Here is a 60948-nt window from a genome sequence, read left to right as displayed (position 1 = left end):
TTCTCTGGGAAATCTGTTCCCCCACTATAAAAAGAAACATAGAGCAACCCACAGCTACATCACCCTGACTTCCAAGGCTGTAAGACAGCCCGGAGGAAGAGCTTCACATTCTCTGAGGACCTGTGTCAGCCTCTAGTGTTGGCCCTTGGCTGGGCACAGGGCCTAGCAGACCCTCCCTGGCCCACCATACCCCACAGCCAGCTGCACTTCTCCATTCCACACTGTAAATGCCACATTTATTTGTTGGAGACTCCAAGCCTCTAGTAAACACACACAGAACAGCAGGGCTCTCCCACATGCTGCCCTGAGGCCAGCTCCTCAAACATGCAGGATGGAGCTGGTGGATGAGGCCCAGTGTCTTCAGGAGCAGACCCACAGGAAAAGCAAACTGTTCTATCCCATGCCCTCCCCACCCAGCCTGTTCTGGCTTGCCAATAGGAAGACGGGGCCACCTGGATCCACTGCAGTAACCTCTTCTTGGGGGCTGCCCTCCCTCATCTTCCCTTCCTTCTGGTCTCTCTGGATGTCAGAGTCATAATCCATGTGCTTTGATCCTTCCCGTGGCTGCCATTCAGGCTGCTTCTGTCAGGCTTCTTGTCTCTCCAGTCAGGTTATCAGCTGGGCGGGGCGGGGCGGGGCAGGCTCTCTGTCTTCGCTCTGTGTAGCAACTCAGGACTAAGCATTTGTTGGGGATTGATTGAGCAAAGGCCTGTCCAGAGAACTACCACAGGTTAAGGTGTGGGACACCTGACTCAGCTGTGACCAGCCACAGATGTCTCCCAGCCTCCCCGGCTTCTCCTCATTGGGCCTGAAACATCTTCAGGCCTCAGTTTTCCATGGCCCAAACCAATATCTCCTATTCTAAGAGGCTTCTCTGGCTTGGCACCAGGTTCAGGGCTCGGTGATGGATGGACAGCTAACAGTGCTACTTCAAGGCCTTGAGGACAGCCTCCAACTTCATGACCACCGCCAGGTCACCCTTCACCTTCAGCCGCCCGCTCATGTAGGCCCCCAAGGGCCGAAGTTCCTTGCACAACAAGGCCTGTAGGTCCGCCTCAGCCATCTCCACCACCACGTCAGGGATGCCATCAGGAACTCCATGCCCCACTCTGCCTTGTCCTGTTGGGAGGCAGCATTAGCATCAGTAGGAGGGAGGAGGATGCTGGGTAGTACATCCCACATCCCACTCACAGTGGCAAGCGCTGGTTAGTTCAAACTCTAGAGCTGGGAATGTGGGCTTACACACACACACACACACACACACACACACACACACACACACACAGACACACACACACAGACACACACACACACACACACACACACACACACACACACACAGAGTAGAGGTGGGCCAGGTTCTAATACAGTGGCTTTAAATCTCACTGACTGTGACCACTTGTTGCTTCAGTTTGCAAATTTACGAATGACAAAGAGGTTCACAGTGACAAGTAGGTAGAGTGCTCAAGGGCAGAGCCCAGCATGTGATGGGCCCTGCTGTATATGAGGGCTCCCGGTGATCAAACTGAGCTGTCCTGCTGATCCCAGGGAGACCAGAGGCCAGGTTGTCATTATGGGTTTATTATGGGTCCAAACAGCTGTCGGGAGCAGGTGACCAGTCTTTAATAGACCATGGGGGAAGGGCACAAGCAACCGGAGGGGGAAGGGCACAAGCAACCGGAGTGGAAAGGGACGGGAAATGCAGAGAGGACAGACACACCTGTAGTAAGGTCCAGGAAGTAGATACTCTGGGTGCCACTGGGCAAGAGGACATTGAACTGGTAGCAGGCCCCAACCTGGCTGACCAGTGACTCTGACAGGAAGGGTTGCAGGGCAGTGAGGAGCCCCTCGGCCACAGGCTGCTTCGGGCTGGGCTCAGTCCCAGCCCCAGCACGAGAGGCAGGTGGTTCCACTTCATTTATCATTTCCAATGTATCTACACAGGAGGCCAACAGGGTTGGGGAGGGTGACAGAGGACAGGTCAGTGCTCTGCCAAAGGTCGGGAGCATGCCAGCCCTTTGTGAAGTTTCTTCTTACAGCCCTTCATTCTCTGTGGAATTGCCTCCTCTCCTAAGAAGCTGCCTCTTGATTCCCAGCAAACAGCCCAAACCCATGTGTTTGAGCTACTCTGGCCTGGAGCACACAGCCTTCCTTCCAGTTACCCTTGCAGGACTGAGGCTTCTTCTCACAGAGGCTACCTAGGGCCTTCTACAAACTTGCATCCTTGGGCTCTTCTCTGTGCGCTCACTCTGGTCAGATCTACAAATGGGATAGGTTATATCAGGTAAGCCAAAGGGACTAGAAGGAAAGAGCTGCCACACTCCTTACCTGACCCTGGGGATGGAACATGTCCTACTGAGGTCATACTTCCCCCTAGGAAGTGGAGGGCCAGCTGTTGGAGGGTGCTGTCCAGGCTGGGCACAGCTAGGCTATCCTGCGGTGGCTGCAGCACAGCCTCTACGGCCAGCTCGACACGATCTACCTCCAGTCCCCACGCTCTGGTCACGTCATTGATCTCCAGCTGAGGGCAGTGAGGGAAAAGGGGAGAATCATTGGATAAGGCCCCGTGAACATCTTCCCTGGACAGCTCACTATAGCCACTCATGGACATGGAATTCAGCAAGAAGCCACAACTGTTTGGCTAGGCAAGTGCAGGGCGGGGGAGGGAGGTGGAAACTCTAAGTAGAAGGAGACGGAACCTTCTCAGCAAACCCCAGTCAGTAGGCTCTAGAAAGTCACCCTTAGGTTCTCAAGTATGGATTGGGGTACTGGTGAGAACTGAGGGTTCTGGGTAGCCTCTTTCTGCTCAGCTGGACTTGTTCTAAGACCCCAGGGGGAGCAGAGAGACACGGAAGTGACCAACCAAGCAGACTCCCTTTTGGGAGACAGACCCTCCTGGCTGCTGTGTAGACACTGTGTAGGAGAAGGCTGGGAGTGGAGGAATGGTTTCACACTGCAGGCAAGAAATGAGAAGGGCTGGGCAGAGGGCAAAGGGGTGAGGCGAGCCTTGAAAACTCTTGGAAAAGTCACAGGAGAAGAGAACGGGCTGTGTCATGGGTATGGATGGCACAGGGGTGGAGGAAGACAGGCTTCTGGCTTGGGTCCCCAGGGTCATGATGGTGGCATCCACCTGGAGAGGACGCATGGGGTGGACAGGGAGGGAAACAGCTATGTTACAACTGTCGGTTTAGTAAAGATGATTTACTAAGTTTCCAAAGGAAAGAAAGGGGAGCCAGGTACACAAGCATCAGAATCGCTGAGTGCCCTGGAGTGAACTCTCCCGAGGCAGGGGAGTGTCAAAAATGAGAAGGCCAATGACAGAAACCTGGACACTGGAGGGCAGAAGACAAAGCAGGGTTGGGGGTAGGAGGAAGCAGAGAGATCTAAAGTAGAATGTTGCCGCTAGACAAAGTAAGGGCTGAGAAACACCACAGCTCACACCAGACGGGGGTCACTGTGGTGAAAGGCAGAGCTACCTCATCTGTCTGGAGGGGGAGGGACAGAACCTTCTGGAAGTTAGAGGAGAAGGGGTGAGAGCTTGCATGAGGAGGTAAAAGGCTCCCTGGGAGAGAGGTGGACCAGGCAGGGCAGAGCCAGCACAGGGAAGAGACTCCAGAGGGAAGCAGGAAGCACAGTTAAACAGAGGTGCAGAGGATATGGACACTCTGCCTGGCGTCTCCTCTGACCTTGAAGAAGAGTCAAGGTAGTCAGGAAGAGCAAGGGCTGGGGAGGCTGCAAGGGAGCAGTGGGGGGCTGAAAAGCTGTTGGTCAGAACGTAACTGGGGAAGAAGAGGGGAAGTGGCAGCTAGGGAGTGTGTGGGAGGGGAAAGGGACATGGGGAATGTACACTTATCTGTATGCAGAGGGCTCTGTTCCTGCCACCCACCAGAACAGAAACCTGGAGGCCTCAAGGCCCTAGGCCGTGATCGTGATCACAGTGGCAGTGAAGGAAAGGGTACAACAAAGCAGTCAGGGGCAGTGGCCCAGAGTTCACACTAGAGCCTTTCTTTTCAGGCCACGCACATGCTCAAATGTGCATAGCCTGGGCCGCCTTCCATTCCTCAGCTTGGAGTCTCGCCTAGCTTCTTTTCAGGTGGTTGGGGCATTGAGATGTAGTGAGTCATGGTCCAGCGTAATCTGGTCCTCATTCAAAGTGACCTGGCAGAGGAAGCCAGGCCTTGCTGCCAGACCCTGGGCCCCACCTTATGAGAAAGCCACCTACCAGGAGCTGGTCACCGATCTTGAGCTTCTCCATCTGGATCTCCTGCAGTGGCCTTCTGAGAAGGGCCTTGGTCATGGCATTGTGGGCTGTCATGCGAGTGGCTGCGTTCAGGTCCTTCACAGCCATCACGGATAGCACTGGGTCCCAGATGCGGAACTGGACATCAGCTCCCACAGACAGCACAGCCCCATCCTTAGAGGCCAGCTGTTTCAGAAGACCAGGAGAGAGAAAACATTAAAAGGGCTGGAGGCCACTGTGGGGTTGTACCCACTGAGACTACTCAGCTTGGCCCACCAGCCTGGTAGCCAGCCCCTCAAACGCAAAATGTTATCTCCAAGAAGGTAGAGTTAGGGAGAGGTCAAAGCCCCGGTCTGCCCACAGTTCACCATGCACAGGCCTCATTCCTTTTATGTGGGGCCGCTGAGAAGCCTCTGACCTTGCAAGGAGGGACATTGAAGGCTCGGGTCCTCAGATCCACCCTCTGGAAGGAGTCAATGAAGGGCAAGAGAAGAACCATGCCAGGCCCCTGGGGGTTACGGATCCGGCCCAGTCGAAACACAATCATTCTCTCGTAGGTGGGCACAATCTGTCCATGATGGCAAAGCAAAGGGTTTTGGAAGTGGCCGGCCTCGGCTGGCCAATGTTATTTGCTAGGTCCCTCTCTGCCCCCCACAAATCACCCAGACAGTCAAATGCCTTTCGGTGTGTATAGTGTAGGCCAGAAGTCAACCTGGGCCACTTCCCATTTTCCTGTTCCTCTGCCATGAGGTGAGGGACTTCCGGTGGTTTACCCTCACCACTCTGATGCTCCGGTCAAACACACTGGGTCAAGCAACCAAAGGCTGACACACTTGTGAGGCTGAGAGCCAAACCAAGCCCGCCCTCTCGACTCTGTCACAGCGACAAGAACACTAGCACACGTAGCTGTGCTTAGACAAGAGACACTGGGCTGAGAGACGGACTCAACAATTACACAGTCCGTCAGTGAAAGGGGCATGATCTGAAGACAGAGCTCAGTGACGGGCCATGTCTCAGTCACCACAAGTACTGACTTGACCAGAGAAACTTCACCTCCGGGGCCCGACGCTAGTCATGACTCATTCCAGGGAACGGTTTGCTCTTGGATTAGTCGAGGAAAAGGCTGGGCTGCTCTAACAAATGCCCTGAGCAAATGGCTTCACCACTTTCAGATCCCTGGATCCCCTTGATAAAAATAGTTAAGTCTAAATTGAGAACCAAAGGCCAGAGGCCAGGCCACACACCTGTGGTTGGTTACAGGACATTTGCTTCAGTGGTACCATAGAAGTAGGATCTGGGTTCACCTCAGTGCTCTCTTCTAGACCCACAAACATGGAGGTTTTCTAGGGACTTCACAGCCTAGGGCCATGCAGAGGGGAAGGCCTGCCTGGGCGTCGCCTACCCTGGGGCTTTCAGGTGTGTTGTTCAACTACATCTGTCTCCCCATCCTCACCCACAAGCACCAACCCGTATGCAAAAGGAGACCGGAGTTTCACTATACGGTGCATGCTGGGTATGCTGGGTGCTTTTCTTTCGAGTGGTCCTGAATCGAAGGGAGGATGATTTTGCAAAGGAAGTGTATGTGTCCAGATTCCAGGACTCAGGAAACATTTCTGCTCCTTCCTGCCTAAAGGTTCAGTCTGGGCTTCAGTTTACTCATCTGGAGGATGGGAACTGCCTTAGTTTTTTCCTGTTACTGTGAGAATCACCGTGATCAAAAGAAACTCGGGGAGGAAAGAGTTTATTTGGCATCTGGGTTACAGACTATCACTGAGGGAAGAAACTAAGGCAGGAACTCAAGCAGGAAACTGAGGGGGGCCACAGAAGTGAAAGCAGAGACCACAGGGGAAGGATGATTAGTGCCCAGTGGCTCAGGCTCAACTGTCCAGGGATTGCACCACAGGGGGCTGGGCCCTCCTACACTAGTCAAGCAATCGAAACGCCTCCAAAGATGTGGCCACAGGACGAAGGCAGTCCCTCGGGTGAGGTTCCCTCTTCACAGGCATGTCAAGTTGACGGCCAGGACGAGCCATTCATTACAAAATGAGCAACCCTCGACTTGCCTATTTCATAGAGGTGTGACAGTATTTAGAGGCAAGGGGCCGAATATGGGGAATCTATTCATCGATGCGTTCACTGTGCCTCCCAGCTCCCCCACAGCATCCAGCCAGCCTTACTTACCTTCAGAGCAAACCAGCCAGAAATGGGAAAGGTGAGCAGCAGCAGCAAGAACCCCAGGAAGCTGATGAGGCCATGGCAGAGACAGGAAGGCCAGCTCTCTGGCGCATCTGAGGACAAAAGAGGGGAAGGAACCATAGAACACCAGCTGGGCCTGGCAGGACAACTTCGAGTACAGTGTCCCAGAGTACAGTGGGCCGTGTGTACCTGTCGCCTGTGTTCTGCTTCAGAGGCTCCCTATAGCTAGTTTGGGGTCTCCACCATAATGAACCTGTGCAACCAAGATTTTCCTCTCCCAAGTAAGAGGCACAGAATCTGAGAAAACGGTCCATGAAATTTCTCTTTGCTGGACATAGCACGAGTCAACAACCCCTTGTCTAATGTGTACCGCCTTCCAAAACACGGGACAGAACACTCATGCTGGGTGAAACGGGCAGTGCTGGTCTTAACACATTCCACCAGCAGCCCCGTAAGTGTGCTTTCAAGGGGTCCTTACAGAGAAAACGCCTCAGCTAACAAGGATAAAACTAATTGTTTGTCAGTAACAGAGTGGGACTAAAGTGTCCCTTTCTAGTTTGACCTTTATTCCCACTGTAATATCCTGAAAATATGTAATATCCTTAAAATATTTTTTAAATGTGTGTTTCAATTCAAGCTGTTTGGAGGCAAGAGCTGGGAAGATGAGGCTAAAGCCAAGGATTCTGACGCCTGAAGAACTGAGAATCCAGAATGGGTGTTGAGTAAACAGGCCCAGAATCTGAGGGTGAGCTTGCTACCTGCTCTCTCCTCCCCAGCCCAGTACAGGGAGGTGACAAGAGCTGTCTGTTCTATCCTTCAAGAAGCCCCTACCTGCAGGGCATTCTAAGTCTTAAACCAACTCCTGATCTCTTAGTCAGAGGCAATCTTAAGAGCAGAGGGCAGAATGGGGGGGGGGGATTCATTCAGCAATACCAAAGCTTCCAACACACTGCCAATACCGGAGAACCACAGAGGACCCTAATACTCCAATGTCAGGCTGAGAAGTGTGAGCCGAAGGAGCCACAAGAGGCTTTGGAGAGAGAAAGCAAACAAGCCGGGCAGCTTGCAGGCCTGGCATTTTGTTCTGTGCATCTTCACCAGGACACAAGAGAATCCTGCTCCCTGTGCTGCTACCCTAGGGTGACTCTTTCCATTTCTGTACAGATGCCTTGTGGGTTGTGGCTTTCTCTGCCTAGGGCTCTGTTTTCTTCCTAAGCATGATGGGCTATCCTGGAAATAGTAACGTGGTGGGTTAAGGTTTGGGAAGATAAGATTGCTCGGCTTCCAAAGCCGCAGCTGGTGGCCCTAGGGAAGACAAACCAGTAGCAGCATCCTGACGCCTTGTATGCCTCCCTTTTCATAGCCTATTCCCTTCACTCTCCTTCCTTCTAGAGGTAGAGTACAGGTCTGGGAGGTACTGACTAGTCCCTCTGTCCGCAGTGCTGGGCAGCCACTCACCGGCCCCCGGCCCCACGCCGCCGGGCTCTGGGGACAAGCAACCCTTCTGCGAACCCAGAAAGCCGAAGCTCGATTGCTGGAAACGATCAAAATCCCCTAAGGGCAGTGCCCGGTAGCCCGACCTGCCAAGCATGACTTCTAACTGGGACACGCCCAGAGCTTCCACTGGGAGCCTGCCCTGCCCAGCCCGTGGCAGCTCCGCCCCTCCTCGTCCCCACTGCTTCCGGCTTCACTCGCACCACCACAACAGTGGCTGCGTAGGATCAGGAATCAGGCGGGATCCATGCCCGCCGCCCCACAGCACCCCCTGCGCTGGGAGGACCGAATGGCGGGAGCACAGTTTGGGGGATGTGGCCTTGGTTCTAAACTAAAGCATCTTGAGGCGTCCTGACCACTTCCTTCCTGAAGGAAACAAGTAAGTTTGGCTTTAAAGATGCATTGCAGGAGCGTTTTCTCCAGAATCAGGGGAATGTTTTTGGCCTCAAACCAGTCCTCCAAACTCAACACATTGAGGGATGTGCTTATCCAGAGTTAGGCTTTCTTCTGGTGTGGTCAGCAAATTGGTCTTCGCCCCCCCACCACCCCCCCCCCACAGCCAAGAAAACAGAGCCTGTCATACAGACTCCTGTCTTTATTTGCTTAATGATGGTAGATCCAAGTCACTGTGGACAAGTTGAACTCAGAAGGCCTGAACTTTGGTATAAAAGAAAAATTTCACATGCAGACACCTCAGGAAACATGGCAGTGGACAGTGTTGGTGGCAGCGGCGATGGTGGTGGGTACAGCACAGAGTTATAAGACAGGAGGGCTGTCACGGCATTACATCAGACTCCTTGATCCAGGCACTTGAGGGAACTTTGTCTCTCTGTGGCTTTAGAAAGCACAAATGAAGGTAGAAAGCGTACTCCAATAGGTTGCTGGGAGGCTGACAGAAGGCTATCTTACAAAGCGAGGAAAGGATGAATCTTTCCCAGTCTTGCCTCCCCAGATCCCTGCCATAGCCCATTTCTAAGTCCCTCTACCTATGACTGCTATGCTAGCTAATTTTATGACAACTTGACACAGGCTAGAGTCATCTGAAAGGAAGGAACTCCAATTGAGAAAATGTCTCTATAAGGTTGTGCTGTAGGCAAGCCTGAAGAGCATTTTCTCAATGAATGATTGATGCTGGAGGGCCCAGCCCATTGTGGGTGGGGCCAACCCTGGGCTGCTGGTCCTGGGTTCTATAAGAAAGTAAGCTGAGCAAGCATGGGAAGCAAGCCAGTAAGCAGCACCCTCCATGGCCTCTGCATCAGCTCCTGCCTCCAGGTTCCTGCCCTATTTGAGTTCCTGACCTCATTTTCCCTAATTGATGCATTACAATGTGGAAGTGTAAGCAAAATAAACCCTTTCCTCCCCAACTGGCTTTTTGGTCATGGCGTTTTGTCACAGCAACACACACCCTAAGACAAGTTGGTATCAGGAGTGGAGTTTTAGTTAATTTCAGATGTAGTCAAGGTGACAATCCAAAGTAGTTATCACAAGTCCACCCCTTGTCAACTTACACAAATCATATCTTCTTATTAATTTCCAAGTGAAAACAATGAACAGGTCATAATAATGCCTAAACATAATATAACTATCCGATGTAAAATTGCAAGCACATTATGTTTTTAACCATGTTGTAATTACACCTAACACGATACAGCTATTCCTCATACAACTGCAAATATATTATAAATTTAGAATAGGTGGCAATGTCTCTTGAGGGGCATTCTTTTAGTATCTCAATCTTCAATATGATAATCATTGAAATTCTCTTAATAGATATCACATCGCATAATAAAAAATTGAAGGGAAAAACCACAAATATTTGTACACAATATGACTGAAACAACTGCCCACCACATTTGGCTGATCTTAGTTTGATGGCCTAATTTTAAAGGCCAAGGAATACTGGTCAGCTTGGAGGTATGGCATACTTTCAAGGCCTTTCATAGTCTCCAGGATGCTGGGTTTCCCTTTAGCACCCAACTCGCCCCAACTCTTAAGTTACACCATCCCTTCTAATCAGTTAGAACAGAGAGTAGGGTGGATGCACACAGGGGCCAGAAAAGTGGGTGGGAACAGACTGAAGTCAGAAGCCAAAGGCACTGTCCAATGAGAGTGTCTGCAGTTGTGTGCTTTCCTCACTCACTGGGTTCTGAATTGCTTTTCATTGGCCAAAAAGCTAACTTTCTATCTTCTTGTTCTTTTCACTGCTGCTGGCCAGCTCCTCCCTGACTTCTCTACCTCCATACAGAGCACATTCACCAGACCTATTCGTCACATCATCCTGTTCTGTCATCACTGTCCTTCCACTGACTCAGGTCTGGCTGCCTCCCACAACCACTTTTCATAGGCCACCTGCCTCAAGGTCATCCGAGAGACAAAGTTGACACTTTGTAGCAAACCCTTCACCAACTCTCTGATCATATACAGAACTGGTTCATCTCTCATTTTATGATTAATCTAATCTTCTCTGACATCATCACAGGAGCCCCATCTCAAGTCTGAAAATGGTCCTAACTACTTCCCAAACTGGCTCTCTTGTTTTAGACCTCCACTCCTTTCCAGGTGCGTGCCTCTCTTTAGAGTGTCCGTGCAACCCTGAATCCCTGGTGATTTTCTATCTCATGCTTCATTCTCAGCTGAGGGATGCCTTTCCAGGCAAACCCATCCCAATACTGGGTCGACGTCTCCATTTAGGGTCACTTGGGGGCTCGCTCAAAGAGGGGGTTTATTTCTCTACCTGGCTTTTAACTAGAAAGACACAGAACTGTGAGGTGAGTTGAATAGCTCCCAGTCCGGGAAATAAACGCCTCTCTGTTAGGCAGTCACCTCTGCATCTCTCCTAGTGTGCATGCTGAGTGCGTGATAGGATCTTTACTCGTAGAGCAGTCAAGCTCGCGAACATTCTGCTACAGAGCTGTGCCAGCCTGCCGGGCTTGTTTACGTGCTTGTTTGGTTAACCTTTCTGGCTCTATCTGAGTTTGTTCCATAACTTCGCAGTCTTTCTCTTAACTTTAGAAGGGAGACTACAGAACGAGCCTCTCCGCCCCTAGACCCGCCCAGTCCTGTCTCACTTCCTCTCGGGAGGCGGGCCCTCCGCGGGCACCTCCCCGCAGCTCACTTTTCTGGCTCAAGTCTGGGACGCATTTCCCGCCCTCACAGACCCAATCCAGAAATCGAAACTGAACCAGGCTCTACGCAGAAGGCGCCTGCATCCTCTGGATCTCTCTGTCAGCAACTGGATCCTGCCCTGATCCCCACGCCCACCATGCCTCCCCCAGAGGAACCCTCCGAAGACCATGAACACAGCCAAAGCCCCGCGGAGGTACTACTGGATTAGGAGATGAGGGGATGCTAGGGTTTTTTATTCGTTTACTTTGGTGGGGAAGTTGAGAACAGAGAAGGTCATTATAGAAAAGTGAGTTAGTGTCCTAAAGAGACACCAGGGTCCTGAACCCCCTGACTGGGCATGGATAGAACTGATAGCGTAGAATAAAATAGGAACAGGATGAGTTACAGAAGCCCTGGGGACAGTTGGGTTGCAACTCCTACTCCCTGAAGCCTTGCCCTTTATCTCCTATCTCTGCCATGGCCTGGAGCTAAAGGCATGTCCCAGGCATGGCAGAACTAACTATAGCACCCCCACCCCGACCCACACACAAACACTTCCAGTTTCTCAGCAGTGGTCGCACATCCCAGGAGCAATAGAACTTGGGATGTGGGAGTTGGAGGAGGATGACAGGTTACAGGCCAGCCTAGTCTACAAAGAGAGTTCAAGACTGCCGAGGGCATCACAGCAAGACCTGTTTCAAAACAAAACAGAACAAACAAAACCTGGTCCAGATCAAAGTGCCTGCTAAAACCAACATGATCCATGCAGAGTCAGTCTCTCTCTCTCTCTCTCTCTCTCTCTCTCTCTCTCTCTCTCTCTCTCTCCATACATTTATTTTATGTGTATGAGGTGTTTAGGGATTTTTATTTTATTTTATCGTCTTGAACACAGGGTCTCACTTTGTAGTCTTGGCCTAGCTGGAGCTCACTGTGTAAACCAGGTTGGCCTCAAACTCCTAGAGACCACCTGTCTCTGCTTTCTGAGCTCTGGGATTAATGTATGCATCCCCAAGGTCATGGGTCTTTTCCTAAGGAAGCCTAGCTCATGGTCCTCCCGGAAGTATTGCCTCAACCTCCCCTGAAGGAACTACCCCCATCCCGCTATTCTTCATTCCTTTTTCTCTTGACAAAAGCACAAATAAGGCCACATTGCCATAACTTTTTATATTAGCGTTGTATAACTGAGGGTTAAAAATACTAGTTAACATTAACGGGTACTTCTCATGTGCCCAGTACTGTACTGAGAACTTTGGACCATTTACACACCAGCTCTACCTTTTGTATCTATGAACTAACTAGTCTTATTGTTTAGTATGACTGGAATTACACAGTATTTCTCATTTTATAGCAGGCATATTTCATTTAACACAATGTCTTCAAGGTTCATCCAGGTTGTTGAATGTATCAAAAATTTCATTCCTTTTTAAGGTTGAATAGTATTTCGTTACATTTGCAGCCACGTGTTGTTCACGTATTCCTGTGCTAATGGACACTTGGGTCACTGTGACTTTTGTGGTGGTGTTGCTAGCTAGGCACATTAGTATATAATTATATGCCTGGATATTTTTCCCAGTTCTTTTGAGTATATATGAAAAGTAGAAGTTCTGGTGGTTTAAGTCTAACTTTTTGAGGACTATCCCACCAACTGTGTTAAGCACTTTATATGAAGTTGGTACTTTTCCAGACTCGAGTTCTTTAAAGGCAAAGATGTATCCAGTCTTGTATCTCAGTGTCTACTAGTGAGTCTGAGGATAAGTAGATGGGAGTCCAGTAAATTGTGTGGCGAGAGCTGCAAGGCCTCAGTAAATGAGGAACTGGGCTGCCGATAAGCCAGGACACGATCCAGTGACTCCCAGGAATGGAATGTGAGGTCCTACCTACTCCAGCCTCCAGCCGAAGGAATGGGTGGCCAGTGGAGGGGACAGGACTTTGGGGCTTTCTGTAGGCCTCACTTCTCTCTCCTTGGTTCACCAGCAAGCCATAAAGGAGGAATTTCAGTTTCTGCGCTGCCCGGGCTGCCAGACCCAAGCCAAGTGCCCCAAACTGCTGCCTTGCCTGCACACGCTATGCTCCGGATGCCTGGAGGCGCCCGGCCTGCAATGCCCGATCTGCCAGGCACCGGGGTCGGCCAATGCTAATGCGGAGGCCCTGGATAACGTGTTCTTCGAGAGCCTGCAGCGGCGCCTGGCGGTGTTCCGGCAGATTGTGGATGCGCAGGCTGCGTGCACTCGCTGCAAAGAGTTGGCTGACTTCTGGTGTTTCGAGTGTGAACAGCTCATGTGTGGCAAGTGCTTTGATGCACACCAGTGGTACCTCAAACACGAGGCCCGGCCCCTGGCCGAGCTCCGCGACAACTCAGTGCGCGAATTCCTCGACAGTACTCGCAAGTCCAACATCTTCTGCTCCAATACCAACCACCGCACTCCTGCGCAGACTAAGTAAGTGAGGCATCCTGGAGCTGGGGGTGGGGGGTGGGGGGGAGCTTCAGGGAACTGTCACTCAAAATGAGGTCCGCTGGCTCGTAGGCGTTTCTAATGCCCCTCTTGGGGGAAAAATGTGATGTGTAAAAACAGTACATTTTAGTATTTGTCACCACCGAACTTTAGATGTCTTAAGAGTAGACTTTGGGGTTGGGGATTTGGCTCAGTGGTAGAGCGCTTGCCTAGCAAGCGCAAGGCCCTGGGTTCGGTCCCCAGCTCCAAAAAAAAGAATAGAAAAAAAAAAGAGTAGACTTTTCCTTTGGAGGCCCCAGGAATCTCAGTAAGCTGGATAGGGGCAGGTTAAATAGTGTTTGAAAAGTTGAAACTACAGCCTCAGGGAGTGCTATCTGAAAATGACTACATGCAAAGAGCAAAGAAATTCACTTTTTCTATTTATATAGGGAATCTATTTATATGGCCCACAAACAAAATTTATACTGAATAAAAGAACGTGCCATCTCCATTCTGTTCCCATCTGCTTAGTTTCCAACACTTTCCCTCCATCCAGAGGGCGGCTGCAGTTGCTAATTTGGAATGCTTCTTTTAAGTTTCTTTGTGAATAAAATGCAGGTCGGGTAACCTTATCAGGGCTAGTTTCCAACCGTTTAGCCAATAAGGTAGTGTATGATAAATAAACTTTTGGCCACTCAGAAGTAGATTGCTTGCATAGGGTCTAGTTTTTGAGGAGTCAATGGGAACAGAGAATGTTTCCTCTTTGGGGACACTCCTTAACCTCTGCACTCTAGGAGCTTGCTTCCTGTCAGATTCACACAAGGAGTCCTGCCCCCACCCCCATTCCTCTGCAGCGCGTTCTGCTGCTTAATTTGCCTTTTGTGGGCACTGTTGCGATCAAATAGCTCCTCTCTCTTTATGGTCCCTTGTGTTTCCTGTCTTCTGTGAATTGTGTTTGAATCCCACTTTTCTTTTCCTTTGAGGAGTTCTTACAGGGCCCTCTCTAAATTACGCTTTAGTTTTAGAGGATCAAAGGTGTCCATCTCTCTCTTAGAGTGTGTATGACTTTGAATCAGTCCAAAAAAGAGCTCATGCCTGTGTTAAAAATAATCTCTTATATGATCTTTGGTCTTGTAGTGTGATGAATTAAATCTATGTCTTTTCTTTGAACTAGATTTTGGTTCTTAGGAGGAAAAACTCAGCTGAACCATGATCTATTATTAATTTTGTTCCTGGCTGGGTTTCATTTTGAAATATTTTAATTTGGCTACTCTCTGTAACAATAAGTATAATCAATTTCTAATGTAGTTTGTATGGGTTTTTGCATTAGGTTTTCCTGTCTGCTTTATAATAGTCTCTTTAATTTGAAATCTTTCATTTCTTTGAGCGTGATAATGCAGTCCCCCTTCATACTAGAGGGGATGACTGATCCCCACTCCACAATACCACCACAGAGAAGTGCTTGCCTTCTTCCTACGAACTCTAAGCCACTTCAAGTTTACTTGTAAGTCAGGATGCCTTTTATCCCAGCATGGGGGCGGTAGAGGCAGGCAGATCTTTGTAGCTTGAGGACACTCTAGTCTACAGAGCAAGTTCCAGGCCAGCCAGTGCTCCATAGTGAGACCCAGCCTTTAAAAAAATTACTTATAATGATGCTAAAAAATATAAATACTGTGTAAATAGTTTTTATACTGTAATATTTGGGAATAATGAAAAAGTCTGTACAGGTTCAATATAAATTGTGTATGTGTGTGTGCATGCGTATGTGTACAAATGTGTGTGTGTGTGTGTGTATAGTGCATATATAAGTGCATGTGTGTACTCATATATGTAGAGGCCATGGGACAATTTTGTCTATTGTTTCTTTGTCACCATCTTGAGGTTTTTCAGTTTTTTTTTTTCAGACTGGTGGTTATGGAAAACTTTGTTATTTTTTTTCACCAACTTCAGTGTCATAAATAGCCCACAATTTGCCTCCAGCCACAAGCCAAAATAAACCACCCTGGCCTTTGTCATTGAGCTGGCATATAGCTCTTCCTGGGGAGCAGTGCAAGAGCTGGCTTTAGTCTGGGGTTAGGGTCTGTGTTCAGGTCCTTGGCATTTGATCACCACACCTGTGGTGTGACTTGTTTCAGCCCACCATCATGTGACGCCTGTAGTGAGCCGTGTTCACTGTTAAGTGTTGCAGTGTGAGGACAAACAGATCCAGCCTTGCCCTCTTGGGAACCTGTGGTGGATCATCAGGGAACAGCTAAGGTCACAGAGGAGTGACAAGGTGGGAAAGGCTGTCTTACTAACCACCCAACTGTGTTCTCACAGTGACTCTGATTACACTGCCTCTTTTGTTATGTTCCCTTGACACTGTCACCTGCTCAGGACACTGATAGTGTGTGGGCAGAAGGAAGAAGGAAGGAAGGCACATCAGCCTACATTGCAGAAAGCCACGTGCTCAGCCTGGACAGACAGGGAGACACTTCTAAGAGGGTGTCATATTGACGCAAAGTTGCAGTGCCCCGTGGAAGGGAAGAGAAAGACCAAAAGGAAGAAGACTTGTGAGCAAGGCAGAGCTCTAGAGAGTCTGCAAGCCTTACAAAGTATGCTATCCTAGGACAGGAAAGGTGAGCTGGGTTTGCAAGAAGTTATGATTTTTTTTTCCTTGCATGGTTTTTAGAGACTGTTTCTTTGTGTAGTTCTGGCTGACCTGGAACTGGCTTTAGACTATTCAGGCTGGCCTTGAACTCTTGATTCGCCTGCCTCTGCCTCCAGAGTGCTGGAAATAAAGGCGTGAGCCACCATGCCCAGTGAAGTTAATGATTTTATTCCATGCTTTCTAGAACATTCAGCCTGTTCATCGAGTGCCTTGTTTTCATGCACACTCATGTCTTCTCATTGAGTCGCTGTGGAGTGTTAGTGAGACAGTGGACTACACTGTTGGAAACTCACTGCCTCAACTCATGGCTCGGTCCTCTCCCTGCACTCTGGTTCTTTGTCTCAAGTGGGTGACGTAGGCAGCTCCAAGGCCAATATTTATTCACTTGGCTGCATTCTTATCTCTATTTTACTCCTGTTCACAAAGATTTTGACAGGACGTATTACCATGTGTTGGCTATATTCAGAAACGAAAGTGTAAGATCTGAAGGGAAAAGGAAGTCCCTTAGCAAATTGAGGGCTGTGGGCTGGGAGAGGGGAGAAGAGGATGGGACACAACTGGGTCTCACATTGTCAGAGCCCAAAGGACCTGGAGGCTCAACTGAGGGGCCTTCCACCCCTGAGTGTTAGGGATCTAGGGCTCCCTGTGTCTGGATATCAGAGCCTAAAGAGTGGTGGATTGGGGTAAGGGAATTCATTCAGGGCCATCAAAGTCTATGGGCAGATACTATAGCCCTATGGAGAAAACTAAAGACTTGTTAATCAAATTTAAAAAGTGTGGTGGGGGGCTGGAGAGATGGCTCAGTGGTTAAGAGCGCTGACTGCTCTTCCAGAGGTCCTGAGTTCAATTCCCAGCAACCACATGGTGGCTCACAACCACGCGATGCCCTCTTCTGGTATGCATGAAGAGATTGACAGTGTACATGTAACATAAATTAAAAAAAAATCTTAAAAAAAGAAATGTGGTGTGATGGGAAACCCAGAGGAGAATCTTCAAGATGAGAAGCTGAGGTGGTTGGCAGCTCCAGGCAGGAACCAATGACATACAGCAGTAAAGCCATGACAGAGCCTGGAAGGGTTGGCCGCTGTTGAAGGGGGACGTGCTGATGGTTCTGCTTACCATTGGGACTGTAGTGGGGCAAGCCAGAGGTACAAACTTGGAGACTCCCTTGCCTGGCCTGAATCTGCCTCTGAGAGAATCTACCTGAGTTTTGCCCCCTGGATGCCTAGCAGCCACTTCCTTCCCAACCCTGCCTGTCCCCACCCACCCACACCCTGTGCAACTTTTAGTGTGCTGCATCTTCTCGGGGCTCAGTGATTTCTGACCGGGGCAGGGGGAGTACCACCACATGGCTGGAGAGAGACTCCTGCTAGCAGCTGGGCAGCATAACAGAAAAGATGGGAAATGACGCCTTTCTTGATTTTTATATGCACTTACCCAAGAGAGTTGTTTCATATCCAGTAATAGCCATGGTCCATTTGGTAGGATGCTATGTGTATAAAAAAGATTCCCCTGCACATCTGGACCTTGTGATGTTTCAGAGAAGAAGCAAGGATTTTAAAATAACTCAAGGCAAGATCAGGGTTAGGGTGTAAGTCCCTGGGGGTCCTGCTCTCTCCTCTCTAGCAGTGGCATTGGATTTGGCTGCTCAACAGAGATGGAGCATGAGACCTTGGCCAGTGCAGAAGAGTAGTTAACAGTGAGACTAATGTTAATTAAGTTTATGAGTTAGTAATCAATGTTGAATCATAAAGTGAAACTAACTGGAACCGTGTCTATCTCTCTGCCACCGCTGAGCAATCAATTAGGGAGGCAACAGTTTACTTTGAGCACTGAAACGGTTATTGCTGAGCGAATGAGAACTGAAGTCTGAATATTCAGCTTTTGAGCCAAAGGCTGTGCTAGGTCCACACAGGGCAGTGCTCCCTGGCAAGGAATGTAGGCCCCTGGAGATGGCTTCAGATACGGTGCCTGGCAGTTTGATGGAGGGGGGGATCTTGTATCTGATTGTGAGGAGGATTAAGGGAGCGTTGATAAAAGACTAAGTCTTTAAATCATACTTTGAGGAAGTATGTTGAGTTCTATGAGTTTCATGAAAAACAATTTGTAAAAAACGAACGAGAAGTGCTTTGTTAGTTTCTGGAGTGTAAAATGGTTAATAGGCCCCTTAAGCCAGGAAGGAGGTCTGGCTCAGGCCTGCCCGAGAGACACCCCCCCCCCCCCCCCCCCCCGGGCCTGGTTATACACACGTAGATCCTGCCACCAGGACAGCTTTGTATTTCTGCGGCCTGGCTTCCTGCCAAGGCCACTCGGTTTACAAAAGGCTCTCTCCTCAGGGCTGCCAGAGGATTGCCAAGCACTGAGGAGGTTACATATAGCTAGCCTTGAGTCCTGGTGGGTGGGGGAGTGGACAAGAAACTGGTGTGCATATTATTCAGAGTCTCGGTGTTCTCTCCAGTGGGTCAAATTCTCTCCTTGCAAAGTCGCTGGGAATGCTAGGGGCCGCTCAGCTTGACCTTTAAGTCGTCTTTTTCTCTCAAAACTCGAAGCTGTAGCCTTCTTAAAAGGAAGTCTGATTCCGTCCTGTTGTCAGAAGGGGGAAAACACCTTCAAGGTGTCTCAGAAAAAATGGCTACTGCAAAGAATCAAAGAAAACAAAGTGCCAGGTATGACCAGAAATGAGGGCAAAGGACAGTTTTTCGCCGATGTCATGGGAAGCATCCTGACTCCTGAGGAGCCTTTTCCCATAGAGCCGCAGGATGGGGCGTTGTGATTTGATCCCACCTTCCTTCGTCCCACAGTAGAGCACCCACCCATCTTCCGAGATGTTCTCTGAATCCCTGACCCTCAGCTAAGACTGTTTCCAGTGCCCGAAGGATATTGAAATGGAGGTTATAGGAGCTAACCCTGAGGGAGGGCTGTTCCACCCAGGGACAGAACAGAATGAAAGATCCCTGACTGCCGAGGTTAAGTTCTCCTGCCTGCCAGCCTGCAGCTAGCAGAAGGACCCTGCAGGTTGCTTATGTAGAGCTCCGACTGGCTTCCCTTTAGAACTGTACTGCAAAAGGAAACATGCTGCTAGAGCAACGCAGAGTTTCCTTTTCCTCAAATCAAATAGAAAAAACAAATTAGACTTCCCAGCTTCAAGGGGCTGGGGATGGGGTATCTAGTGAGTTCCATGAGCCCTGGGTTCAATTCCCAGTCACCAGGAAGGGGAGAAAGGACCGAAGGAAGGAAGAAAAGGAAGGAAGGAAGGGAAGAAGGAAGGAAGGAAGGAAGACCACCCTTCCAAAAAGATTCCTCCAAGATTAACTATTTTAAACCTCAATGCCTAGACTTTAAAAGATTATTGGAGAGGCTGGGAAGATGGTCCAGTGGGTAAGAGCACTTGCTCCTATGCCTAATGACCTGAGTTGATCCCAGAGGCCTCACGGCAGAGAGAAGTGAGTCCTGCAAATTGTCTTTTGATCTCCACACACAAACTATGTCCTCTGACTTACACACACACACACACACACACACACACACACACACACACAAATACTTAAAAACTATTGAAGTCTTACAGTTTGTAATGAAGCACACCATCTCAGTATTAACAGACTCTCAGCCTCGGACGATCTGCTGTAGTGATCAACCCAGGACGGTTTACAGTAACGTCGCGCTCCTCAGACTGGAGATGGGGCTCAGGACATGTGCTCTCTGCCTCTGAGCTACAGGCTGTTGACGCCCAGATTCTTTGTTTTGGTTGGGCTCCTGACTGAAGGAATGTTGTCAGTAAATATTTTCCTGCAAGGAGGACTTTCGAGTTCCAAGTTGCTTATACTTGAGCGTTGTCTTATCCAGATATGGTGTCCACAGGTCACACTCTCCCTCCTTCTGAGTGTTGTACACACTGCTGTGTCTTATGCACCAAAGAAAGCAGAGGTCTAAGGGAAAATCGATTTTCTTTTTCTGTGTGTGTGTGTGTGTGTGTGTGTGTGTGTGTGTGTGTGTGTGTACGCACGCGTGCACTCCTGTATGTGAGTGAGGGGTAAGTGTGCTCAGACATGTATACTGGGAGGCCAGAGGTTAACGCTGACCATCTCCTTTCGGTCTTCACCTTACTGTTTTGAGGCGTGGTCTGTTGCTGACCATGGAGCTCAGTCTCTGAATAACTTGTTCTGAGCTTTCTCCACAAGTGCTGGGAACCCAAACTCAGGTCCTCACCCTTGTGCAGCAAGCACCAAGTCATCTCCCCAGGATCCCCTATTCTGTCTTAGTCCCCCAAAGTATTTCTTATTCTTGAAATTTTTTAGTTAACAAATGTGCTGGCTAAAATGTTGACTTGACGTAAGCTAGCATCACTGGAGAGGAGAGAGTCTCAGATTGAGACAATGCCTTTATAACATTGGGCTGTAGGTGAAGCTGTCGGACATTTTCTTGATTAGTGATTGATGCGGGAGGACCCGTTCCATTGTGGATGATTCCAACCCTGGGCTGGTGGGCCTGGATTCAATAAGAAAGTAGGCTGAGCAAGCCACAAGGAACAAGGAAGGAGTTGTAAGCAGCATCCTCCATCATGGCTTCTGCATCAGCTCCTGTCTCTAGGTACCTGTTTTGCTTGCATTCCTACCTTGGCTTCCTTCAGTGTGGAAGTGTAGACCAAATAAACCCTTTCTTCCCCAAGTTGGTCATGGTGTTTCATTGCAGCAACAGAGACATCCAAGCTGTCGTGATGTTGAGCATTTTGTATCAAGTTATTCTGGAATGTGACAGACTCCACTCATCTAAAACTCTCTGTTTATCTCAGTGACATTGCCCTCCCCTTTCCTTTCTTCTTATCTTTCTCTTGCTTTGCTGCCGAAAATACCACACCTTTTGCTTTATTATTTTCAAGTGCTTTCTTATTAATAACCTAAAACTATCACTGTGCTTTGAAGGGAACTTTTTAACATCCTTTATGTGGGAACAAAGATTAGAACTACCATCTACAGGCAAAGCCACATAACAATCATTTTTATAACTTATTTGATGATTCCAGAGTTGCTTGTGTCGCATAGGGAATCACTGACTATTTTGTATATTACCAGATTCTGTTAACGTTTAAGGATGAATTTTGTAACAAATTCCTGGCTTAGCATATCCTGTACTTTGAACATATCCTGCCAAAGCTGTTAAGATTAGCATGATAATTCAAAATGGGCAGAGATAAATGGCAGAGCTGGCTGTTTTTTTTTAAATGTTACTTAACAAATGCTATTAATCTTACCTTAGTGTCTTGACTATCCACCCCCCCCCCTAAAAAAACCTCATGGCCTTAACTAATTATTTGGGTATTCTATTTTGCTATTTTGTTTAGTGGAAATAGAACAGATTTAAGAAAAACAATTCAATCACTGTTATTGTCTAAAGAATAAAGCTTGGCTTATCTTTTGTGTGCTGCCTGTGTGTGTGCATGACTCTGTGTATGTGTATATAACTCTATGTGTGCATGACTATGTACATGTATGCATGATTGTGTGTGTGACTGTGTGTATGACTATGTGTACATAGTGTGTATGTGTGTGTGTGTATGACTCTATGTGTTTGTGTGTATGACTCTATGTGTGTATGTGTGTGACTGTGTATTTGCATGACTGTGTATGTTTTTGTTGGCTGGAAGTTGATGTTACTGTCTTCTCAGTAGCTCTCCACAGAGCGCACCAATTCAGTCAGACTGCCAGGCTGCAAACTCCAGGAAGCCACCTCTGCCTCCTCAGGACTGGGATTACAGATGTGGGCTATCATAATCATATTCTTTCCCCTCCCCCAACTCCTCCCCTAAACTCCTCCCATATATATACACATATATACATATATACATACATACATATATGTATGTATGTATATATTTACTCTCAATTCTGGGGTAATCTAGCCTTTTTGCTGAATAATTTTTTGTTGGGTTGGTAGTGTTTTAGTTTATTCTTTTGTGTATTTGGGAGCAAAGAACTATCCTTTTGCCCTCCCGGAGACCCAGCTTTCTGCTTGCCTGAATCTAGGTTCTTGCACAGGCCTCCCTGTGTAGGTACCCATCTCACCTCTTTCATGGTGCCAAGCACACAGTATGTGCTCAATGAGTGTCCCTCAGATAAAGAGGAAGAAATCACTTGGCTCAAAAGATCACTCCTGAGTCTAGGTGGCAGCCCCTTGATGCATTACCCCAATTCCAGGTCTACCCTCAGCCTTCTCAGAGAATTGGGACCATTGGCAAATGGCATGGACCTGGGGTCAGGGCTTTATCTGTACAGCCTTCCCTCTGGTCCATTGCCGTTCACTGTTCACTTCAGTCAGGCATTCTCCCTCTGGCTTACATCAGACTCCCACGGCTGGGAGACCTGCATGCTTGGGGTCTTTTCTTGCACCACTCTGAGCTCTCTGGGAATCTTCTGCTGGCTTGGACTAACCTTCCTGTGTCTGAGGGAGCCCTGAGACTTCTTCACTTTGAGTGGCCTGGGTAGGTTGAGAACTGGTGAAGCTGGGGACCACGGTCTGACCAGCTCCCTGTTGATAGTTTCAGGTTATGCTGGTCTAAGTAACTTAGACCAAAATAACACCAGAAAATACCTTTCCCTAGGTCACAAGTGAGCGTTTTCTTAACATCGGGAGTGGGGGTGAGACCAATTGCATAATATCTCTGGAGAAGTAACTGAGATACTGTTCCTCTAACATTTAAAGCAACAGCATCACAATGGTTAAGAGCCAGGACAGAGACTGCTACCTGACTTCTGTGGTAACTTCCTATTGCTGCGCTAGTGAATCACCACAGACTCAGGCGTTTAAATCAATACAGCTCCTTTATCTTGTCTTTTTGGATTCCAGACATCTGAAATGGTTCTGAGATTAAATCAAAGTTCCAGCCAAGCTTGGCTTCCTTGGCAGACTCCTGAAGAGAATCTGTTCTCTCCGTTCTGTGTTGCCCCTATACCTTAATACATGTTCCCTTCTGCCTCCTAAGCCAGGAAGAGAGCATCACTCCAGCCTCTCTCACAGACCCCACCTCTCTTCTTTCTCCTATTACACATGATAACATCCAGATAACTCAGAACAATCTCTCAATCTTAAAATTCTTTTAAAACATTTTTAAAGACTTGTTTATTTATTTATGTTTTCCCTGCATGTGTGTGTGTGTACCATATGTGTACTTAAGACATTTTTAAAGATTTGTTTATTTATTTATGTGTTTCCCCTGCATGCGTGTATGTGTACCACATGTGTGCTTGGGGCCCACAGATGTAAGAAGAGAACATCAGATCTCCTGGAACTGGGGTTACAGATCGTTGTGATCCACAGTGTAGGTGCCGGGAATCAAACTGCAAGAGCACCGAGTGCTCTAAACTGTTGAGCACCTCTGCAGCTCCTACGAGCCCTTGATCCTTAATTAATCACACATGTACAGTCCCTTGACCTTGTAACATATTTTAAAACTAGATAGAGTGATTACAATAGATGCTGTGAAAGTCTCTGTTAGCCTAAATGTGTATTAAATTGACTAGTAAAAATTATATATAGTTATCATGTACACTATGATGTTGTGAAATACATTGTAGCACTAGAAAAGTCCAATGAATTAGCATATTCATGACCTCACATTATTAATATTTTACATGCATAAAACATTAAGAGAGATGTACATTCATTGATCTAGCAGTCTGCTGTTTGTACTATATTTCATAGAGAGAAAGGCGTCCATACATTAGGCTGCCTGACATGAACATTATGTTATTAAATGACTGTTCATATCAGTCAAAAAAATGAAAGAGAGAGGAAAGGAAGAAAGAAAATGCACAAACAGGAAATCACCTGAGTATTTATCCAAAGGAAGCCTGCTGAAGTAAATAGTTGTCTGTGTAGCTGTAATGGAGCGATTAAAAAAGAATACGTTAGGTTTGTCCCTGTGAACCTAAAGGGATGTCCTGAATGAAAGACTAGGGGGGGGAATTACCAGGTGATTGTGCTTTGGTTTTATTTTTAAAGATCAAACATTAGCCCTCCATACTAATCTTCATCTGTACAAGGGAATAATTAAAGTACTTGACCAGTGTGGCACGCACGTACTTCGGAGTTTGGATGTGGAAGAAGCCATACCATACTCAACTTGGGCCTAAGTGGGCAGAGTAGGGTCAGAGCTGGGGTTAGGGGATGTTAAGAAGTGGCAGGAAGTGGTTATTTCTCTTGTATTTGCATTGCTGCGTAGGTGGAGGAATCGTTACTATGGTAGTTTTTTTTTTAACATGTATTTTTTTATGTGTGTATGTGTATGGGTGCACATGTGTTGTGGCACACATGTAGTGCTCAGAGGACAGCTTGCAGAAGTTGGTTGTCTCCTTCCATCAAAAAGGTTTTGGAGATCCAACTGAGGTTGTTAAGCTTGGCTGTGAGCATCTTTACTTGTTGAACCATCTCTTTTTATTGTCTGGTATTTTATGGATAGATCTGGTTCTATAACCAAATCCATAGACACTGAGCAGGGGAAAAGCATAAACCGAGAAACAGTATGTTGGTCTTATGTGTCCACAGCATCTACTGCCGAGGCTGCGCCAAGCCTCTGTGTTGTGAATGCGCGCTTCTGGACCGCAACCACAGCCATCTCCAGTGTGAAATTGGTAAGGAGATCCAGCAGCTGCATGAGGAGCTGGGCACCATGACGCAGGCTCTGGAGGAGCAGGGCAGAACCTTCGACAGTGCCCATGCACAGATGCACTCAGCCATAGGCCAGTTGGATGACGCACGCTCAGACACTGAGAAGCAGATCCGCGCACGCGTGCGCCAGGTGATAGAACACGTGCAGGCTCAGGAGCGCGAGTTGCTCGAGGCGGTGAATGTGCGCTACCAGCGCGACTACCAGGAAATAGCTGGCCAGCTGGGCCACCTGGAAGCTGTGCTGCAGCGCATCCGCACTGGTGGGGCGCTGGTCAAGAGGATGAAGCTCTACGCCTCCGAACAGGAGGTGCTGGATATGCATGGCTTTCTGCGCAAGGCACTCTGTCGCTTGCGCCAGGAGGAGCCTCAGAATCACAAAGTCCAGCTGCGCACCAGCGGCTTCGAGGAGTTCAAGTTGTGCCTGCAGGACCTCGTCTCCTTCATCACCCAGAGGACAGGTAAGAGTTGAGGCCATGCTCATAGGCAGCTGGTTTGTCATTTAAAGGACCCATGCTTCACTGTTGCACCCAGGGGCAGGCAAATTGGAAGAGATGATCTCCATTCAGTAGATGAAAGACAAGTATCAGGTCTGAGGATCCAGGGAACAGAATAAGAGGATATGCTGATCTGGTGTGGCAAGCATCTGGAGGAGACACTTTACAAACTTATAAGATTATGGAGTAGATGTGACTTTGTGAGCCTTGGGGAACAGGTGGAAACTGAGAGCTGAGAACCGGATGTGGTATCATTGCAGCCCACTCTCGGTATCAGCCTCCTATGCCCAGCAAAAAAGAAGTCAACTGGTCTGTAAGGTTAGGAGAGGAGGAAGCTCAGAAAACCTAGCTATGAGGTGTTTAGTCAGACACTGAAAGGAAGAATTCCCCTAGAACAAAGCAGTCATCTGTCAGTCTCTAGGTCCTAGAGTCTCTGTTATTGGGCTTTTATGATGTATGGGAGTGGCAGGCCAGTTCCTGACCTCAAGTGTTGTCCAACTGGGAGAGTATCCTGGGCTACATCCCATAGCTAGAGACATGCTTGGCTCTGAATCAAAATCCAGGAGCTGTGCCCTGAATGAGCGGGTGGCATCAGTGGCTTTCCAGAGACCATGAGTACACATTTACACATTCAGGGGTTTTGTTTAACTCTTTAAGCGGGGACGTTAGCTCTGAGCAGCGGTTGGGGGGTGCCCCTTTTGGTTCCCCGCAGGTTCCAAGGATAGGAGGGCTCCCTCCTGGACCACATAAGCCAGGGGCTTATAAAGATAGGGTCCTAGAATGGAGATGGACTTCTATCTTCTCCATCTAGGCAGATGCATAGATGTGCACTTGGGGTTTAGAGACAAAGGTGTCACCCAGTGCTACTGCCCACACCCCACCCCACTCCACCCTATTCCATTCTATTTAGGTTCATCCCTGCAGCAGCCAACTCCAGCCCCTCTGTGGGGGTGTACCCACGAATGAATACCCAAGGAAAGCATCAAGGACCTCCCCTCTGTCTCCGTCCCAGCTAAGAATTCCTACTAGAATGCTCTCTATGTTTTGTTTTGGTTTTCCCCCAGATGTAGCTGTAGCTGGGAGAGCCAGCCCAGAGGCAGCCAGCACTCACCCAGAGGCAGCCAGCGCTCAGCCAGAGGCAGCCAGCACTCACCCAGAGGCAGCCAGCGCTCAGCCAGAGGCAGCCAGCGCTCACCCAGAGTCAGCCAGCACTCCTGGGAACTCGACTGACCTTGAGCAGGTGAGAGGAGTTTGATGTGTGAGGAGGGGTAGGAGGGCACAGCACGCGAATGCTTGGAGGTCCTGATGTCCTGTGATGAGGGAGAGTGCCTGAGAGAGGACAGCAGGTGGCTGGGCTGGAGCTCTCAGGAGGAGAGGGTCAAGGAAGGGTTGGCTGTCTCTGGTGCAAGGTTCCTTAATGCCCGACTAGCTCTTGATGTGCCACAAGCCAGTCCAGGAGGGGTCAGACCCATGGGTGGGCAGGCAGTGAATGTAGAGTGTAAACTGCAGCCCTGTTCGACGTGACACGGGATGTATCTGAAGCTCGCACAGACTGTCTGAGCCAATTTCTGGGGCTGGCATAGATGGACCTCCACTCCCACGCACTTGGTTCTTGGACTTAGGGCTAGGAGTCAGAGCTCAAGCCCACAGATTCCAGGGCCATCATGTACCTAAAAGACTAGCTCCTCAGGGTTGGGAACACCCTTAGATAATCTCATGTTGCATTCCCTCTGCTGTATCTTTGACTCAGTGACTTTCATACGCATGCCACTGGGAGCAGGGAGTTTACCCATTCTTGAGGCGGTACCTCCTGTTCTGATTGCTCCAACTGAGACTTCTCAGGATAGAAGCGCACGGGCATTCTTTCCAACACTCGTAGGCATGGCTCTCCTGCAGCAGGATGAGCTCCTTCCTTCCTGAGCCTGGCATCCTTCCCCTCCCCAGCTTGGTCACTCTGTTGTGTGCGGCTGGATGTCAAGATGTGGGCCCAGGACCGGGTAGACCTTCTGGTGGGCAGCAAGGGTATTAAACCTTTCTAGCTTTGCCTTGGGGTAAGCCATGGAAAAGGGATTGCTGCGGGTTACAGCACTGGGAAAAGGACTTGGGGGAGGCAGGACTTTTGAGAATTTTAGAGCTATAAGAGCGTGTGGAGTCTAAAAACCTCTTTCAGGGATGTAAGACCCAAAGAGAATCGGTGGTGAGCTAGTTGGAACTTGAACTTGGGCACGCAAGCGCTCTTTTTTTCATAGGGCTTCCTCCTTTTCACCGTGGTTGTCACTTGCGGGCTGATAGGACTCAGGAAAGAAGTCCGTAGCAATGTGTGGGAGCAAAGGTCATGTGAGGCTGGAATATGGTTGCATAGCCAGTGCTGTCAGGAGAGGCAGCACCAGTTGACATAGCACTGCCCCCTCCACACACATTCACCTTACTATCCCTCTGCTTCTTCAACTCTGGTGAGTGTTGTGCTGAGGGAACAGAAGCAGAGGCACCCAGCCTTGCCTACAGGGAGTTCCCGGCCTTTTATACGCCAGCAACTGCAGAGCCATAAAGGCAAAGATAAGATGGTTAAGCTGTCTGCCTCCTGTTCTGAGGATGGAATATCCGGGCCTTGGAACGTGGGAGGCCGTGCTTTACCACTGGGCTTCCTGCCCAGCCCCACACACAGTTTGCAGTTGAACATCTAACTTCCATACTTTTGAGGTAGTACCTAGGAGTAGAATTGGTAAGCCGTGTGGTAATTCTTTCATTAAAAAAGAAGATTTATTCACTTTTATTTTATGTATATGAGTGTTTTGCTTGCATGTTAAGTGTACCATATGCATGCAATACCTGCAGAGACCAGAAGAGGGTGTCTGGTCCCCTAATCCTGGGGTAAAAGATGGTTATGAGCTGTCCTGTGGGTTCTGAGAATCGAACCCAGCTCCTTTGCAAGAGCAGCCAATGTTCTTAACCACTGAACCATCTCTCCAGCTCCTTTTCACTATTTGAGGAGCTGCTCCTGCTTCATTTAGAGACAGAGACACAAAGCCCTGAACACCAAGTCTGACATGGGATGGTAATCAAACTAGTATTCACTAGCCATCCTCATCACCCTCACTCATGGGTCTCTGTAAGTACTAGATGCTCTTCTAGGCACGATGATGGCATTTGGCATATTTCATCCTTATTGCCATATGAAGCGAGTGTTATTATTCCATTTCATGGAGGGAGACTGAGGCCCAGTGAGTTTTAAGTAATTCCAGCTTGTGTATCAGCTGCTCGATAGAGTTAAGACTCAGGGGTAAGGCACGCTCCTTGGAGGCTGGCTTCCGAGTTCCTCACCGCTGCCACTGTATCACTGCTCAGGGAAGTGTCACTTTCAACAGCAAGCAGCTGGTCTCCAGAGGCACACAAGCTAGGCTGGTTGTGAAGCATGTTCTGAGGAACTGGGCACTGTGGTCCCTGAGGTAGCTTCCTGCCCTGTCAGGACACATGCAGATTGAAGTGGTGCCTGGGTACCAGCAACCCAAGGTCAGAAGGCTGTGACATCATGGTGGGTTTGGGAAGAACTACTTGTCCCAGTGCACTCTTCGATTGGGACCAAGTTACTTAAACCTGAGGCAGGTGGTAGGCCTAGGGTCACTAGTCATTTCTAACTTCCTTGTTACCTGATTTTACAGCCCAAGGAAGTGCAGAGGGCACAGGCTCAGGCCATGGAGCTGTCTAAGACCCAACCTGTGGCTATGGTAAAATCAGTACCTGGAGCACACCCTGTACCAGTGTATGCCTTCTCTATGCAAGGCCCCACGTACAGAGAGGTAAGCCCCCTATTCAACCCTGCCTCCATCTAAAAGGCCTAGACTCCTGCCAACAGTGAGGTGTAATCTTATAAGAATCTGGGCCTTTCTAAGGTCTTTATTTGCTCCACATTCTCCGTTGCTCTGGGCTGTGCCGCCCCCCCCCCCCCCGAAACTCGAAATAAGCTTGAGCCACTCTCAGCCCAGCTGGGATGCTGAGACAGCCAAAGCTATGAGTCCGATCAACTGAGACTGTTGGTCAGCGGCCATGACCAGTGTGCATGGCAACCTGAGAGGGCCTCCTGTTTGCAGACACGTGCTCAGCATGCCCAAAAGAACGGGAGCGAAAACGTGCCACAGACTCCTGGTGCTCAGTTCAGTGTCTCAGCCCAGCGACATCAGAGGCACCTGAGTCACCTCTCTAACTCCCCGCTCCTCAGGAGGCTTCTCAGACAGTCAGCCCCATGAAGAGGAAGTGCTGCCACATAGATTGCTGCAGAAAGATTATCAAGATGGAGTCCACGGATGAGAACGAGGACAGGTTGTCGACAAGCTCCCCTGAGCAGCCTAGGCCCAGCACTTCCAAGGCCATCTCACCTCCCCATCCGGATGGGACTTCCAGCACTGAGAGCACCATCCCTGAAAAAGAGACACCCCTGCCCAACAACAACCATGTGACCAGTGATGCAGGGGAAACAGGTAAGAGGATTAGGCAGGGGAATACCTGTGTAGGATCGTCATACTGCCCTCAGACATCTGGAGCACCCCAGGCCCCAGCTCCTCATTCCAATCCCACCTGGACACTCAAAGCCACCAGGACTCCCGTGTCTGAGTTGCTCTGAGCAGCCACTGAGTATGGCACCGTAGTTTACCCTGTACTTTGCTATGGTTCCAGTGTGAGGCACCCGAGGGGCCTTAGCTCTGCCTCCTTCCCTCTAAAACTGCCAGTGCCAATCTCTGCACTCTGGGGACATAAACACTCCATCTCCTCCTAATGCACACAGGACAGGGCATCCATCATCCCCAGCCCATTGGCTTACAAGGATTCTCCTGGCTGTCTTACCCCAGCCAGTGGACATCCCAGGAAGGATTTAATGCTGCCTCCCCCTGTCCATTTCAGAGGAGCGAATCGTAGTGATCAGCAGCTCAGAGGACTCAGATGCCGAGAATCTGGTGAGTAACTCGGAGTTCAGCCTAGGACTTCTGCCTCCCCTTGTTCAAGGTCCCAAAGGCCACAGCCACAGCAGGTGACTCTCAGGCTCACCTGGCAGCTGGGAAGTTCCCCAGCAAGGCAATAAAGCCTAAGTCATAGCCAGGACCATTTGCAGGCACTAGCTGCGTGCTTATTGCATCCTGGTCCTCTTCCTGCACCAGGCAAGAACACCTCTGTGATGCTTGCTGGGCTGCTTGCTCCAGGCCTTGGCTATCCTCTGTAATATCCAAAGCCCTTCTCTAGAGCTTCCTTGTGTATTTTCTATCTGCCAAGTACTCCATGAGGAAAGCTGGACAAGAGTTCATTCCCAGGCATCGTGGTGACACACACCTTTAATTCCAACACTTGGGAAGCAGAGGCAGGTATGGATCTCTGCGAGTTCAAGGCCAGCCTGGTCTATAGAGTGAGTTCCAGGAAACCCAGGGCTGTGTAGAGGGATTCTGACTGAAAAGCAACCACAAAGTCGGTCAGTGAAGGTTAGTGATAGGTAGAGTGTACCTATGGGTATCAAACAATGGATAAGAGATGCCTTGTTTACTTTTCTGTTGCTGCGGAGAGACACCGATGCAAAGGCATCTTAGAGTAGAGAGAGCTTGTTTGGCTTTGTAGTTTTAGAGGGTCAGTCTATGCTCATCATGACAAGGAGCTTAGCAGCAGGCAACAGGCATCATGCTGGTGCCGGACCCGGAGCCAGAGCCAGAGCCAAGAACTCACGTCTGACCCACAAACACAAGTTACAGAGAGAGCTGCTAACTGGGAATGACGTAGACTTTTGAAACCTCAAAGTCCACTCCCAGTGACCCACCTAACTCCAACAAGGCCACACCTCCTAATCCTTTCCAAACAGTTCCACCGACTAGAGTCCAAGGATTCAAACATATGAGCTTATGGGGAACATCCTCATTCAAACCACCAGAGACGCTCTATGCAAGATCTTACCTCATATTAGAAAACTTCTTTGAAGGCATCTTATAATGAAACCAGTGACTGTTCTGTACCTGGAGGCATGTATGTCATCAGAAACTAGGCTGTTAAGTGTCCAGAGAAAGCAGAGCATGAGAAGAGTAAGAGGTTAGACTGGAGGTCCCTATGGTCCCCAAGCTCACAGTCTGAGATCCTGTATTGGAGAGTGTACAGAACCCTCTTTACCAGCACACATCTCCCTGCTAAGTACCTGAAGACCCTCCCAGCTATGTTGGACCCCCCACCCCAGCAGAACCTGTAGTCTACACCAAGGTACCTGCCACCCACCGAGTTGGTCCTCCCATCATCCTACTGAGCAAGCTCTGACTGAGTCTTCCAGCCAGCCTACCACTTGCCAGAAGTGTGCTGCTGTTCTCAGATCTGCATTTTCTCACACAAAGCAAGGAGAGCCACCTGCCTTCATCACACCTTTGGTAGCCTGTCCTCCAGGGGTATTGTACCCTGACACAGGCCTCCTCTTATAGTTCAGGCCACCACTCCTGCTACATAGGGCTTCCCAGGCATCCTGCTAATGCCCATACACAGATGCCATATGCCATATCAACACATTCTGCTCGACGCACAGAACCTTCCAGTCCCTTCGATACTCCCTCCAGGGCTCCACCAGTCTTCACTAGTGACTTTGCAATTTACTTTTTCTCCCTTACTTTTCCATGGCTTCTCAGACCAATGCTTCTTCCATGGGTGGTGCTCAGGAAGCAGGTCCCCACCCCAGAGATTCTAACCAAGGCCCCCTGGAGAATCCCCAAGTTCAAGGCCCTCCTCGAAGTCTTTGAAACTTTATTACCACAACTCTACCCAACCAAGAGGTCACATCTCTACCAGTCCAGGCCTGGGCCCTCTCTCAGATGGGTCTCTGAGAACCTGAGTTCTTCCCTCCTCCATGGCTGCTTGCCACCCCGTCCCACTCTGCAATCTTATGGCCAGACATCCCTGTCCACAAATGTAGAGATTCTGTCCATCCCAAAGCTTGGCAGGTATGACCGCTCAATAAATACTTTTAAATAATCTCCATTGTGAACTCTTTTTCCTCAGGCCATCAGATCCCGTGTAGGGTCTTCCCAGCAGGGCTGTTTGTCTTCTCCCTACATGAAACTTAGCTCTTCGCAGGGGAAGACCATGGCTCTCTTCCCTCCACACTCTGAGCATCCAAAGTGGAAAGCAGGGGAAGACCTGTAGTGTCATTGTCCATCACTGGTGGCTTTGACGTCTTTGTCTCAGATATCTATCTATCCACCTCCCCTCTCATGGAGGAAAGATAGGACCATCTGCCCCATCCCCTAGAATTCCTCCTTCCCTTCATGTCTTGCTTTCTTCCTGGTTGATTTCAACACCCACCATCTGACCTCCGCTTCTTGACAACTCTGGCAGCCAACCGTATGGCCACACCACGTGCCTCCACACTGTCTCTGAATGAACTGCTCTGACTCAGACCACAGTCTCATGTTCCCTGGGCTCTCAGATCTACCATCACCTCCTACCAGCTATTCCTTGTTCAACCATTATCTTACGGAGATCTGCTGGCAGAAACAACCACAGAAGAGTCGGGGATTCTTCAGGGAGTCTCTTCCCTGTTGACTCTCTGCTGCCCCCTGGAGACATGTTAGAGAAATGCCACACAGGAAGGCAAAGAACTAAGGACCTCTGGTCATATCCTCCTGTTGTCTCCTCGGGGATACTTCTTCTCTGAGCTTCCTCCTGATCCTCCCTCTAACCTGTTGACTGTACCTTCTGCTCCTGGGAGGACACAGAAGCCCTTTTGGCGGTGTGGGAATGAGCATCTGTTACCTAATTACAGATCTGCCCGCTGTTGGCACTTGGCTTCATCTGCCACTTCTGCCTGGTTGGAGGGGAAGTCTGTCTGCCTCTAAGACCCACTACTGAGTCCTGGCCCAGCCCTTGCCGGGTGAGAAGCCTCACTCTATCTCCTGCTCACCCCCTGTGTCTTCTGATTCATCCACTTCTTTCTGCATCTCCATACCATGTCTACACTGCCGGCACCAGGGACGCTCCAGGCCTCTCAGCACCATGGTCCTAGATAGTCCACAGCATTCTTGACTGGGATGGCTTCTCCCAGAAGTCCATTTCTCTTTGCATTTCTGGCTGCTCCATTCCAGGTCTCCTTGATCTTGTAAAGGTTGGCATTCTGGCTTTGGTTCTGGACCCTCTTTCCCCTGTACTGTGTACAGTCTCTGGGTAAGGGCAGCCCACTCTGAGTAGTTGCCTAAAAGTAGCTGATGCCCGTGCTTGCTCCAGCCTGCTAGGCCAGAATGCCAGGGCCTTCCAGCAGCTTTGCCTAAAGCCCCGTGTGCACTGTGCACATTCTCTCTGTCTCCCCCTTGGATTATCACTCTGCCCTCTGCAGAGGTGCATTGCTGAGGGCAGGGTACCCCTTATTTCTCACCTGTAGCCAAAATTCTTGCCTTTCTGTTGCCTATGTTCTTCTGTTACCTGGACATTTCTTTCTATCTCATCATCATCTTTGATAATGCTCACGCTACTGGCCCTGGATGGAATTGGAAACCTACGAAGGAACAGTGGAGAATAGTATTCCAGTGGTTTCCCCGGACATTGTGCATGGTTGAGCTCAGGAGATGCCAAAAGCAACGTAGCAGGTAGGGAGAGGAAGATGAGATCCATCTCCACCATCAGTGGGCTATCAGGATCACCAAGGGAGGAGGGAGATACACATTTTGGGTTAGGAAGAGGTGACCATTACTCACTGCAGAACAAGCCGGGGTTGGGGGGCAGAAGAGTCCACTGCTTTAGTCTATATATGTAAAAACTGTCCATAAGAGAAGTCCCAAATTGAACAATATACTAAACCCTTCATGCCTTTCCCTCCTGTCTTCCAGGAGACCCTTCCAAACCCCTGAAGCGCTATAGCACGCCTCCCCACAAATCTCCACTTTGCAGTTTAGAGGAATAGAGAGCGCTCCAGAGTACCCATCCCTATGTCCTCTCTGTAGGACCTTTGTCTTGCTTTGTAATGAGGGGCCGTTCTATACTACTGGCCTGCTGAAGTGCCACCTTTTCCAAACGAGACAGTAAGGATAGGCCTCAGCGTGGCCTGCATCAATGTCGGTTACAAGACTCCCCTGTCCCAGGGGAGAGACGGCACAAGGGGGAGTGTTTTAGAAGAGCTCACTCTTGCTAGATGAGGCAGCAGGGTCTCAGATTTGGAGAGAAGGCAAGTCCTAGTCTCTTGTGGAGTCCACGGGAGAAAAGCTGTACGTAAGCCCTGGAAAGATGGGTGGGCACCTAGCCAGGGCTGAAGAGTCTCACAGCAGAAGAGAGAGGTATTCTCATCCATTTTTGTGACAGATGACCAGAGACCTTGACAGTATCAGGACCAAGCAGGAATGCCTGTGGTAGACCCAGCAAGGATGATTGGCACAGGAAGGGAGGCCCATGAATCTCTGGTGCTGAGATGCCGCCATGCTACCGATGAGTGTGCAGATCAGAGAATTCGAGTCAGGAGCTTGGCCAAGAAGGTAGGAACTGCTTGCCCAAGAGCAGAGCTGCGTGCAGAAGGGCTGCAGCAGCAGGCAGGAGGGTCCTAGCCGCCAGTTACGTGGCCTACTTTGCTAATATCTGTGCCTTGTCTCCAAGGACTTCAAGACTGCAAGAGCTAGGAGCTTGTGTCTTTAAACCCCAGAGACACATGTGTCTTACTAAACTGAGCCCAGCTATGGCTGATGCTTAGGCTTGAGAAAGTTCTTCAGGACCACAACTCTTGCTGATCATCGATGGAAGATTCTATATGGCTCCCCAAACTAAATGCCAGCTTCCCAAACGGAGTTGACTTTTATCTGTTCAGTTTATCGTCAAACGTGGAATGAATGCCTGTGTAGACCAGAGGTTCTCAGGCCCAGCTGTGCAGTGAGGACTTGAAGCAACAGCACATTGCTGGATCCCACCCCCACAGGTTCTAAGTGAACTGTCCCATGAACCTCCTGGACTTCCTAGGCTTCTCAGGTCTTGCCAAAGTCAAGCACCACTGAACTGGGGGATTCGGTTGCATGTCTGTGTGAGAGGAATGTTCATTTGTTTTGAGGGGAGTGACATTTATGTTAGTGAATGGGATACAGGAAGGACAAGAAAGGCTAGCTCTCACCTCCATGGGGGAACATGAGGGGAGGGGAGGGGAGGGGAGGGAAGGGAAGGGAAGGGAAGGGAAGAGAAGAGAAGGGATGAGAGGGGATGAGAAGGTATCTTATGGCCCACCATGACACATAAGTGCCCCATCCCATTCCTTGGTCTCTCATAATCTCACTCCACAGTTTGTTTGTGTGTGTGTGTGTGTGTGTGTGTGTGTGTGTGTGTGTGTGTTGTTGTTGTTGTTGTTGTTGTTGTTGTTGTTTAATTCTTTGGCCTTCTCTTTGCTGGTCCCACCCCTGCCTGCCTGAGAATTCTCTTTTCTCAGCCCTGTTCTCTTCTGCCTCCACTTCTCTTTCCCATTTTCAGTCTCTCTTTTCCTTTCTTCTCTCCGTCTGTTCTTCCTCCCTCCTTCCTTTCTTCTCTCCCTCTCTCCTTCTCCACACCCAGCTATTCTGATATTTGGAATAAAATGGAGAAGTGAAGGCTTCTGGAGGGTAAGATGCTAATCCAGACGCCCTGTGCACCCTTCCTGTAGACTCTCGTCTTTAGAAATGTCTTGCTTAAATGCTGCATTACTCCCAAGCTGGTTTCAGATTTAAGAGAAGGGGTGAATAAGGAGTTTACAGCTGTCTAGCTTAAGTGCATGGTGTTGCAGTGAGACTGGCCTCTGCCACAGTGCTTGGCAGTTCCTGGGGGCAGGGCAAGGGGTGGGGGTTATGTCCAGGCTAAAAGACCTGCCTTTCCTCCAACCACAGTTCAAAGAAGGAAAGGGGGCATCCTGTTAGGGTCGCACCCACAGGTTCCCTCAGAGAAGGTTTCCCCGCTGTAAGGGATGTGGTGTGACGATGGAGGCAGTAGTCAGAAGGTAGAGCGTGTGGTGCTCCAGGTGTCTTGCTCTGAAGACTGCTTTCAAGGCCTGAAGGGACATGGTCAGAAGCAGAGTCAGGTGGAAGCCCCTGGGCCACAAAGGGGCTTTTGTATAATGTGAGTAAGGGCCACAAAGGAGCTTTTGCAATGAGTGAGAAGGAAGACCAAGGAAGACGCAGGCCCTGTGTCATGTCACTGGTAGAAGAATTGACTAGGCCAGTGAGGCAGCTCTTCAGCCTCTGGCAAGGGTGAACCTAGACCAGAGAAGGACATAGTCAGGGTGGCTCAGCTCTGCCTACCAGTCCAAGTCTGAGGACAGGCACTGAGAGTCTAATGACAGAAACCCAGAATGATAGTACGGACCCTGGAGGAGGCCACAGACAGAAAATGACCAGAATTCTCCCATGGGGAAGAACAGTCTACTGCTCTCAGCTCGCAACCAGGATGATGCCTTCAGAAAGGTCCTCACAGGGAAGGAGAAGCAATGAGAAGAGTCTGGGTGAAGATAGGCTGGGAGGAAGTTGGTGTAAGTTGAATGAAAAGCAGCCTCCTTTAGGAAAGCCCAGCCATGGTTAGTTTTCTAGGGAGCAGCATGACTTCTCTTGGCTGACGGCATGTGGAAAGCAAGTGTTTTGGAAGGGTGGGTGATAAATGCTGTGGCCACTTATTTCAGGTTACAGCTTGTAGTTCGTCGTCCAGGGAAGTCAGGACAGGAACTCAAGGCAGGAACTGATTCAGAATCTATGGAAGAGGACTTTTTGCTGGCTTACTGCTCCTCCTGGCTTGCTCATCCTGCTTTCTTATACACCAAAGGACCATCTGCCCAGGGATGGCACCGCGCACAGTGGGCTTTGCCCCCTCTATATCAATCACTAGTTAAGAAGGGAGGCATTCTCCTACATTGTGGCTCCCCCTTATAAGATAACTCCAGCTTGTGTCAAGTTAACAAAAAACACAGTTAGGGCAGCAGGGATGTTAACTTTCTCTGCAGCCAGAGGCGTTCTGCAGAAGCCACAGCCCCGGGTCATAGCCCCATTGACAACCAGAGCAATCTATAGAAGATAGACCTGGGGCCTGATCTGGGCTTTTCCCCAGCTGGGCCAGTGACACTGGCCTTCTCTTCCTCGTGGGCCATGGCTAATATCCAGAAGTGGAGTTCGTAGGACACTCATCCGCTATGCTGATAAGTAACTCTGTTAGTTATCCTCAGAGGTCTACCCTGTCTGTAGCCAATCCCCACCCCAACCCTGCTCCTTGGGAAAATCTCAGTTAGAGAGCACCCTTCCCATCCTTGAGGGTTTTGAAATGCTGTTCCAGCCAGGACATCCTGGATGCTGGAGAGCAGGGCCTGATTGGAAGCCTGGGGTGGGTCCCAGAGCTCCAGTCCTCCTTGTACAGCTGAGATAGGAATAACTCAAGGATCTGAGTCTCTGAGCTACTCCCTCCAGGGTCGTCTCCCAGGCAGGGGATGTGTGCCCACCTAGATGTGGACTTCAAGAGGCCAAGCAACCCTTGCCTTCCCTGTAATGTAAGATGTCATGGGTCAGGCTGTCTTTGAGGACAAGGAAAGATAGGCTCCTCCCCTTTCCAAAGAATCACCTGGGGTTGCTGATGAGGCCCCTTTCTCTTGTCTCCATTTGTGCTGTTAGTTTCTTCTGAGTCTTCTCAGAGAGATGAAATTAGTAGCAGATATCTCAGGCCTTGCCCACCAGAGTCGTTGGCCCCTTCCCTGAGCCTCTGCAAGCAGGCACAACATGTCCCGTCCCACCCCATCTCACACTTTCACGAACTTGTGTCAACAGTTTATAGATTCATACCTCTCACGTACACACCTGTATACATTCATGTTCCCCAGCATGGTCTTACCCTTTCATACCTCCCTTCCTAAGCTGTGTGCCCTGGCTCATGTGTGTGACCCTTACTTACATGGGACACATTCAGTTCACACCTGCATACACAGTTGTGCATTCCCACTAGTCTGCCCTCTCCTGTGCACAGAGAGGCTCCGACTGTGCTAGCAGGTAACATCCCCACAGCTACCTGTGTGCACACTTGCTCCAGAGCGCAGACTCACCTAGCCTTGGACCTTCAAGGCCTCTGAACTCCTAACCTGTTGGCTTCTTTGTGTTGCAGCCCTCCCACGAGCTGGACGACAGCAGCAGTGAGTCCAGTAGCATCCAGCTGGAGGGCCCCAATTCCCTCAAGGCCTTGGATGAGAGCCTTGCTGAACCCCACTTAGAAGACAGGACCCTGGTTTTCTTCGACCTCAAGATTGATAATGAAAGTGGGTTCCCTGAGACCTACCCTGCCTCTTCTTAGCTTAGTCTCTGAGTCCCCAGGGAAAAGACAGGTAGAACCACGTCTAAGGCTCCAGCCATCCCCTAGTCAGCAATGACAGCCAGGTGGACAGAACTGGGATGCCAAGTGTTGCCATATCTGCAATGGAACCTGGACATGGGAGGGAGAAATATAACTCCACAGATTCACCTCTGAAAAAACCTTTGTGGAGAGACCAGGAACAGTGGATAGGCCATTGTTGACAAGTAATCCACTCTTGACTTTTGGCTATAAACACACATTTCCCAGAACAGGGCCCAGCCCACCAGCAGATACATAAGGAGGCCTGAATAACCCAGGTCACAGAGAGTTGTGACTCCTTCTGGAAGTCCCTAGTCTTCCTCTCTGTCTGGCCTCTCAGCTTTGGCCCTTTACTCTGGTCAGCAGTTATGGGCCCGGTATTGGGAGTAGCCCAGCCAGCCAGAATCATTAGATATTTAGCACAGAAAAACCATCTTTGGGTTTCAGGAGGAGACTCTGGGCCATGCTTTTAAGGGGTGCAGCCCAGGGCTCCAATCCAGCAGGGACAGATGGGGTTGGAGGTGGGACCAGAATAGAAGGCCGATAAGAAACACTGTGGGGTCTCTGTGAGAGGTGGAGGTTGAGGAAATAGAAAATGGGCAGAACTCTAAAGGTTGGGCAAACTCCAGGGCAGGAGAAATAGGAAAAGCCAGCTGTGGGACAGGTGAGCCCCCCAACCCCCATCAGAGCCAGGCAAGGGCTACATATGGAAGGTACTTGGTTCCTGCCAGCAGGCTTCCAGGTGGGATTTCTAGACAACGAGTCAGCAGCCCCGATCCCTTGCACCCACCTCAGTGAACCCTCCTGAACCCTGAAACCTCACCCTACCCTTCTTTCCTGCCTAGCCCAGAAAATTAGCCAACTGGCTGCGGTGAACCGGGAAAGCAAGTTCCGTGTGCTCATCCAGCCCGAGGCCTTCAGCGTCTACTCTAAGGCCGTCTCCCTGGAGTCCGGGCTGCAGCACTTCCTCAGCTTCCTCAACTCCATGCACCGTCCCCTCTTGGCATGTCCTAGGCTGTGGGGGCCTGGACTCCCCATCTTCTTCCAGGCCCTGAACGACATTAACAAACTGTGGGAATTCCAGGACGCCATCTCGGGGTTCTTGGCTGTGTTGCCCCTCATCCAGGAACGCATACCCAGCGCCAGCAGCTTCAAACTTAGGAACCTAGCGAAGACCTACCTGGCGAGAAACATGAGCGAACGGAGTGCCTTGGCTGCTGTGCTGGCCATGAGAGATCTGTGCTGCCTCCTTGAGGTCTCCCCAGGTCTGCAGCTGGCCCAGCATATCTACTCCTTCAGTAGCTTACAGTGCTTTGCTTCCCTGCAGCCCCTAATTCAGGCACAGGTTCTGCCCCAGCCTGAGGCCCGCCTGCTGGCCCTCCACAATGTGAGCTTCCTAGAATTGCTGACCGCATACCGCAGCAACCGGCAAGAGGGCTTGAAGAAGTATGTCCACTATCTGAGCCTGCAGACCACCCCATCATCAGCTTCCACCCAGATTGCCCAATTCCTGCAGGCTCTGAGTGCCTACATGGATGGACAGTTGGAAGGGCACATCCCTGCTGGGGCAGAAGGCACTGCTCTTTCTCTCTCTGGCAGAGCTGAAAATAAGGGATGCCTGGCCTAGCCGCTCAGCACAGAAGGAGGGCTGTCTCTGAGCCAGGCCCCACCCTTCACTACATTCCCAGGTCCCCGTCATTTAGTTCAGAACAGGTGTCCTTTCTCTGGGACCAAACTCAATTTTCTCTAAAGTCCCTGCAGCGGACATGAAAGGTACCCCGGGCCTAGATCTCCCTTTCAGAAGCCAGAACCAGGAAGGGTTGCATAAAGAAGGCATGATTTCTGGGCTCCCAAGGCCCCCAGTCACCACCTACCACTACCATGGGTGGCCTTGCAGCTCTCCCTGGATGCTCAATCCGTGTCCCAAGTGACCTGCTGATAGCCCACAGACAATACTTTAAGGTGGTACCAACCGCTATACCAGCAGCCCCATGAGCACTCAAAGTGCCTTTCGAACCAAATCGCCCTCGAGAATTTGGGTTCTCTCAGCCCCAACTGACCAGAGGCCAACTGCGTTCAGTTCTATTTTTCTTAAAGTACTTTTGTTCTAAAGGGGCCTTGCAGCAGCAGAAAGTCAGGAACTGTCGATCCACCCATGCCCGTTTTTAGTCCTCGGTTCATCAAGCCACCAGACTCCTCCCTGCACTCAGCCCTTCCAAGGGGCATCTGTGGAGCACGGGCACCTCAAGCTTGGGATGGCGAACCCGTGGGCTTTACCGAAGGTCTCCGGAATCTCTGGAGCAGGGCCTGTAGTGCTAACACGTTCTCTGGGTGGTTCTGCATGCTCAATTCTGAGCATGACTGCTGCCTCAGACCATCCCCCTAAGGGCAGCAGAGAAAGGCCCTGGCCTTGCACATTGAGGATGACTAGGAAAGGGCCAGAACCCCAGTGTTCTCTGAGGTGAGCTGGCTGACCTGCGGTGTTATCTCAGCCCCCACACAGCCAGCCCTGCCATCCTGGACTTTCAGGGTCAGACAGCAGGTTCACTGGGACAACAGGTAACTTGGAGCCCAGCTCTCATTTTGAGCCATTGGTCCCTGGCCGCATGGCCATCGTGGGGGTCAGTTGTTCCCTGCGGTTGTTGTGCTGCTGCTGCTACTGCTGCTGCTGTCCTCCTCACCCTGACCCACTCTTGGTTGCTCCTATGGTGTTTTCCACGTAGCCCAGAGTGCCCGTGTTTGCATCTTGAGGCCTCCACTTTCATATGGGTGATGTCTGCGTGCCCACACCTCTGACTCATCCTGTGGGTGTTCTAAGGCGATGTTTCCTCAACCTTCCCAATGCTTTGACCCTTTAATACTCAGGTTGCGGTGGCCCCCAACCATAAAATGATTTTGTTGCTGCTTCATAACTGTAATTTTGCTACTGTCCATGAACTGTAATGAAAGCATCTGATATGCGACCCCTATGAAAGGGTTGTTTGACCCCCAGATGGGTCAACAGCAGGTTGAGAACTGCTGCTCTAAGGCATTCTGCAGACGCTCATTCCTACCACAGTAAGGCTGAACTCTGGAAACTATGCATTAGAGCTCTGGTTCTGTGTGGGGATAAGGGTGGGAGGGGAAAGGAGTTTGAGACCCTCGCCTGGCTGTACTGGCAAGGCAGTGCGGGGCCGTGTCTTATACCTTGCCCTCGTCCTATCCCTGAACTAAACAGGGCCCACTGAGTCCCTGCCTCACTAGGTTGCTTGTCTTCAGCTGCTGATAGCTTAGTGACAGAAGGAAGCCCCGCCCTGTCACTGCTGTCACAGCCTTTAGTAAACATGTGAATCCTGAAACCCTAGCTCTTCTCATCCCTCCTTCCCTAGAGGAGCCTTTGGAGTGCCTTTTTTCCTGAGGACAAAATGCTCTCCCAGGCATGGGTGAGCAGGTAATTGCCCAACTCAGCTTTGGGAAAAGTCTTTCAGAGTCTGGCAGAGCTGAGCATCTCCTTGTTCAGAGCTAAGGACATGAATCCTCTATTTCAAGTAGGGAAGCCTAGGTGGACTTCCCTCAGGGTGGTTTCCAAAAGGGAGAGGCATCAACTTCAAGGATTGCCTCCCAAAGGAGGCACGAACCAGAGACCAGGACCTGCAGGCACTTCGCTGCTGGCCTCCCCCGTTTTCAAGTTTCTAGAGCTGGCAATAAAATCCGATAAATTGAAAGTGAGGAGCAGCGTAGGAAATTGGCAATGTGTGGTCCCTCTGTTGTCTTTGATATCCTGGATGGAGCTTAGCTCACAACTTTCAAAGCTTCAGTGCATAGCATACTAGGGGATCAGTTCCTGGGCTGGGTAAGCTGCCAGGCTTGTTCAGCACCAATGTACTCACTTCCTGTCCCAGATGCCCAAGTTCCACTTCCAGAGCTTTAGTCTCTCAGCTTGACCTTTCGACCAAAATATATCGAAGTTTAGCTGCGTGTGCCACATTTTACATTTTTGTCAAGATTTACCCACAGACACAGCAACCAACACCTTATTTGGTCTGGGAGTTGGGATTCAGTTTTTGGTAGATTGTGGCCCTGATCTGGTACTCCTAACTCCCTGGTCCTCAGGCAGCTCCTCTGTAAAGTGAGGTAATGTATGTTATATTTTTACTTCATGAGATCTTTGCTGGAATTAAAAAGAAGAGTAGTGCATGTGACTTAAGGTCTTATTTTATAGACAAATAAGATGAGAGTTACCACGTTTTAAGAAAACGAACACCAAGTCTTAGCACTGTAACAATATGACACACTGTGTTGGGGCACGGGGGAGGCATCTAGATCTATGGGAGCGAGCCAAGAGTCAGGCACCACTACATCATAGTAAGGGAGCAGCTCTGTGTTCCTGACATACCCAGTGGGACAAGGACCTGAAGTAAGGTCAGGCTTCCAGGGGCTGCTTGGCTCATTCCTGCCCCAGCCTCTCTTTTGGGAACAAAGGCTAGCTCATGCCCTTGTGGATGTCCCTTGAAGGTCTGCTTTAGTCTATCCCCAACCATGTTTCCCTATCCTGCACTACACCGAATGCTACTGAGGTGCCTGCTCTGCCACCCTGGACCATACTCCATTTCACCTTCAAAGTTTAACCTTGATCCTGTCCCTCTCAGCAGATCCCCTAGGTCTTCTGAGACGGTCCCTGTCAACACCCTAGGTTTGTCTGGTTCCCCCGCATTCCGGGTTTCTGCCTCTTTTTTTTCTCTCTATTAAGGGCACAGCTAATTAGTGTGGACTCCCTGGCTGTGGCACTCTAGCCGTTAAGTCAGGACTCTGAACCATCCCAGGTAGAAGATGCGCCAAGCTTACACTACTCCCAGCTTCTGTCAGCAGAGGGCGCCACAGCCCACATGTCTGACTAGAGGTTTGTCAGACCATTGTGCACAGCTCTGCTGGGGTTGGTGGCCTAGACATATTGTATCCCAGCCCTTTGTAATGTGTTGGGCATTCTTCTGGCACTATAGGAGACAGCTTTAGGTAGCTGACCCATGGAGAACAATTTTCAAACGTTGAACTCTTTATATTTATTTGAACACCTGTCAAGAACAATTTTACCAATCTCGCTGATTTCTGAGGTACAGTAGCTCAGAATGCCACTAATTTGGAATTCTACAAAGACCTGCTTATCATCACCGTTAAGTAACTGTAAGCCCAGCAGGGACACAGGCACAGCAAACCTGTAAATGTGGAAGCGTTTGGGAAATGTTGGATAATCAGTAAAATTAGGACGAGGACCATGGGAGAGTGAAAGCTGAGCCAGGTTAGGGCCCAGGTTAGAACTGGGGTGGGGTGCGTGGGTTCAGCTGAGGGTAAATGGTAAGGTGTGGGGTTAGATTAGACTCGGGGTCGCGTCTACAGGGAAGATCAGGAATCCTGGGAAAATCCGGGCCACTCACTCTTTACTCTTCAGTTGTAGCATTAGCAATGAAGGAGTGAGTCCCTGAAGCTTCTGAGGAACTTCTGTTCACATGGCACCCCAATGCCCTATCCATTTCTTGGACCAGCTCTTAGAAGCATCTAGAAAGCCCTCTGCTGCAGCTCATTGAACCCCAGTGGGGCCAAGTCCACCAATCACAGGAAAGACTGAGCCATGTGCCGATCTCTCTAGGGGGCAAGAGTCAGTACATCAGGCGCCATCTTGGTGCATAGTCTCCCAGCTATCATACTAGGAGGGAGACTGCTGCCCGACCACATGACTTCACCACCAGAGCAAGTGGCTTCAACGCCTCCTCCCAGCTACACTATTTCATCACGCCGTCATCTTCATCCTACCAGTGAACACAGGGACCTGCAAAGCCAATATCTTGCTCAAGGTCAGCTCTCTGGCCTATGCCGGCAGAAGAAGAATTGGCCCCACAGGGAGCCGATGCCTAGGCCACCCCACCAGATATCTGACCTTGAGCTTGGGGTGAGGAGGGGGCAGTTTCCTGTCTCCTTACAGTGGCATCCTGATTGCCCAATCTCTGGTGACGAGAAATGGAGGCCCTCGAAGCTCCTGTCTCCCTCAACCTGACCCACTGCTCAAGCTTGTCCTAATGTTTTTGAATTTTAGGGCAGTGTCTCTCAATATCTTTTTGTTATATTACTCCACTCCTTAAAGGATCTTTTGAAATAATTTGGTCCTATTTTCACATTCCTCCCACTTGTGTGTTAATGCCAGTTATGCCGGGGCCTTCTCTGGGACGTTTTCGGTTTGTGACCTCTAGAAGGAGTGTTTTCGTTCGTTCACAGCTGTACCTATGCAACGCAGCTGTTTGGAGAGTGAGAAATCACAGTGGTGATTTCTGTAAAGTTGTCAGCTGTCCGCCAGGGATAGTTTCCCTGCCCTGGGAGTGGGGGTGCTGCCATTGTTGAGGATGTACAGTTTCTGGAGAGGCCCCACCTCCAGTCACAGTGCAAGTTGGAGCTGGTCATGGCGTGAGTGCTGAGCCTGCTGTCGGGTGGGGACATATGGAAAGCAATGAAAGACGATATGGGTGAGATCTCTGAGGATACATTCCCCCTCAGAGTAGTCACAGTCCTAGTCATACAGGAGGGCCATGCTGAGGCTGGGATCACACAAAAGCTGGGGCTCCAGAATGGTAGGCAGGACCATCATTAGCTCGTGTCTCTGAACCCAGATGTCAGCTCCAGATCCACTGGGCCTGAATGACAAAGATGCCTGTGAAGAGAAGGATCTAGAATTTCCACTCACTCTCCCCCATCATTCACACACCGTTCGCGCGCGCGAAATTTGAAAGTCTCTATCCAACCATAAAAGATGATTGTTGTCAAGTGAGGGGGAAAATTCCTTCAGTCTTGGCTTGGGGAAACTTCCTTAAACTCAGCTCAGAGGAATTCTCTCTTGGACCAACTACCTAGAGTACAATGCAATTCATACATCTTATAAATATCCTCAGCTTGATAGCCAGATTGATTACAAAAACCAGCTAGCTAAGCATAGAGAATTTCCGAAGAGCCAGCCAGTAAGACCAGCGTGCTGAGACCAGGAAAAAAAAGGTTGTTTACCTGATTATCTAAAACTGCACTCATTGCAAATTAAGGGTGATAATAAACTAAAAATATAACTCCTAAGAATTAAGCAAGCACTAACCTTTAGCCAATCAGCTAAAGAACACACACAATGAGAATCCATCTCTCTTCTCAATAGGGTCAGCCTGTGTGCTGACATTGCCTCCCAGAACAGGCTTTTGCCCCTAATACCCTCCACTCTCTTATTCCTCCTCTTCTTATTGTCCCCTCTTGCCTGATTCCAGTCCATTCTGAATTTAGGTTCTATCCCACCTTTCCAAGCCCCCTCAACGATGTCCTTTACCTTGATGGGGTCACCTCCTGGGTGGCAGGCTGAAGGGATTTATAGCAGTCCCCGCCTCCTTCTGACCCCCGCCTGGTTAGTAGACAGCCATCTGTAGGAAGGTCACTTTCTCACAGTGCCGCAGACTTGTGGGTTGGATAGAGCCCCGCCCCCTTACACACATCAGAGCAAATAAATACATCAAGTTTGCAGCTGGGTCTGGAGATAAGGACTGAGGGAGATGAGGCTCAAATCCTCACACAATGGCTACACGGGAGTTTCCCCTTTGCTGTCTTTCCAGAAAGGCTCATTTGGGGTGTTTGAAAATGGGCTGTGCCTGGGGACAAGTTGTCTCTTGGGGAGGGTCTAGACTGAGGGACTCTCCTCAACTTGGATTTTTGTAGAGACTGACCTGGGGAAAGAGTGACTCTGTTCAGGTCAAAAGATAGGAGGAATACTTAGCACAAGATGGGGAAACTGAGTCTGAGAAGGGAGAGAGATTTCCCCAAAGCTTCACAGGGGTTCAGCAGGAAACTCAACCTGTGAAGCCTTGATCTTCCCTGATGGTGAACCATGCTTAGTCATCCCCAGGATGAAACCACTGGAGCTGACCTAGCCTGGTTGTAGAACTGGGGTGGTCTGTGAAGCCTTCCTGCCTACCTTCTTTCCTTCCTTCCTTCCTTCCTTCCTTCCTTCCTTCCTTCCTTCCTTCTTTCCTTCCTTCCTTCCTTCCTTCTAGGTCTCCAACGGGAGAGTTTAACTGTCTTTCTTGGTGGCTGTGATCATGTCTCCTGTCCTGATGCTCTTGAACTCTGGAGGGTTGATGTGGGGACCTTAAGAAAGGCTACCAGTCTCCCCTTCAGAGGCACCTTTCCTCACCCCTGCAAAGGCCTCATCTGTACAGGGTCTCCCAAGTAGAGGGCTTACACTTTGCCACAAAGCTCAGCATATCTCTGATGTGGACTGGCCCTGGAGACCAGGTGACTCAGAGCCACCATATGCTGTGCCTCTTCTAGCCTCCTTTGCTGTCTCTCCCTCCGATGTCTCCCCTCCTCTACTATAGGACATGAACCAGAGATAGGGGACCCCAGACCTCCGATGATGCTTGGTGACACTGGGGACTCTTTCAGGCTGTCACCACAGCTCCACAGTACCCTTCATGCCCCCTCTCTCCTGATCCCCTAAGGTGGTCCAGGCCTTACCCAGTCTCTCCAAGCTACTAGAACTGTGTGCAGGCACAGAGAGGAAAATGCATACAAGTTTCTACCCCCTGGCAGTCCTCAGCCCATGCTGATGCCATACTTCCTGGAAGTCAGGTCCCCTTGACTGGAGGTGGGAAGAGCTCTGAGGGGTTGTTCTGCCTGGGAGCTTTCTGGGATGCACACCACTGCCTCACTCCCTCCTTGCGTGCTCTCCCTTCTTCCCCTTTACTGCTTTCTTCTGGAGTATTCCTTAACCAGCCACCTGCACACAAAACAACAATGGTGCTTCTAGAAAACCAGCTCCAAGAGTAAAGAGAACATCAAGAGCCTAAGAGAACCAAGAGGGATGTGATGTTGTCCCATCCTTTCATCCGCTCTGAGCTTCAATGGGGCCAGAGGATAGGAAAGAGCTCTGAGGCTGAGGAATAGAGTGGGAGACCCTCTCCCAGGTCCTGCCTTGGGAAGTCTACAGGAGAAGAACTCTGAGCCCCTGTGTACTGTAGCCCCTCTCTATGTGCTGTGAAGATCCAGGCAACAGTGAACTGCTGAGCAGAAGGAGGCATCCCTGTGTCCCCTGCCTTGGTGATGTCCCAATCAAATATTCACTGATCAGATTCGAACCTCTACGAGTGGTCCCCCCCCCTGCCTTTGGGACTCTCTATATCCATAGAGCAATGTACAGTGTTTGTGGGGGGGGTGTTGTGGAATTAGCTCCCCAGGTCCAAGTGTTCCAATGACTTCAAGAGATAAAGCATGCTACAATGAGAAGTCAAGAGAAAGGCTGACCCTGCTGAGGACATGAGGGAAGGGATAGGAGACTTTGGGTTTGCTCAGGACAACCTTATTGCTATAACAGCCTACCTAAGAAGTCCAACTCAATCTGAAAACCAGTTGCTCCTAAGGTTACAGCATCCCAGAAACAGATCTCAGTAATGGTGGCACTTAAAGGACCCTGGGTGCATCTGGTCCACTTTCCTTGTTAGATTTCTGAGGTAGCATAAAGAGACTGAAGGTAGAAGAGACCAGTCTGACCTCTACAGAAGAGACCGTTTATTTCAAAACAGTGAAGGGCAGACATTCTTCTGGGGAAAGAGGGGCCCTCAAAAAGTAAAGGGGACACTTGGAGTTCATATAGGAAGATTGGGTAATGGGAAATTAAGTGCAGAGGCCGGGCTGCTATGCAAGCATACCATTTGCTCTCCTGCTACCGTCTACCCCATTGAGACACACTATCTTGGGGTTATCTCAGTCTATCTCAGAAAAAAAAATCCTTTCTAGGGCCTACAAATAACAATTTTGAACAGAGCCAGCTAAACTTCATAAGGATTCAATGTTTACAGCTGTGGTACTCTATCTCTCCCGAGGAGAGTAAGTGACCAAGGACTGGGAGTATAGTTCACTTGCTTTGCCTAGCAAGCACAAAGTTCCAGGTTTGATCCCCAGCACCTACCTAAACAAGCGTAATCATGGCCCTCCAGGAAGCAGAGGGAGGGGGGTCAGAAATCCAATGTCATCCTTAACTTAGTATAAAATTTGCCAGATGGTGTGTCTTTAATCCCAAAACTTGGGAGGCCAGCCTGGTTTACTGAATGAGCACCAGGACAGCCAGGGCTACACAGAGAAACACTGTCTCAAAAAAAAAAAAAAAAAAAAAAGAGTTAAAATCCTTGTATAAAATTTGAGGTCGAGTCTTAATTAGTTTTTTATCTGTAATAAAACACTATAACCAAGGCAACTTAGAGAATAAACAGCTTATTTTGGCCTTAGGTTCCGAAGGGTTCATGTTAGATTTCTGAGGCAACATAGAAAGGCCGTGGGTCTTGACCTCACAGATATTTCTTTCAACAGTAAGGGGCTGGCACTTTCTGGTGGGAGAAGGGGTCCCTGGGAAGGGGGATGAGGATGCTTGGAGTTTATATAGGAGGGGATGGAAGGGAATTTATATAGGGGGCCACATGCGCGTCCAGCTCACAGCCTCTGCTTCCTGGAGCCGTGTGTCCAGACAAGCCTGATCTTTAGAGACTGTCTCAGCTTGGTCATCAGGCAGTGGTGACAGTGGGTGACTGAGATAGGCATGGCTGTATTTTCAACATAGGTGTGAGGGACTCCAGCAAGTCATAGGGGACCAGAAAGTTCCTTGGTCAGGGTCCAGCATGTGTTCAAGGCTTCATTTTGAGAATTAGCATCCATGGTGGCAGACTGGTGGTGGCAGAGGAATGGACAGAAGCTCAGAGGTCACACCTTGAACGGCAAGGAAGAAACAGAGAGGACACTGGGAATGGAGTGAGTCTTTTTGAAATCTCAAAGCATAGCCCCCAGTGGCATACTTCCTCTAATAAGGCCACATCTCCTAATTCTCCCCCAAATAGCCACCAATCAGAGATCAAGTAATCAAATGCCTGAGACTTGGGGGATAGGGCGGGCATCTGATTCAAACCACTGCAGCCAGCCTGGACCACATGAGACTCTTTCAAACAAAAGCAAAGGTCAGCTAAACAACCAGAAGAATGGAAACCCAGAAGGGACAGTAGCTAGGAGTGGCAAGTCAAACCCAGTAACATCCTCATGACTTTCTACTTCCTCTAGGTTCTTCTTGTGACCACTGGTGTCTTCTTCCTCTTGTTTGTCAGCCAATGGTGTAATGCCTCTTTTTTCTACCATGGACGGGTGACAAGCTCAGGATGTAAAGTCATGCAGGAACATCTTTGAGCTCATAAACATATCCTGCTCATAAATATACAGTGTCTGCTGCTACCAAAATAGCTTTGGATCCCAGCACAGGCATTTCCTAGAACAGACTCATCCATCCTTTCAGGAATTCTGTGAAAGCAGAGGATCTTCTGGTTGGTATGCCCGGCAAGTTACACACACTGCCCTGAGTGAGACCCCTGCCTGAGTCCTGACACTGGTCACGGAATGGACAGACCAGCCTCATCTCCGTGTAAAAACTGACTCCAGCTCATTCTAGCTATAGTCAGACACTGCAATTCATTCTGACCTCAGCTTTCTTTGAAGATGCAAATCTCCAGCTTGTCTAACGAAAGGGGATCCCTGCTTGTGGGGCAATTTGGGATTGACTCAAGACTCTATTACTCTAAATTGATCACCCCATCTTCTTGGCCAGGATTGATTTAGAGATGGGGGATCCTAAATCACTGTGTGACCAATATAATACAGAGAAAGGCATGGCTTTGGGATACAAAACCGGTCTTCTGTCCACAAGCCCACGGCTTCTGAAACCTTCTAGTCACAATGGAAGCACAAACCAGACATCAACCTGATAGCACCAGAAAGAAATCTATTTTAAAGCATGTATACGTATATCTAGTCATTATTAAAGATGGGAGTGAATTGACTTTCATGCAGATGAGATGTGTGCACCTATTTATTTTCACATCAAAAGTTAAATCTTGGCCAAATATTTGACACTGCGGGTGATAAAACCTCTTCAGTGTCACTCAGAATTGATCATCAATTTGATCTATAATCACCAATGCTGAGACCGTCGCTTTGCATGAATACACAGTCCTAGTGGCAGAAGTATATTCAGGGGCATTTTCCAAATTGTTTGAGGTGCTGTCTTATTCCCAAGCTGAAATTCATTTAGCATAAAAAAAAGAGTTTTACTTATTTATTTTATGTGTATGAGTACACTGTGGCTGTTTTCAGACCCACCATAAGAGGGCATCCTCTTAAGTGCTGAGCTGTCTCTTCAGCCCCTACTTAACTTTTTTTTTTATGCCAGTCAAGTTAAGACTTTAAACAACAACCTCGGGGTTGGGGATTTAGCTCAGTGGTAGAGCGCTTGCCTAGCAAGCCCAAGGCCCTGGGTTCGGTCCCCAGCTCCGAAAAAAAGAAAAAGAAAAAAACAAAACAAAACAAAACGAAACAAAACAAACAAACAAAAAAACCCAACAACCTCAAGAGCCCAAAGGCATCGGCTCTCCCTGGAGCTGCAGTTCTGTGTGGTTGGTTATGATCTGTCCTATGTGGATAATGGGAATTGAACTCAGGTCCTACTCTTAACCTCTGTGCAATCTCTTCAGCCCTTAAATTCTTTAAGATTCTAAAAATGTTGTGTATATGTGGGTGTGCACGCTAGTCACAGTGGCGCATGTGAAAGTTAGGGAACAACTTACATGGAAACATCCTGTCCTTCCATCGTGTGGCTCCTGAGGCCCAGGCCATCTAGCTCAGTGTAAAAAACGCCGTAATTACCTGCTGGACCGTCCTCCTCCATCTTGATCACATTGAGTCCTGCCACGGGGAGACTGGCCACTCCGGGCCCTCTCCTTGGGGAGCCAGCCCTGCATTGGTGGAGCAGGGCACTATGTATGAGGAGTGCTGTGCCTTCCAAGGACTCCCCAGAATCAGCAACTCAAATGCACACCCAGACAAATTACACAAGCTCCTGCCAGAAGAGCCATTGTTAATTTTCATGGCTACGCCGGCATGTCGAGCTAATTTAATGAAAGCCCTGGAAGGAAGGTGTTGGTGGGCTAGACCTTGGTTTGTTAATAATGTCAGGCTTCGTTTGAACCACTCCAGAAGTCCCTCCCCACTGCCTCCAGCTACCTGCCACAGGTTGCTGTTTTCCTCAGAAATCAACAGTCTCCTCATACACAGATGTGGGCTTGCTTTTGTTTCTCTCTAGAAAAAATAATTACAGTCCCGGAGCTCAATAAATACTTAAAGAGAATGCGGTTTTAATTAAAAACCTTCTGCCGGTGCTGTGGCAGCAAGTCTCGATTCCCAGGCAGGCACGCTGGTGGCAGCCACATGCACCACAATCTGCTGAGGATATGAAACCAAAAAACCTGTATGAATAATAGCAATTCTGACTCCTTACAGAGGGGACAGCTGGTGAAGAAAGATGTCTCCAGGCAGAGCCAAGCTCTTCTCCCTGCGAGATAAGCAGGACATAGCACCAGGGATGCATGTGCCAGCATGTTCCTCTTATCTGGACCCAAGTCTGTAAGACAACAATGGCGGCTGATTCTATCCAGCAGTCGGTGAGAAAATGTGCCTCACTAAGCACCGGGTTCCACAGACTGAGTGCTTTGCAATGTCTTGGCTCATTTAATCCTCATGAGGAAATTATCTCATTCATAATCTTTCTACAGATTTATTTATTTTTATTTTATGAGGAGGGGTGAATGGCTGCATGGATCTGTCTGTGTGCCACACCTACATCTGATGCCTGGGGAGGCCACAAAGAGTTACAAAGAGCTGTGAGCTGTCATAGGGGTGCTGGGATCCAACCCAGGTCTGCTGCAAGAGCAGCCAGTGGTCTTAACCCCTGGCCCATCTCTGGATCCTCTGTCTTTTATTTCTTAGAGATGCAGAGAGGTTAAGCCAGGACCCCATAGCCGGTGTGTGATGGAGTCTGGTGCTGCAAAGAGAAGTGATGGCGTAGAAACAGGTCCTGGCTTCTCTGGGGGAGTAACCTTTCTGAAAGAAATTATGAAAGGAAAGTTGAAATGCTTGCTGGAATCATCTGCCCCACTAGGCATGTGTGCGTGCGTGCGTGCGCGTGCGTGCGTGCGTGCGTGCGTGTGTTAACTTGTTAACTTGCAGGCACTGTAAAGTGTGAGGCAGTGCGTTCCAGAGCTTCCGGATGTAGCACAGCTGGAGGGAAGGTCTCCCAAGCAGGCTGCTGATACCAGGCTATCTTGTTCTTGGAAGCTCTTCCCCCGCTCCTTGGCAAGTTCATCAAATTCACCCACGTGCCGCAGTAAAATACAAGGGCACATGACTGAGCAGTTGCGGCAGAATACTGCACACATTACCTGTCCTAAACCTTTAGTCAGACACCTATTCCTTCAGTTTTCTAACCCCACTCTTCGCCCAGTCTAAGGCCAATACGCTTCCTTTGTCCGCTCAGAAGGGACAATGGGGCCTCTGGCAGAGTTATGACAGGCAGGGACGGGCCTGCAAGAGAAGGCGCTTCTGGTCAGGGTCAGGAAGGTATGTATGATGGACGCTTTCTTGCTGATGCAACTATGCTCACCGATTGACTGACAGGAGAATGGTGCACTGTTGGATTCTGAGCTCTGGGAACTCAACGGGCCACGAACAGGCCAAACCGTTAGAGTAAGGAGGGCCGGTTGTGTTTTCATGGGTGAGCAGGCTGGACATACTGAGAGAAAACTCGAGGGTTTTGGTTAAGCCCGTCCCCCACGATAGTACTGAAAAGCCCTGGGCAGAGATCTCTTTGGTGCCTAGGCCCTCTCGCAAAGTTCCTTCAAGGTCCTTACCTCTGCACTCTGCAGGCAGTATCCAGCAGGGGGCGCGCGGGGACCAAGGTTGAACCCCAGATCTTCACGGACCTAGCCAGGGGAGCAAGTCCGTAGAGCCTTCGGTTTCAGCTCTCCCACCACCTGGACCATCTGGGACCTCAAGGTTGAAGTTTGTGGAGATCGATCCACAAAACAGTCTAGGGGCCTTAGCTCTTGACCTCTGCGTCTGTCTACAGTCAGGAGTGCAGCTTGGTAAAAGCTTGTGCCTGACCTGGACAGATTCTGAATCTGGAGCCCACTGTTTTCGATCTTGGCAACTTTCTATCGCTCTTTTCTCTCACTTTTACTGCACTCACCTGATTAAACACTTGTGCCTTTAAAGATCAGAGACGTAGGGCAGGGGTGGTGGGTGGGAAGTGTTTTTACGCCCGGCTCTGCTTTCCTAGGTCATTGTATTATTAACATTAAAAGCAATCGACGGCAATTCTGGGCGGCGCCAAGGCTCTGCCTACCGTCTTCTAGCAGAGCTTAGTGGTTGAATTAGGAATTGCAGCTCCTACCCAAGACCCTGCGGACGCTGCTAGAGGCGACTTCGGCTGGCCTTGTCTGGAACGGCACTAGATTCTGCAGGGTTGAAGACGGGGTAAGGGATGTCTTCTCCCTGGTGCAAATTCGGGCAACAAAAGCATTTTTCGGGAGAGTGGGTGGGAAGCCGGGGTTCACAGGAATCAGTATTCCAGCCAGCGTGGTCGCCACGCCCTTAAACTATCCTGGAGATGCTGGAACCGCCCTCTCCACATGGAGTCCCCTGGCTTTGGCCTCCTTGGGGAAGAAAGCCAGAGTTCGGAGAGCTTACCCCAGACACGCTTGCACGTCCGCGCGGTCCAGGAGAGCTAAAAGCCCATTCTTCCTTCCAGTCCTTGGCCCTTCGCTCCTTCTAAGTTATCGCTCGGCAGGCTTGCGTCCCTCCAAACTCAAAAACGAACTGACTAGAAGTAAAAATCGAATGGATGGATGTCCACTGACCGAGAAACGCCCACGCCTTGCGTCTTTCTCTCCCTCACCAGGAAAGTCCCCAGGACTCTCCATCCTAGAGCACAGAGTCTTAGTCTCTCTGCTGCCACACCCTCTTCTGGTGCAAAGCACCCGCCTCAAGGTTGCTAGAACGTGAACATTAAGACAGGACATTCTTCTTGCTTTGCAGACAAAGAAGTCGGTATCAGGCCGGCTGTTCCAAACCTCTGAGGCCATGTCCCAGGTTAAAGCCTTGCGCTGGACGGTCTCAGACGTGCAGGATTCCAGGCAGGGAGGAGTCAGAGTTCTCATCCCCGCTCCCTTCTCAAAGACATCTTCCTTGGACCACTCAAGCACCCTCTTCTTGGTTCGGTCTGTGGGGTTTCCAGGCCTGAGCAGGTGTGAAGTTCTAGATTCCGAACTTGGCTGAGCTTGTGAGTGGGGGTGGGGGGTGTCCCAGGAGCCCGTAGCCAGGAGTAGGGAAGAGGGAGGGACCAAAGCGTGCACACACCAGTGTGTTCATATTTAATTTACAAAGGAGCCTCAGAAACCCTGCCGGGTGGTCCCTTTAGATGCAGCGTTCTTCCTGCATTTCTCTGCGCCCCCTTCCTGCTCATTAAAATGCTTAACACTCAAATCGGGGTATTGATCTCTGCAGAGGCCCCAAACACACTGCCATCCAACCAAGACAGAAGGCTGACTCTGATGATGGCTGGGAGACCACGAGAACCCCAGTATTACAGTGTATATGAAAAAGAAGGAGTGGGGACTCCACATGTCTCTCAAAACCTATGCCCCCTTACCAGTACTGGCTAACAGCTCTGCCTCCTGGGATGCCGTAGGCGGGGGAGTGAGATGATGCATTTTAGTCAAATGCCTAGACATCCCTTGAAATCCTCCTGCTTGTCGCTAAAAGAGAGAAATGTCCAGGGTTTGCCAAAGAGAACAGCTAGTCCCAAGTCTGCTGAGGCCAGCTGTTACATGAGGGCGTGAGATGGCAGGGCGGTGGTTGCTGCCTAGGCTTTAACTCTCTGTGTGTGTGTGTGTGTGTGTGTGTGTGTGTGTGTGTGTGTGTGTGTGTACACGAGCATGCAGGGGTTGAGGGCATGCTTGCTAGAGATGCTGAGAGGATACTGAGGGGTGGGAGTGCAGGAAATGCTCATGGGTATAAGTCCCTAGTCCACAGCACTTAAGAGGAGCAAACGGTTTTTTTGTAACTATCCTGTTCCCTGTCATCACCATCAGTGGTAACCTCGGTGCTCTATTAGCCTGCAGCAAGCAAGAGCAGAATGAGACATTTGGGTGAGTTCAACATAGTGTTTAAGGAGCTCAGAAGATACTCATCCCACTGTAAGCACCAGCGAGCTCACGGGCAGTGGAGTGCACGCACTGGTCTTGCCACAAAAGACCTGAGTGTGGAGTTCAAGCTAAAGAGGTTGAGCAGGGTCTGGATGGGCTGGGGAGGTGGGCATCTTCTCTCCTGCGCACCTCTCAGCGCACCCTGCAGGGTTGTGCCTTCTCGTCTGGCGAGTTAGTTTGGCGGTGATTGGGGGCGGAGGGGAGCCGGGATTTGTATCTGCCCAGATCCAGGCAAAAAATGACAGAGAGGGTGAGGCGCTCTGCTAACACTATCAATTATGCATCGTGTTGAACGAGGCTTCGGGGAGGGGGAGGCTAGCAGCCGGCTGGAAGGAAAGGGTCCGGGAGAGCCAGGCAGCGCAGTTCAGCAGGTCCCGCTGGAGGTCTTTCTGTGCGGCTGCTTGCTTTGGGGAGGAAAAAAGTGTTTAAAGGCAAAGACACGCCCCTCCAGTCCTATGCCTTTCTTTCTCCCAAATTCCTCAAAGATGGTTTGTCTCACGTGTTGCGGGGCGTAGAAAGGATTGTATTCAGTTAAAAGCAAAAGCTCGCGGGCGCTGGCGGGACGGGCGCGTGAGGGTGAGTGAGCGTGGATATTTGTGTGCGCGAAAGAGAACGGTGAGTGTTCGAGTGAAGGTGTGCTTGTGAAAATGTGTGTGAAGGTAGGGAGAACTTAGCGCGTTGACGCGATTATTACATGTTGACGGGTAGTTCTACTAACCTGTGAAGGTCATGTGGAGAGGGTGTGTGTGTGTGTGTGTGTGTGTGTGTGTGTGTGTGTGTTGGGGAGGGCTTTGGAGACATAACGAGGAATAGTGACCATGTTATCAAATGTGTAAATGTTGGGAGAAATAGAAAATGGGTTATAGGGGTACGGAGGGGGGCTGGGGAGGGCAGAGCCTAGGGCTATGGGCATATGGAGCCCCTTGAAACTGACAGAACTCAGCCTGGAGTGAGTAGAGGATCTCTATGGCTTTAACAAATGTAAACGCTGCACGAGGTGGGAGACTGTGCGCGTTCCCGCTGAGCCCGTGGGCGCGCGACGGCTCTCCAACCTGCAATCATCGAGAAGTAGGGCGAACAGATAAGAAAGGACAAAATTGAAGTAGGACTTCGGGCCAAGAGGAGTTCTTTCAATATACTACCCCTTTCTCCCCACTGCCACAGCAACAGATGCCAGAAGCGCCCTTGGACTGTCACCTGATTCTGGAGAACGGCTTGCAGTCTGAAGGCGGCACACTGCAGGTCAGAGAGCAGCAGGTAAACAGTGGAAGGACCCCACAACCACAGCCCACAAGGTCGGTCCAGCCTAGCCAGGGTTGGGTGGCTGTCTGGGAGGAACAGGGAAGGGAGGTACCTCCCTTAAAAGCAAAAGCAAGAAGGGAACCAGCTAATTTCAAAGGCAGGGTGTGGGAGAGGGTCTACAAAGACTGACAGGAGCCTCAAGTTGGGGCAGGGGGTCTATGTTAATGTATTTGTATGTCTAGAGATAGGGGGTGCACTCAGGTATAGAGACTTGGACTGTCTCCGAGTTTATTAGCTAGAGACTGTCCCCTAAAAACTGTGGGCAGAGGGATTCACCTGGGCTCTGTGGAATCCAAAGAGGAAGCTTTAGAGACTGTCTCCACAACATGCCTGCTCTAGGCATGGGGGTTGGGAGGCAGGTAAAATTTTCTTCTCAGCTGGAAGAATGGTTGAACAGTTGTGACTCTCCCCTGAGGGGAGCTGCAGCCCAGGGCAGAGAGGCTAGAAGGCATAAGTGGGTGGAGGCTTCCTAGATTCCCCACACCACACCTCACAAGTTCTCCATGTTGCCTATCGGCTAGGGCTTCAGTCTCTGAGGAGGGCAGTGTAGCATCTATGTCTCTGAGTGTGGAATGGTTCACATGAGGACTTGTGTCCCTGCGCCTGTCAGTTCTCACTGTACACAGGAAAGTGCTTTGCTTCCCGGTGGAGAACACTGTGGCAAAGCTGCATTGAGTTTCGAGAACAATGAGGGCTCCTGGGTATATTGTGTAGATGTCTGGGTGCCCTTGTTTTTGTGTCTGTATAACTCATTGTGAACCTCCTGGTAGAGTCTCAGTGCCTTGTAGTTGGAGGCATCAGGGAGATGCCTGAGTTTTTGTTTGCGCTGTTGTTGCTTGTAAGGAAGTGTGTGCGATTGCTGTGCGTGGGACAAAGGATTCCAAAGGAGACAGTTAGTCATGAACGAAATCTTCCTACCTCTCCATTTCATCAAGTAAAATGAAGATAGAGAAAGAAGGGTCCGTGTGGGGCCCATTGTAGACCAGAAGCATTGGGTGCTTTGGAGGGGGCAGCTCCAGCTGAGGGGATTGATGGGGGCTGGGGGAGGGGTGCTCCATGCCCTCTGGAGAAAGAAGACACTTTCTGAAAGCAAGCCTTCATTGAGTCTGCAGGCTTTCACTGGGCTCCATTCAGTACCCAAGGTTTCTGGAGCCCACATAGGTTTAGGAGGTAGAGTTTGTTAGGGGAGGGGAGAGAGGTGTGGTGTAAGTGACTGTCTCACCCTTCACCTTGACTTCCCTCTGCAGGAGCCATGATGGGGCCCTTTGGATCCCTTTGTTTGGCCTGGGCTTTGCTAGGAGTGGCCAGAGCGTGTCCCGAGCCTTGTGCCTGTGTTGACAAGTACGCCCACCAGTTTGCAGACTGTGCCTACAAGGAGCTGCGCGAGGTCCCAGAAGGACTGCCAGCCAACGTGACCACGCTTAGTCTGTCTGCCAACAAGATTACGGTATTAAGGCGGGGGGCCTTCGTCAACGTCACGCAGGTCACTTCGCTGTGGCTGGCTCACAGTGAGGTGCGCACCGTAGAGTCAGGGGCATTGGCAGTGCTGAGTCAGCTCAAGAACCTCGACCTAAGCCACAACCTCATATCCAACTTCCCTTGGAGCGACCTTCGTAACCTGAGCGCGCTGCAGCTGCTGAAAATGAACCACAACCGCCTGGGATCGCTGCCCCGGGATGCACTCGGCGCGCTCCCGGACCTGCGCTCTCTGCGCATCAACAACAACCGGCTGCGTACCCTGGAGCCCGGCACGTTCGACGCTCTAAGCGCGCTGTCTCACCTGCAACTCTATCACAACCCCTTCCACTGCAGCTGTGGTCTCGTGTGGCTTCAGGCCTGGGCGGCGAGCACCCGGGTCTCCTTACCAGAGCCTGATTCCATAGCGTGCGCCTCGCCCCCTGAACTCCAGGGCGTGCCAGTGCACCGTCTGCCAGCCCTGCCCTGCGCACCGCCCAGCGTGCGTCTGAGCGCAGAACCGCCGCCTGAGGCTCCTGGCACCCCTCTGCGCGCAGGCTTGTCTTTCTTGTTACACTGCGTCGCCGAAGGCCACCCCACACCCCGCCTGCAATGGCAACTTCAGATCCCTGGTGGCACTGTAGTCTTAGTGCCACCGGTTCTCAGCAAGGAAGAAGATGGAGGAGAAAAAGTAGATGATGGGGAGGGTGACGGAGATGAGGACCAGCCTACGCAAACTGAAGCGCCAACCCCCACTCCAGCACCTGCTTGGCCAGCGCCTCCAGCCACCCCGCGCTTCTTGGCCCTCGCAAATGGCTCTCTGTTGGTGCCCCTCCTGAGTGCCAAGGAGGCAGGCATCTACACTTGTCGTGCACACAATGAGCTGGGCACCAACTCAACGTCCTTACGGGTGACGGTGGCTGCAGCGGGGCCGCCAAAGCACGCTCCTGGAACAGGGGAAGAACCTGATGCACAGGCCCCGACCTCTGAGCGCAAGGCCACCACTAAGGGCCGTAGCAACAGTGTCCTGCCCTTCAAGCCTGAAGGCAAAACCAAAGGTCAAGGTCTGGCCCGAGTCAGCATCCTCGGAGAAACGGAGGCAGAGTTGGAGGAGACAGATGAAGAAGAGCAGATGGGAGGTCAGATCCCTGCAGATCCGATGGGGGAGAAGCACTGTGGCCATGGGGACCCCTCTCGCTATGTGTCTAACCATGCATTCAACCAGAGCTCAGATCTCAAGCCGCACGTTTTTGAGTTGGGCGTAATCGCGCTGGACGTAGCAGAGCGTGAGGCTCGGGTGCAGCTGACGCCACTTGCTGCGCGCTGGGGCCCTGGACCAGATGGTGCTAGCGGAGCGCCGCGGCCTGGGAGGCGGCCACTGCGCCTACTCTATCTGTGTCCTGCGGGAGGAGGCACAGCGGTTCAGTGGTCACGAGTGGAGGAGGGGGTCAATGCCTACTGGTTTCGCGGCCTGCGGCCTGGCACCAACTACTCCGTATGCCTGGCACTGGCGGGCGAGGCGTGCCACGTGCAAGTGGTGTTTTCCACCAAGAAAGAGCTGCCATCCCTGCTGGTTATCGTAACCGTGAGCGTTTTTCTCCTGGTGCTGGCCACCGTGCCCCTGCTGGGTGCCGCCTGCTGCCATCTACTGGCCAAACACCCGGGCAAACCATATCGCTTAATCCTGAGGCCACAGGCCCCGGACCCTATGGAGAAACGCATCGCTGCTGATTTCGACCCGCGTGCCTCCTACCTCGAGTCTGAGAAAAGCTACCCCGCCCGTGGCGAGGCGGGAGGTGAGGAGCCAGAGGAGGTCCCGGAAGAAGGCCTTGATGAAGATGTGGAGCAGGGCGACCCAAGTGGGGACCTTCAGAGAGAGGAAAGCCTGGCAGCTTGCTCATTGGTGGAGTCTCAGTCCAAAGCCAACCAAGAGGAGTTCGAGGCTGGTTCTGAGTACAGCGATCGGCTGCCCCTGGGAGCGGAAGCAGTCAACATCGCCCAGGAGATAAACGGCAACTACAGGCAGACAGCGGGCTGAGCCCCCAGCACGGCTGGCCTGCCCACCCCCACCTTGGGTACCTTGTAGCCTAGGGATGGCAGGACTTTACTACCCCACAGGACCCCGCCCCACCCCCAAGCCTTTAGTTACTCTGCCTCCTTAGCCCTCCCCAGGGGTCACTACTAGGGGTTTCTAGGAGTGGGCCGAATTCAAAGGTCATTCTCTTGGTGGGCTTGAATCCCCATCCCTACCCAAAGCACAGAGTCAGGCTCCTACCTCCTCTAAGACACCACCCAAGGGCGTGGAGAAACCATCTTCACTTTCCATTCCACCACGACGGACTGCGAATCCCATCGCGCACCCCATCCGGTGGAACTAGGAGGCAAGGGGAACGTGCCACGCCAGTTGTTGGCCACATCTGGTGATAATAATGGGTTGGTCCCGCGTTTGTCCGGGATCCCCAGGACAGGTCCCTAGTGTGGAGCACTGTGGCTC

General features: G+C 50.2%; 3 protein-coding genes across 11 annotated transcripts in view; 2 read left to right on the top strand and 1 right to left on the bottom strand.

Moving 5' to 3' along the window:
* Positions 1-214: 214 nt before the first annotated feature.
* On the bottom strand, positions 215-8106 carry Stoml1 (stomatin like 1). 2 transcript variants are annotated; one of them, NM_001305238.1, is given in 7 exon segments: positions 215-1119; positions 1721-1936; positions 2329-2521; positions 4223-4426; positions 4659-4808; positions 6422-6528; positions 7895-8106. In NM_001305238.1, coding segments are annotated over 7 exon segments (1197 nt in total). In that variant the 5' UTR covers positions 8028-8106; the 3' UTR covers positions 215-925.
* Positions 8107-11084: 2978 nt separating this feature from the next.
* On the top strand, positions 11085-42814 carry Pml (PML nuclear body scaffold). 4 transcript variants are annotated; one of them, XM_087562019.1, is made up of 10 exons: positions 11085-11249; positions 13010-13473; positions 14855-14971; positions 24659-25239; positions 26340-26515; positions 28935-29072; positions 29492-29750; positions 30172-30224; positions 38350-38500; positions 39425-42755. In XM_087562019.1, exons 1-10 carry the CDS (start codon positions 11193-11195, stop codon positions 39430-39432), a joined length of 2004 nt encoding a protein of 667 aa, XP_087418145.1. In that variant the 5' UTR covers positions 11085-11192; the 3' UTR covers positions 39433-42755.
* Positions 42815-53866: 11052 nt separating this feature from the next.
* The window catches only part of Islr2 (immunoglobulin superfamily containing leucine-rich repeat 2), an 8042-nt gene continuing 960 nt past the window's right edge, over positions 53867-60948 (top strand). The window contains exons 1-3 of one of the 5 annotated variants that reach the window (XM_087560045.1): positions 53867-53967; positions 56862-56954; positions 58247-60948. The exon at positions 58247-60948 is cut by the window's right edge and continues 960 nt beyond it. In XM_087560045.1, the coding sequence (XP_087416171.1) occupies positions 58252-60492 (2241 nt within the window). In that variant the 5' untranslated portion in view covers positions 53867-53967; positions 56862-56954; positions 58247-58251 and the 3' untranslated portion in view covers positions 60493-60948. 5 annotated transcript variants of the gene reach the window in all.

The sequence above is a fragment of the Rattus norvegicus genome, chromosome 8 (assembly GCF_021556685.1).
Source record: "Rattus norvegicus strain SHRSP/BbbUtx chromosome 8, alternate assembly SHRSP_T2T, whole genome shotgun sequence".
Taxonomy (NCBI): Eukaryota; Metazoa; Chordata; class Mammalia; order Rodentia; family Muridae; genus Rattus; species Rattus norvegicus.
The sequence above is the reverse complement of the archived record's forward strand: the minus strand, read 5'-3'. Positions and strand labels throughout refer to the sequence as shown.

What these genes read in the sequence shown, in the direction of transcription:
- Pml (XM_087562018.1), top strand. Translation starts at nt 11,193, where the DNA reads ATGCCTCCCCCAGAGGAACCCTCCGAAGACCATGAACACAGCCAAAGC. An exon ending in AAGCCACTTCAAGTTTACTT is followed by an intron (nt 14,972 to 24,658) that starts GTAAGTCAGGAT and finishes ATGTGTCCACAG; the next exon opens with CATCTACTGCCGAGGCTGCG. An exon ending in CAGTGATGCAGGGGAAACAG is followed by an intron (nt 29,751 to 30,171) that starts GTAAGAGGATTA and finishes TGTCCATTTCAG; the next exon opens with AGGAGCGAATCGTAGTGATC.
- Stoml1 (XM_087561007.1), bottom strand. Translation starts at nt 8,027, where the DNA reads ATGCTTGGCAGGTCGGGCTACCGGGCACTGCCCTTAGGGGATTTTGAT. An exon ending in TGTTCCATCCCCAGGGTCAG is followed by an intron (nt 1,937 to 2,328) that starts GTAAGGAGTGTG and finishes CCTCCTGTGTAG; the next exon opens with ATACATTGGAAATGATAAAT. An exon ending in CTTCCTGGACCTTACTACAG is followed by an intron (nt 1,120 to 1,720) that starts GTGTGTCTGTCC and finishes GCCTCCCAACAG; the next exon opens with GACAAGGCAGAGTGGGGCAT.